At 38.3% G+C, this 70,472-nt stretch overlaps 1 protein-coding gene across 1 annotated transcript; it reads left to right on the top strand.

The window, feature by feature from the left end:
• Positions 1-21,447: 21,447 nt before the first annotated feature.
• LOC149805905 (uncharacterized) lies at positions 21,448-56,580 on the top strand. Its single transcript, XM_089950668.1, has 10 exons — positions 21,448-21,588; positions 22,155-22,321; positions 24,046-24,157; positions 43,783-43,922; positions 44,627-44,748; positions 48,760-49,362; positions 50,632-50,785; positions 51,239-51,428; positions 52,102-52,202; positions 54,246-56,580. The coding sequence occupies exons 1-10, from the start codon at positions 21,454-21,456 to the stop codon at positions 54,379-54,381; spliced, it is 1,860 nt and encodes a 619-aa protein (XP_089806794.1). The 5' UTR covers positions 21,448-21,453; the 3' UTR covers positions 54,382-56,580.
• The last annotated feature ends 13,892 nt before the right edge of the window (positions 56,581-70,472 follow it).

Below are 70,472 nucleotides of genomic sequence, written 5' to 3'. Positions count from 1 at the left end.
AGTTAGAATTGAAATGGAAGGATGTTTTCCTTCACGCACGCTCTTTAGGCATGCAAGTCGGTAAACAATAGTCAGTCTATTCATCCATCATTTTGTGTCTTGATGTTTCCTAAATCACACACTGATGCCATAAAATAACGGGTTAAATGGGTTTTGTAGTGTTGGGAGTGGGGGTGGGGGTGGGGTGGGGTGGGGTGTAGGTGTTTGGCAGAGTTGGTCATTGCAGGTGAGGGCTTAGGTGCTTTGAAAAAACTTTTTCTTCTTCACTCTGTGTTGATAGTATATTTGGGGTTTGTATGCGTTAGCGACATTGTGTGGATAGTATATTTGGGGTTTGTATGCGTTCGCGTACGTTTGTGTGGATATTTTTTTGGGGGTTTGTATTATCTCCCTTCTGTGTTGATAGTATATTTGGGGTTTGTATGCGTTCGCATACGTTTGTGTGGATAGTTTATTTGGGGTTTGTATTATCTCCCTTCTGTGTTGATAGTATATTTGGGGTTTGTTTTTTCCTCTTCCCTGCGTGTGTGTTTGTGTGTGTGTGTGTTCGCGTACGTTTTGTAGATTGTATATTTGGTTGTTTTTTTCTTCTTCCTCCCGAGTGTGGATAGCATATTTGGGGTTTGTATGCGTTCGCGTACGTTTGTGTGGATAGCTTATTTGGGGTTTGTATGCGTTCGCGTACGTTTGTGTGGATAGTTTATTTGGGGTTTGTATTATCTCCCTTCTGTGTTGATAGTATATTTGGGGTTTGTATGCGTTTGCGTACGTTTGTGTGGATAGTTTATTTGTGGTTTGTATTATCTCCCTTCTGTGTTGATAGTATATTTGGAGTTTGTTTTTTCCTCTTCCCTCTGTGCGTGTGTGTGTGTGTGTGTGTGTGTGTGTGTGTTCGCGTACGTTGTGTAGATCGTATATTTGGTTGACTTTTCTTCTTCCTCCCGAGTGTGGATAGGATATTTGGGGTTTGTATGCGTTAGCGACGTTGTGTGAATAGTATATTTAGGGTTTGTATGCGTTCGCGTACGTTTGTGTGGATAGTTTATTTGGGGTTTGTGTTATCTCCCTTCTGTGTTGATAGTATATTTGGGGTTTGTATGCGTTCGCGTACGTTTGTGGGGATAGTTTATTTGGGGTTTGTATTATCTCTATTCTGTGTTGATAGTATATTTGGGGTTTGTTTTTTCCTCTTCCCTCTGTGTGTGTGTGTGTGTGTGTGTGTGTGTGTGTGTGTGTGTGTGTGTGTTCGCGTACGTTTTGTAGATCGTATATTTGGTTGTTTTTTTCTTCTTCCTCCCGAGTGTGGATAGGATATTTGGGGTTTGTATGCGTTAGCGACGTTGTGTGAATAGTATATTTGGGGTTTGTATGCGTTCGCGTACGTTTGTGTGGATAGCTTATTTGGGGTTTGTATTATCTCCCTTCTGTGTTGATAGTATATTTGGGGTTTGTATGCGTTCGCGTACGTTTGTGGGGATAGTTTATTTGGGGTTTGTATTATCTCCATTCTGTGTTGATAGTATATTTGGGGTTTGTTTTTTCCTCTTCCCTCTCTGTGTGTGTGTGTGTGTGTGTGTGTGTGTGTGTGTGTGTGTGTGTGTGTGTGTGTGTTCGCGTACGTTTTGTAGATCGTATATTTGGTTGTTTTTTTCTTCTTCCTCCCGAGTGTGGATAGCATTTTTGGGGTTTGTATGCGTTAGCGACGTTGTGTGAATAGTATATTTAGGGTTTGTATGCGTTCGCGTACGTTTGTGTGGATAGTTTATTTGGGGTTTGTATTATCTCCCTTCTGTGTTGATAGTATATTTGATGTTTGTTTTTTCCTCTTCCCTCTGTGTGTGTGTGTTTGTGTGTGTGTATGTGTGTGTGTGTATGTGTGCGTATGTCTGCGCGCGTACGTTGTGTGTGTGTGGGTGTGTGTGTATTGGTCTCTGTTTGTCCCTATAAAAACTCACTTTATCCCTATCAGATACACTCTACCTACCTACCTGCAGTAGCGTGTATTCAGGTCAGCCGCTTGCAACACTGTTGACATTTATCCCCTAGTGTTCAGTACAGTGACGTCACTGACGCTGGAAATTTCGAGACTATAAATATGGACTTGGGGATTTCCATAGGTTGTAGCTATACATATGTACTAGAGTTCATAAACAGGAACGTCACTCAAGCTGAGGCTATAAAAAGATAGTGGGATTTTCCAAAGGAATAACCCACAAGTTGTAGTATAAATAGATAGTGGGATTTCATAGGAATTTTAGCTGATTATAGCTATAAATAGATACATGGGTGTTGATCCACGATCGTCACACAAGTTGATATTGTAAGTAGTTACTAATTTTATCCATTTTAGTCTAAACCATTGTAACTTAATTTTCGGGGATATGTTTATTTCCCTTTAAATTCTGGGACAATTTCGTCATTTTACCGTTACTTTTAGTCACATCCATTTTGTCGTTGAGCATTTCCTTGATTATAGCTATTTATAGCATCATTACAATTATGCAAATTTTTGAACACCCCAGCAAGATTTCAGGTCTTGGTAATGCTTTATATATAAATCTCACGCTTGTACTAGTGTATGTATGTCTCTGTCTCTGTTGTGTTTGACCCTCTACCATCATTGTCCCTAGAGAATCCCACCATGTTCAATTCCCCTTGACGCTATACAGATCCACCATGTTCAATTTCTATATGTTAAATTCCCCTTGACGCTAGACAGTCCCACGATTTATTCCCATGTTCAATTTCCCCTTGTCCCTAGACAGTCCCACGATCTATTCCCCTGTTCAATTCCCCTTGTCCCTAGACAGACCCAAACTCTATTCCCCATGTTCAATTCCCCTTGTCCCTAGACAAGCCGAAACTCTATTCCCCATGTTCAATTCCCCTTGTCCCTAGACAAGCCCAAACTCTATTCCCCATGTTAATTCCCATTGTCCCTAGAGTGGCCCAGCAATTTTCCCCATGTTAAATTTCCATTGTCCCTAGAGTGGCCCGGGGGGGGGGTCTGTAATGCTAATTCCCATTGTCCCTAGGGTCTATTTGTTACTGTGGGTAAATCGGGTACAATCAGGATTTTGTTAAATGAAATCGCAGGTTATATAGATATTCATTAAATGTAAGCATTACAATTCAGTTGAAATTTTGTGAAGAATCGAGTGCCTAGACAGTTAAACATATTATTGGCTAAACCATATGTATATGTTTAACATCTGGATATGCGTTCGAATCTCCGTGAGGCCAACCTCTTATTAATTTATTCGAAATCGAATGGTGAAGTATTAATATGCAAATTTTTTATAATATTTTTTCTTGTTTTTAATGTATTTTAATTACTTTTGGGAAATGCACATTATTTTAATTTCATATACATTCTATATTTCAATTACGTAATAAAATTCAAGCTTTAGGACAAACAAATGCGTAGCGATCTAACTCTTCTTATGCCTCATATGCCGTGTTTGTTTGTAATTGTCCTCGCATTCGCTGGCGGTGCATCTTATGCACGTGCATACAGGAAATTTTGATACAATCTTAAAATTGCACTCCGGTACTCGTAAAAGCAAAAATTCAAATATTTTTTCACGATATTACATCAAACGAAAGTCTCATATATGCATCGGCATGTATTATGAATTATATTATTTCTTTTGAAATCATATCGACTGAGAATCGAACCTATGACCCCTTCTTTAAATGGAAGATGTTAGCAAGCTAACAATGGCATGAATTTACCAATGCGCTATGATGAATTTGTTATTCAATTGTGCGAATAAATAATTTAAACTGATATTATTATGCATGGTATACCTGATCTCTCGATAAATGCACAATGATTATAATCGTTATCATTTAGCTATCGACGGACGGTACAGAGAAATCGTGATGAATTGGCAATATGTAATACTTGTTCATAATGTTCATTCTGGTATAATATGTAAATGATACTTTCTGGGGTAGAATTTACTGGACTATACTTGTTCCAAGAACAATTTTGCTTTGAACTGTTTGTGCAATACACGTAAACGTTCGTGTTAAACACACTTGCAGAAGCTCTTATTTCCACATCCGTACCTTGTTTATCGTCTTTCCACATCTGTGTTTGTTTTAAATATTTTGTTAAAGTTTAATTACTGCATTGTTCTAAATATTCTACTGTTCGTTATCGTGTAATCTTTAACCTTCTGTCTGATCCCAGCATCATAAATCTGAACTCGAAGCATTATGTAGCTAAAGGTGCGGAACAAGCAATTAATTACCTCTCATTTGTGCATGTTTTACTGGTCATGATGCTCACTTGTCTGGTACGAAATGGCTTGTGATAGTTCTAAACATTAAGACCAAAAGATCTCGGTTTTCATTCTGCCAATTTTCGCTGGGAGGGCCAAAAACGATGCTTTTTTGAGCCTCAATGTCAAGAATTCCATCATCATTAGCCTGATTTCTGTTCTCGTCACCCCTGAATCTCTTCTTTTCCTTTATGGAAATTTCATCGTCTGGTTTATTCTGGCCTTATATTTCCGACCTTAGTTTTCAGTCAACTTGATGGCTTTTCGTGGTTACTTCAGGTTATTTATTGCCTTTTCCAGCGTGCTGAGTTTTCCTTTTCACTACCAGACCCATTGTTTTGGTATTCATCTTTCTTGGGAGATGATGTTTCATTAGGGGATTCACTTGAGTCAGTTACAGTACTTCTTTCATTTCTCACAACCTTCTGCTCACTATCCTTGAACCCGTTTTGCTTTCTACAGAGATATACTCATTGCTTCCATATTTTGTGGAATTGTTGCTTTTCATTTTCTTCTCGCCTTTGTCTGCCATGTTAGAACTACGTTGGTCTGTGTCTTGATTTGTTTCATTTTTTAATTTGTACTCTTTTAGCTGCATTAGTTTACATATACTTGTTTAATATTTCGATTATTTATGAACAGCAGAAGGTTTGGAAACATATTTTTAGTTTTCGGAAATACATGCTTGCTGTTCTTTTGAATTGATAATGTACTTTCGATCAACCGGTATGATGCCAAAAGTCAATTATATATATATATATATATATATATATATATATATATATATATATATATATATATATATATATATATAAGTCCTTCATGCGATGCCATTATCTGTCAAAATTTGTCACAATATAATTTTGACAGATAATGGCATCGCATGAAGGACTTTCAGATTTGCTCAAATGATGTCAATTCGCTATCACATATGCTGTCGTTACTTAAAATACGGTGGAAACGTACAAATATTGTCTTCTACCCAACGTGTCAACTTGAAACAATAACGGAATTCTCAAGAAAGTGCATATAATTTCCCAGCAGACTTAGAAAGACATGCTTCGATAGTCCATATCGAACATGCGTGATTCCATACGCTGCTTTGTCTCCTACACTCAGATTCAATGAAGTGTATAGATGTTTCATCACATGTAATAATATTATTTTATCTAAGAAATTATAGCCTTGTACTTTATGCATGTCTAACAATTCCCTGCAGATCTTTATCCTGAAATCCATTTGTTCTTTATCAAGCAATCAAGTCACCAAACGGGCACATACTCTGACAGTTACCTTTACTTCCTCGGAATTTGCTATTTCTTTTGAAAAAGACGTTTTCTTCCGACATTCTTCATAACATCTTCCCTTCCATCACTGACACTGACACTTCACATTCATGTTCTGATCCCAGATTTAGCACGTGCGTTAAGTACATAAGCAGTATCCATGTCAACTTGTATATGTACTGGGGATTTTCTTGGTTTTGCATACAATTTTATAATCGCTCTCTGTTCAAAAACAGACTTGTCTGACATTTCGCCAGACTATTGGAATATTTTAATATAAACTGCGACTATTTATAACGTTGGGTTGATCTGTTCTATTCTAATAGAACTTCCAATTAACCATAGAATGGGGGTGATTCTGCTGTTTGGGCACTTCATTCTTTCTTCAGGTGCATACATTGTTAGGAGATGTTTTGGCATTATTTACATTAATATTTTCCTTGAAATTAAATCTGTAATCGGATATTTCATATTTTACCTTCCAGATTAATGTATTACCTGTTTAGGCTAGAAAAAATATTAACACAAGAAAGAGTGAAAACAACAAGCTTTGAAAAATACTGTAAAAATGAAAAATTAAGAATTTACGGTTTCAAGAATCAAATCGAAAAATAATCAAAGAATAATCCACGAATAAAATTTTAGAAGTACTAATAATAAAATGTTCTAATGAATTCCAGTTCGAGTCCCGACGAAGATTCCAAGATGGAAGGCGATGACGTATGCTGTATCCTGTTCAATGTTATAGTCTACAGTTCTTTCTAGAAACACAAAGAATAATCCTCCGGTTTTGGAAATCTAAATAAATTTTTTAAGAAATGTCTTTGTTCAAGAATTCTGTATGAGAACAAAAGTATTTCAAGAGAAACGAATTAATCTATTAGAATCCAAATAATCTGAAAAAATTAACATATAACTCGAAAACTGGCTACAAGAGAAGAAAAAGACTTTACATTAAGCGTTTTTAAAACCCGACTGTGAGATCCTTCTCTAAGCATAACTATTAACACTAAGTAATACGCAATTTTGGAAATGCCTAATTGCAAAATAGAGGATCACGTGATCATGTTTACATATATAAAAAACACGTAGCCCTACTATTACCTTGAGAAAAACCAATCATTTTACTCAGAGAAAAATGTTGTTTACATCACTAAAACTAGTTACAAGCCATGGGTCACGTATTCAATACAGCCTCAATCTCAGCCTTATTATTCCCACAATACAAATAAATTTTAAAAAAGAACATGTTCACGTGGCTGTTACTAATTTTGAATCAAGGTCGGGAACCAGGTCAGCCTAATGTGTTTACTAAAATGAACAGTCAAGGTCAAACTATTTTCTGAAAATGTATCTAGTTCCTAGTAAACAGAACTACATTTTTTTTACATATAATGAAATTAAAAAAATAAAAAATTAAACTTACAAACAATTAAATCAGATCTAAATTAAATCAAATATACATAACAAATTAAATTACTAATTGATTTTTTAAATATTTTTATTCACAAATCGCCAACATTTTTAATTATTTTATTACAGGAAGTCATGAAACGTACCTTCTTGCTCCAGGTGTTTCTTTGCAAATTCTTCGAGAGGATGCATTAGTTTGTTGATAGTTACGAATAATAATCGAGAATTGAGAGTACCAGACATACTTAAAAAGTAACAGGTACAATAATTATATTTTGTATTAAATGCCCAAAAATATGTTACGTTTCAGACGTGATGATTCACGCTCTAGACATGGTTTATAAATTATATCTTCAAACGGCCTGGTGTTTTCTCAACAACATCTATGGAAACTTTCAATTGTATATCAACAAGGATTAAAGCTATGGGAATTAAGTATTTTGCGAGAAGATTGATGATTGATCTCCTGTTACATTTTAGATTACTTTTTATCATATTTATATGATGGTGGTCATTTGTAAATAACATATTTAGATACATAATTTTTACCCGTGATTATAAGTTGTAAACAACATGTTTATGCAGCAAGATTTCGCGCTCAGTTTCAGAGTTAAACTAGATTTTTCCGTTGAAATTCTTCACGTCCTATAAAGTTATAAGTCAAGTAGAAATATGTATATACAGGGACTTTCTAAACAAATAATTCATTCTTGTGTTAAGTAGGTCTTTAGGAATCCTTTACAATTTTTTGTCAAATATAATTCGCGAGGAAATATTTATTTAAATTACTCACTGCTCATTGACTTTGGATTAACACTTTATTTTGGAATTATTGTGTATTCATTCAAAGACATGTTAAACTTTTGTATGTTGTGCTGTTAAGAGTTATTTCAAATTACTTGGTTTGGAGTTATTTCAAATTACTTGGATTCAGACGGATTAATTATGTTATTTTTCTGGAAAATACGTGTGCTCGTGTAATATTGTGGAATAATGAGTTTTTTATTTGTTGTTGTTGAGTTTAATTATTGTGGCGTGCACACAATTGTGCATGTGCCACTTTTTTCTGACTGCACCGCAACCTGCTAATTGTTCCTGGGGAAGGGAATGGTGCCACCTCCCCCAGGCTTTTATGGGTTCAAGGAACCCTGATAGTTTGGCCTCAATCTGTGGGTCCTTAAAGGTCCCTTACAGTTGAATGGTTGGCTGTCATTAGTGGGAAGGAGAGCTCGGGAACGGTCCTGGTTGCTTCATATCGCTGGTTTCTTGTTGCATTTGCCTGGTGTTTCTTGCGTGGTTTTTTTTGTTTGGTTTTTTTTTTTTTTTTTTTTTGTTTTTTTCCAAAATGTTCTAAAAAGGGGTGGGGGTGGGGTTCTATGCTGTTTATAGAGGTTGTTAGTAGAAATCATGTATGTTATTATGGTATTACTAGTCGAGGTGTTTAGGGTGTGCTTCCTACGTTATGTTATTTATAAGTTTTTAGATATTGCCTCTTCAAGTTATTTATTTATTAATGTTTTTAGAGATTGAATGCTATTTATACTTTATTTAGCAAGAGACCGGAGTCCTAGCCGATTACACGGTTCGTTAAGGACATCTAGGACCGGAGTCCTAGCTGATTATTCGGTTCGTTAAGGACATCTAGGACATCCGATTTTGCGGCTTCCTTAGTTTTTGATAGGTGCTTCGTAAGTGAATTATTTATTAATATTTTTAAAAAATTGAATGATATGTTATGGGTTTTTATGTGGGGCTTCTAAATTTATTTAGCTAGTTACTGGGTCTTTTGGTTTTGTTGGGATAGTAATTATATTTTGTTCCTAAGTCCTGCTGAGTCTATCAATTTATTTATATTTTTATATGTTGATTGTTTATTTTTATTAGAGTCCATAAGTAACTCTGGGTATGTGTGTGGTGATCCAATCTCTTTTTGGTTTTTGATAAATATTTTCCTAGCGGGTTGATTAGTCTTTTTATGAAAATTTATTCAGCTATCAGAAACGGAGTGATAATTCTTGTTTCCACAAGGAACTGAAGACTTCAACACTAAATATTGAGCGTACGTCATCGTCTTCAATTTTGGATTCTTCGTCGGGATTCGAACGTGAAATCAGTAGAACATTTTGTTACTAGGACTACTAAAATTTTATTCTTGGATTATTTCTGGATTATTTTTGGACTTGATTCTTTAAAACTGTAAGTTCATATTTGTTTCATTTTTACAGAATTTTTCCAGGGAAATAAATTATAGTATTTTTCAAAGCTTGTTGTTTTTACTCTTTCTTGTGTTACTGTTTATTCGAGCCTAAACAAGTGACAAAAGATGTCTATGCATATTGTGTAGATAGTAGAGTTTTAATCATAACTTGCAAACCTAGCTCTTTTCATGAGTTTATGGTTCCTTTACATGATAATGTTTCACGTGTCCTGTTTATGTAACACTTTTAAAAACGGCAAAAGGGTTATATAAACAAAATGTAATACTTTAAAAGAACGGCAAAAGGATTATACAAACAAAATTTGTTATGAAAAAGGCAAACAAATTATTATATATACAAGTACAGAGTTTAGCCTTTATTCAGCGTCTACTCGGTCCTTCTTGGCTTGTCTCTTGTATTCATTAAATGGGGCATCTCGTGTCTCTGTCCAGCAATAGCCTGCAGCACTGATGGGTGCAATGTCCTGGTGAAATTGCTCGACGTGCTCGTGGCACATTGCTCCACAGTTCGGTGGACAAAAATATCTAGATGAGTGCAAAAAATGTATCTTTTGTGACATTTTGCAACCAAGTATTTTGTATGCCTTGAGGTTCCACCAACTCCATGCAGTTGTCTGGCTTGTTGTTTCCGAGAAAATGTGTTGCCACTAACTGGAAGGCTTTCCATGCCGTCTTTTCCCTGCCACGCAACGCACGGTCAAATGCATCATCTCGGAGAAGTACACGAATCTGAGGATCAACAAAGACAACTTCCTTTGTCTTATCTTCACTTAACCTTGGACATTTTCCACTGAGGTACTTGAAAGCTGCATGTGTTTTGTCCATGGCATTGACAAAGTTCTTCATCAGACGCAGCTGGATGTGCAAGGGTAGTAACAAAATCTTCCTTGCTACAACAAGTGGTGGATGCTGAACATTTTTGTGACATTGATAGTTCAGGACTATAAGTTTCATCCTCTTCCTCTTCCTCGTCTTACTCAAGTGAGAATGATTCTGGTGCACCATGAACCAACAGTCCTTCTCCATGGGGTACTGGGCGTATAGCTGATGGAATGTTTGGATAATGCACAGTCCACTTTTTCTTCTTTGACAAACTTTTCCCAAGTGGGAGTACCATGCAGAGGTAACAATTGCTGATATGATCTGTTAGCTTTCTCCAAATCATTGACACTGGAATAGGCATAGATTTCCATTTCCTGTTCAACCACTGAAGTGTTGCACAAGTGTTACAGCATATGTGTGGGGCCCACCTCTTGTCCTGATCTCCAATTTTGCAGCCAAAATAAGGATGATATGCTTTCCTAACCATAGTTGTTATACTGTGTTTTTGTGATGCAAAAGTCACTGCACCATAAACATAGCAGAAGTTATCTGCATTGTTCACACAAGTACGAGGCATCTCTGCTCATATTTGCTAAACAGAAATGTGTCCCTTTGCAAAATCAAACACTGACAAATAAGAGAGCACGACACTGCATGACACAGGGCAATTTTTTGTCCGCAGAGTGATGTAAGCTTAGTTATGATTGTATCATATATGACTTCTAGGAATAAAATGATGCAGTTCATATCATGTATGACGCAATGCCAGCTTCAGATTGTATCATTTATTGTTTTGCCTAAAAAGTAAGTACTGTCCAAACCCAGTCATAGATTTATTCATAGATCCAGTCAAAGATGTGTTTTAGTCATTTATGATATAAATTTAGATCCCTTCCCTTTGTAACTCATTTATTCTCCGTCATTCCGAAGTCAAGGGTCCGATATACTGACCCAGTATTGTATCTTTAAAACTAGAGCCAGTCAACAATTTAAGCATCATTTTCGTTCTCAGTGACCCAGAATTAGAAAAGTTTGACTACATTTATTTCGGAAGCATTTTGTCTGTTGACCAGTGATATTTGATTATCATATTTTCTTACTTTATTTTTCCGGCATGCTGCAATTACTAATGTTGTTGTAATACGACTTTGTTATATATATGTTGACTAGTATAGTCGCACATATTCATTCATTTTAAATATGTGTGAATACGTGTGCTAGGATACCTGGGTAGGTGTATGATTTGTTTATAAACATAATCGGTTACAAAAGTTTGGTGACGACATGGCAGATGTGTCATTTATAAACAAAGGTGTTCGCCTCATTAAATAAAAATTGTTTATTATTATTATTATTATTATTATTATTATTATTATCATTATTATTATTATTATTATTATTATTATTATTATTATTATAAGCATTAGCATTAGCATTAATAAAATCCTGTAAGGCTAACACTTCATCACTGTTTTCAGCAAAACATTAAATTCCTTGTATTTCATCATTTCTGGTTATTTATTTTTTCCATTCAGTCTTGCAGGTGGTTTGGATTATCTAGGATATCTAACAGGTTTTTTCAACATATGATCCCTTGGGATCGGTATTAAAGTTAGTCTCTCTCTCTCTCTCTCTCTCTCTCTCTCTCTCTCTCTCTCTCTCTGCAGTGGGGGATAATGGGGGAGAGGAGGACCATTCCTTTTTTATGATTTGTGAATACATGATTTATTGACCAATAAATTTTTTTGGGGGTGGGGTGCAAGGCCTGGGCCTGACGTCCCGCTTGCCAAAGGAAAGTGAAGCGTCTCTCATAGCCTCTCCTTCCCAGGTGTAGTGATCGCCGCAGGACCACTGTCTCGCTCTGCGGGGCAGGAGGTTACTTGCATATGGCCTCTCCTACACTACTGTGTCCACAGCAGCACCTTCATGCTGGGGCCGCCTGTTTTAACAGAGCCTGCTGTGTGGCGCGACCTAGTGCCCGGCGGTATAACTGGGTGGGCAGACTGGGCTCGTTAGCCTTGGCAGTCAACCAGTCTAACAGAAGGGAAACTCTGACTCCAAACCCGGGCAGAGGAAGCTCGTTAGCCTTGTCAGGCAGTTCATCTAGGAGAAGGAAACTCTGATTCAAAACCCACCAAGTCCCATCGATTGGATTATGGTTCCACTACCTTGTGGATATCTTCGGGAGAAGGAAAGGCTATGGTAGTAAACCCAGACAGAAAATCCGGAGTGGAGCCCCTAAGGCGGCTGTGGGTCGACTACGACTTCCTTCCGGCAGCTCCTGCATCCAAACTGGTGCCAAATGTCATGCTCAGTATTCCTTTGGACCCCACCAGCAAGGATAAGAGGGGGATCCTGACGTCTGGGCAGCCCAGGATCTCCATCCTCCACGCCCAGGCTTGCACCCTGGAGAGGACACTCCAGTCTCGCTACTGAGTGAGGAAACGACACGGAAGCTGACAGTTTACGGGTTATAAGTCCCACCCAATTGGCGTGGGGAAGGGGCGCCACGGGTCAGCTTTGACGGTGGGAGGGATCATCGTGTCCCACTGGCCAACTATCGCCCGCCTCAAGCCGGGCAGCACCGGTCAATAAGGTGTTGACCCGCCATCGTCTGCCTGCTCCAGTGGGTGTCTGGAGCTCAGTGTGTTGTTCAGCATGACAAGCAGACGGTAATTCCACACCAGACAAAAGAAACAAGAAACCAATAAAGAAGACTCCAGCTCTTCGATTTGCAAGCTGAAATGTGCGCACCATGTGTACAGGCATCTCCGACGACCTCAGAGAAGTGGACGACACCAGAAAGACGGCCATCATGGATAGAGAATTCACCAGACTAAATATCAGCATAGCTGCCCTCCAGGAAACCAGGCTCGCCTCTACTGGCTCCATCAGAGAGGAAAACTATACCTCCTTCTGGAAGGGTCGAGAACCTGAGGAGCCCCGCCAGCACGGAGTGGGCTTCGCCATCAAAAACAATGTCCTGGCCTCGGTTGAACCTCCCACAGGGGGCACTGAGCGTCTCTTGTCCATCCGCCTCACCACTGCTTCAGGTCCTGTCAACATCATCAGTGTCTACGCCCCCAACCCTCACGTCGTCAGAAGACGCAAAGGATCAGTTCTATGGGCAGCTGGACGAACAGATCAAAGGATGCCCCAAAAACGAACCACTATTCCTCCTCGGCGACTTTAATGCCAGAGTAGGTGCGGACCATGAGTCATGGCCTACCTGCCTCGGATATCATGGCACTGGAAAGACCAACGAAAACGGTCAGAGACTGCTGAAGCTATGCAGCTACCATGGCCTGTGCGTCACAAACACCGTCTTTAAGTGTAAGCCACAACACAAAGTGTCATGGAAACACCCCAGATCTCATCATTGGCACCAACTCGACTTGGTCATCACCAGGCGCTCTGCCCTTAACAGCGTCCTCTCCACCAGAACCTACCACAGTGCAGACTGCGACTCCGACCATGCCCTCGTGAGCAGCAGAGTACGACTACAGCCACACACACTACACAGCTCAAAATCAAAAGGACGTCCTCGCATAAACACCGCGCAAATGTCAGTCCCCACCAAGGTGGAGGAGTATGTGTCTGCCCTGGACAAGGCTTTCCAGGACCTGCCTGAGCACGACGCTACAGCCAAGTGGAACGCCATGAAGGGTGTCATCTACAGTACAGCTATGTCAACGTTTGGCAAGAAGGAACGACCCAGCCAGGACTGGTTCAACGCACACCTATCAAGGATGGAACCACAAATCGAGGAGAAACGAAAAGCCTTCATAGCTTACAAAAAAAATGCCCTAATGAACAGACGCTTGCTGGTCTCAGAAGTGCACGAAGTAACACCCAACGCATCGATAGGCAGTGTGCGAACGAGTATTGGCAACAACTGTGTGAAGGGATCCAGCGTAGTGCCGAGTCCGGACACATCCAAGCTATGTACAGTGGCATCAAGAAGGTTCTAGGCTCTCCAGTGAAAGGGGTCGCTCCCCTGAAATCTCTGATGGGAGAGAAGATCACAGACCGTGGGCAACAGATGGCCAGATGGGTGGAGCACTACTCAGAACTATACTCCCGAGAAACGTCAGTCACCGATGCAGCCCTCAGCAGCATAAAGAATCTGCCCACCATGGAAGAGCTCGACAAAGTGCCAACATTAGAGGAGCTCAGCAAAGCAATCGACTCCCTTCCCAACGACAAAGCACCAGGTAGTGACAGCATCCCGCCCGAAGCTATCAAACGTGGAAAACCAACATTGATTAAACCACTGTATGAGCTACTTTGCCTCTGCTGGGATGAAGGAGTAGTCCCCCAAGACATGCGCGATGCCACAATTGTGACCCTTTACAAAAACAAGGGCGATCGCAGTGACTGTAATAATTACAGAGGGATCTCGCTCTTGAGTATCGTTGGTAAAGTGTACGCCCGCATCATACTCAACAGGATGCAGTTGCTGGCGGACCGTGTGTACCCGGAATCCCAGTGCGGCTTCAGAGCAGGCAGGTCGACGACAGACATGATCTTCTCCCTACGACAACTCCAAGAGAAGAGCAGAGAGCAAGGTCAACCACTCTACATGATGTTCATCGACCTCACCAAGGCCTTTGACTTGGTCAGCAGGAAGGGCCTTTTTGAACGTCTGAGTAAGATCGGTTGCCCCCCAAAACTCCTTAGCATGATAATCTCTTTCCATGCAGATATGAAGGGAACAGTCCTGTATGATGGATCCTCCTCAACCTCCTTCCCAATTAAAAACGGTGTGAAGCAGGGCTGCGTGCTGGCACCAACACTTTTTGGGATATTCTTCTCCCTGCTCCTGTCCTACGCCTTCGACACGTCCACGGATGGCATATATCTACACACCAGGTCCGACGGGAGGCTGTTCAACCTGGCACGACTGCGCTCAAAGACCAAAGTGAGAGCTGTGCTCATCAGGGAGATGCTTTTTGCAGATGACGCAGCTCTTGTGACCCACATCAAGGAAGCCCTCCAGAGACTGGGAGACCGTTTTGCTGATGCCTGCATGCAGTTTGGTCTCACCATCAGCTTGGAAAAAACAAATGTCAGCGTGCAAGATACCACCATTGCCCCTTCCATCACAATCAACGGTGTCACCCTGGAAGCAGTCAACAACTTTACTTACCTGGGGTCAACCATCAGCAACACTCTCTCGATTGATATGGAGCTGGACAGAAGGCTTGGAAAGGCAAACACCATCATGGCTCGATTAACGAAGAGGGTGTGGGAAAACGACGCGCTGACAGAGCACACCAAGGTCCGAGTCTACCAGGCCTGCGTTCTCAGCACCCTTCTATATGGAAGTGAGACCTGGAGTACCAACATGAGGCAAAAACACCGGCTCAACTCCTTCCATATACGGTGCCTAAAACGCATCCTGAAAATCAGCTGGCAAGACCGTGTTCCACACAGCGAGATCCTGCAGCGTGCAAGTACCCCCAGCATGTACTCCCTGCTGAGCAAACGCCGCCTTCGATGGCTGAGACACGTCCGACGCATGGAGGATGGAAGGCTGCCAAAGGACATAGTATATGGACAACTGGCCACTGGCATGAGAAGAGTCGGCCGCCCCTCACTCTGTTTCAAGGATGTATGCAAGAGGGACATGAAGGCATGCAACTTTTCACCCTATGGCTGGGAAGAGCTGGCCGAAGACCGAGGCACCTGGAGACTGAAGGTAAACAATGGCATATCAGTCGCTGATGCGAGGAGAGGCCAGTTGGCGGCAGAGAAACGTAAGAGAAAGAAGAACGCGGCAGCAACCAAAGTAACGCAGACTTCCCAGTATGTCTGCACCAACTGCAATAGGGACTGTCACTCACGTATAGGCCTGTACAGCCACAGCAGACGATGCCAACAGAGACAGACAACACCCCAAGGGCGCTATTCGCATGGTCTTTCGAGACTGAGTAGCCAATGATAATGATAAATTACCGTATTGCTGAATAATTTTGCCGACCTAAATTAAGAGATTCATTTTAAAAATTGTACTTTAAGTTTTTGAATCTTACATTTTAGCGATTGGGGATAAGCAGATAACGGAAATTTAATACTCTCTCTCTCTCTCTCTCTCTCTCGTGCTACACCGACATTTCAGACGAGAGGATATACTTACTTGGTTAGCATTCAAAATAGAAAAACATAAAATAACAAAGGTCTATTGCATTTTATTACACGACAGTATGTAACATTTGAAAAAGAAAATAAATATTTGTGCATTTAAAATCATACAGTATCATTTTTTTCAATAATGCTGCTAAATGCCAAACTATAGTGATCAGAATAGAGAAACGTTAATTGCTTCTAAACTCCTAAGTATTCCAGGAGTAACCTACGTGTATTCTTAGAGGAAACGCCATCGAACTCACAGCAAACGGTTGAGGACTGTTTCGTGAACTCATTGCAAACCGTGAAATACTGTTTCCTTAATGATTTTTTTCCGTCATCGGGTCATGAAGTCATGAAAATATTGGACATAGTTTATTCTACTTGTAGTTTTGACGGGATTTCTTTTCACTATCAAACACCTCTAAATCGTGATAACTTTCCTTTATAACGAAAATAAGCAGCTATACAGTTCTTTATTTATTTATTTAAGTTTTTTAAAGTTTTTATTAAATTACGGTCATCAAATCCACCAAAGTTCATTAATAACATAAGGTAAACCACTAAAGCGAAATAAACAATAATAGGCGTGTTTTAAAAATTGTGGTCAGAAAATGGCCTCACCTTAAACTTGTTCTTTATGTGTATTGGTGATAAAAACTGATTAAATTTTAAATATTTTTTCTGAACAAAAATATTTCGCTGAAGAGTATTTCAAAAGAGAATCCTCGGAGAATGGTGTTACTAACGATACGCTCCCAGAAATATTGAAACTCCACAACCTCCTATCAAAAACTTCAACATAAATATTTAACAGTCTTGACAACATGGGCTCCAGTGGCGTCACATGGGTTGGTATCACCCAGTGCGGTGACTCATGGTATCACCCACATGGACCTCCTCCTGCACAAAAATTCAATTTATTTTTTATAGACAACCATTTATTCGATCGTAAAAGTCAGATAAACTTCCATGGAAGGTCTTTGCCTAAAATATCAACAGTGACCATTGAGTAAGAAATATTTTTTAACAAAATCGGAAGGAAACGAACACCAAGACAAGAATTTTAGACTTTTTTAAAAAAAAAACAAGACACATTTATGGAAAATCAATAAAAACTATGTAGAACTAGCTCAGAATAGAGGGTTATGTGTCATAATCATTATACCTCTGCTTGCTTTGTTATCAATGCCCATAGAAATTTTGACGTGTATCCTAATCATCGTTAAAAACTGAAAATACTTTAAAATTGATCATCCTTATCCAGTATTTTAATAAAGTGTTTTTATCTTCAAGAACACTATAGGCACAATACACAGTTACACACGTTTTATTGTATAGTTAGACATGCAGTTTCCTCATGACGTCAGAAACTACAAGTGTATTATTAATTTAGCTCATTGAAATGAGTACGTAGAGAGTTGATCGTGGTGGACTGATATTTACCTAATGATCAAATTATAAATAGGATGTGAGTTATTCTTTCTTTCCATGTCAGTATTGTTTAGATATGGGTTAATCTTGACCGCTGCTAATGGAAGACCTATTGTTTTCAATAGTATAGTTTAATGGACAAAGCGTGTAGGAATAGTCGTGCGATGTCAAGCTTTCACCAGCTCACGCTCGCACGGATTTCTTGCCTTTCCTCAAGCGTAAAAACACCTGTGAAGATTCTAAATTGGAGAAACATGTGAAGAAATTGAGGAACAGCTTGCTAGGTTGACTTTTTGTCTTTGAGTCGTTTCTCCGACACAGCTTTGTTATGTTAATTTTCTGTGTTTAAGTTGTTTCCATATCATACTCCTTTTATAAGAGATAATTACCTGACATGATCAGCAAAAAGAAAGATAACATGTTATACTTTCAGGCCTCATTGAACATTACACTGTCACCTTAAGTTTCTCTAAGAGGTTATTTTCCATTTTAAAAATGTATATATGTTCATATATAATACTTAGGAAGTTTACATACATGTCGAAATCAAAATTTGTAAACAAAACTCACAGACTTAATTTGTAAATAATTGTTCCCTGATTAATTAAATCAGGAATGTTTTCAACAACAGTCACAACATTATAACCATTGTGCAAGACAGTGTCCTTCATACTGTTATGTATATTTGATTTAATTTATATTTGATTTAATTTAATTGTTTGTTTTTTAGTTTTACAAATTTTATTCCATTACATGCTATTGTAATATACCTTTATTTACTGGATTTGACATAATCCAGAAAATCATGTCAGTTCTATTTGATCTGACTGGTTTTCATAAACAACTAATAATAGAACCTTTGTATCTAATGCTGACCTATTTCCTGACCTTGATTCAGAATCAGAAAGAGTTAAAGTAAACGGCTTTTTTATTTTCTTTTATTCTTTCCCAGAGTACATATCATTGGTTTTAGTCAAGGCCATACTGGGAGTACGTGATGTTAGGCATGTAAAAAGCTTCTATCTTATTCTAGAAACATGATCATGTGACCCTCACACGGGAATCTCTTTTGAATCTTAAATTAGTGTATAACTGTTTTCTACAGAGAAATTGGGCAGTCGGACTTTAAACCATTGACACTTAAAAGTCTCTTGTTGTGACCATTTTGAGTTGATTGTTTTTTCTTCAAATTATTTGGATTCAAAGAGATTAATTTTCCCGGGAAATACTTGTACTCTAAACTAATTCTTGGACAAGGACAATTATCGAAATTTACAAAGAATTCAAACAACGAAACATTATTTTCTGTGATTCAACACAAAACTGTCGACACATCAGTACGACGCTGACCACAGCATACGTCATCGACTTCAATTTTGGATTTCATCGGGATTTGAACTCGGTTTCATTAGGACCTTTTATTACCAAGACTTCTATTTTTTAATTCTTGGATTATTCTTGGATTATTTTTTCATTTGATTCGTAAAACCGTAAGTTCTTTTTCTCATTTTTACCTTGTTTTTCTATGGGAATAATTTATTCCGTAAATTTTACAAAGCTTGTTGTCTTCACTCTTTTCGTATTGCGTTTTGTTAAGAGCCTAAACGTAACAATACATACACACGATCATACATACATACATACATACATACATACATACATACATACATACATACATATTTACATACATACATACATACATACGCGCTACGCACACATAGAGATTGCTATGCATGATATCAAATGTATTACTTCTGTTCATGTGTCTATGCCAACAAGATTAGTCTTTTGATAATGGGACAAAGACACCCACGAGTACACCTACCCTGTACCAGGTCATTGCTTTACCCCCTTACAAATGATCGGACTTGTGGTGGTATGATGGTGTGACGAAAATGATAATCAATACTGAGACCCTTGTAAACTCGTTGAACTTCTATTATCTGGCAGACTAATCAAGATATGATATTTACAGAGCTGATTAGATGTTAGCTTGTTAGAATTATTCCCATAAACAGAATCAAAACCTCTTGTCATCGGTTCACAACAACAATGACGACGGTAACGATCACAAAAGCAAAGTTGCGAACAGTCAATATCGAAGCGATAGTGTACATATTATTTTATTCTGTTTTAAAATAGATTAATGTGTTGTAGACAACATTTGTGTTTCAGCAAATACGCCAAGCATGCTTTAATTTGAAATGATTTTATGGACTTATCTTTGTATATGCATATATCCCAATTTCACTGTCAATCAATTTTGGAATTCTAGTTCTATGATGATGACCCATCAATTACTTTTATATGATAACATATAGAAAGAAATGTATTATGCAACGGACAGGAAAACGGGCGCCAGGAGGACCTAATATCATTATATAATGAGAATATTCTTAAAAGGATACAATATATTTTCCCTACTTCATTCTAACTCCCAGGTAGTTTAATAAAATTGACATCAAACAAGCTTTTAAGAAGGAAAAAGTTATTCATCGTTTGATTCGAATCCATTTTCTTTTGTTGCTTTTGAAGTCTATTTGTTTACTCCCGCTCAATGTCTTCGCAGTTTTTTTGTATGCGTGTAGTAACTTTATTCGGGTCTTAGTTTTACAAAGATTTTTTTAAAAACATACACATTAAATTAAATTATGAGTGCTTGTTTATTATTTTGGGTTTATATAAATTGTTTCTTTTCCTGACGAAGAGCTTCAATGGTTCTCCAATGTTGCGTATTGGAGCCGTTACCAATTTGTGTGTCAATCCTAGAATGCACAAGGACACGGTACGTTGAGATAAAAAAGAAAGTTTTCGACAAAACACTTTGTTTGAATGCTCTTACGCATAAGCAATTTGTTGCTCTTCTACATGAGCACGGGACAGGATGCATGCTTTATTATCATACGGCAAAGCAAAATGTGCTACTGTATTTTATCCATATTCATGTTTTTTTTTAAAAAAAAAACTATAAATAAACAATGTTCAGAAGAAAGAAACGATAGTAGTGGTTTGTTTAAATATCTAGACAAGTAAAGTGTCGCAGCTTCATTTTGACAGGTTAATACGATAATAAAAGAGAAAATAAAGTCCTGCATCGGACTCGAATTCGAGACCTCTGTTATACACACCAATCACTCCACCAACAGTGCTAAACTTATTACGGGACTAGTCTTGGGCTCATGTTTTTTTATGACTATAAGCATTATGGGAATTAAGACCGCATTTTAAATATGTTTACAATTTGTACTTTTCGCATTGAGCGGCGTCAAATACCCCTATGTTTGAATATTACAATGTGGATTTTCCTTAAAGATTCTCTTGAACGGACTATATGAGGCTTTACCTTGTGCTATACTTTAAAAATTGCATTAAATTTCAGACGACACCTTATGAAATTGAAATCTTACACAAACTTTATCTTTTCATTCTTTCTATAATTTGAAAATAAATCAGTAATTTAATTTGGGGTCATTATATAGAAACTTGGAGTCAGTTTATGCAAAATATATAAACATATTTTGTCTTCTTCAAATTCGAAAAAATCTCATAAAAATCAACAATGTCCTTTCAGGGCTTCAAGGGATATGATAAAATTGGAAAGCTTTTAGCTTTCTGGATGTAGGTAGAATGTTTTGTTCAATATTACTAAAGCGCATTAGTTGAAATTTAACTTGTTCTTGTTTCCTTACTTTCTGCAGCAACTGTTCATCTGTGGTATATATTACCATGATATAGGTACCATGGTACAAGTGCGATAAGGTCGATAACTGACCGTGCGACGGGGTGGTCATTACCTTCTTGTCAAGATAACATGTTTACGTTTGCGGTCATTTTTGTTATCGTGATGTAACTTAATAAGGTGATGGGAACGGCTCACACGGTACAAGACAAGATTGACTCACTTAGTCAGCTTCATACACTCATCAGCATGCAAACTATATTTGACCTGCACAGAAGTATGGCTTTATGGAATCTCGCTCTCTTCTTGCTGATCCAGGTATGAAAAATCAATGTTACACTTCTATATTTTCATGGATTTTAATCACGATATGCAGATTATATTCCAGTGGGGTTTTTTATATTGGTTTTTTTCCACATATTAATCACTAGTCAAACCCACTTCATCTATTTATTTCAAAGTGGTTAATATGTGAAAATAAATATATTTGTCTGGTCCTAAATCTAACCTCAAATATATTGGAGTACAAGTATATTAATCAGGGATCTATAGTGGATTTATTTAAATTTAGTTAATTTTCATTCCTTTAGAACCTGTATATGTTAGATGAAATAATAAAATAATTTGATAAAGAATTTTCTTTATTTTCATTGGATAATATTTGGCACGTTGACCAGTGTGCCCTATTATAAAGTTACCGTTGAACGGCATTTTCATCACGCAGGTACACTTCTTACACTTTGACCATCATAGGTATTTCAACTAAGGTTCTATCCATCCCCAGACGAGCGAAAATCACACCCCACCCCTTCAAACAATTAAGTACATCAAAACTAAAACACAGTAACATTGATATTTATCCTAAATGGTTGTTTTTCCTCCAGAATTTTTATGAGGTCGTATTTGGGTCCTTCGGTGTGAATCTAGAATTAGTCCATTACGAAGCTACGCCTCGGGATTGCTGTGACGGTTCACATTTGATTATGATTGGACCACTCAAGTGTAACGAGTGTGATGTCTTCTTCAAAGTGTGTGCCAAAGCGAAGGAAAGGTAACTCGATGCTCTTTGTTTTGTAAGGATCGGCCTACAATTATCAAGTAAATCTGATATACTTAACGAAATTTAGAAAGGGTTTTGGCAATATATTCCGTCACTGTCAGCAACATTTTCGTAGTTTCGTCGTCGTCTTCGTCTTAAGTAGTTGCAATCATGTTTCTTAATGATCATTTTCATCACCAATAGTAGATGTAATATTTTTAGCAAAGGCACCACTCTACCGTCATTACAACCATTGCTTCTCGTACTACAATTAATGGTACTTGCTACTTAATTACTTTCCTTGTAACTTATAAATTGTACACCTTTTGGAACTATTTTTATTTTTATTTTCTAGTTAAGGAATATATCTACCTTCAAATCAAATCAAATCTTATTATTCAAATCTTTATATCCATAAGAAAGTATACTCTCTCTCTCTCTCTCTCTCTCTCTCTCTCTCTCTCTCCATCAGGATGAATTGATCATAAAATGTTTTCTTTACTGAAGACCCACAAGGATATATTTATTTACTGAATAAGGAGGTGTTATAACAAATGCCTAAAACCTAACTTCCAAAACAAAATGTACTCTTCAAGTATTAACTGTTTGAAATTATTTTTCCACATGAATCCTGCAAACTAGTAGTGACCGAATTATCATGAATTATTGCTGTTCGATACTGACACCCATTCAGTATCATATGCCCTCTACATATTCGATATTATGTCACCCATGCAGTATCGTATGCCCTTCATATATTCGATATTCTGTCACCCATATAGTATCGTATGCCCTTCACATATTCGATATTCTGTCACCCATACAGTATCGTATGCCCTTCATATATTCGATATTCTGTCACCCATACAGTATCGTATGCCCTTCACAATCCACGACAAACGGACATGTATTTAGGAAAAAACGCTTGGTTAAATATACTACTAAAATTGTCTAGATAGTGATTCTAACTCCACACAGTTATCTTCATATTTGAAAACGATGAGAGTTGACTGAAAACTGAATTTAAGTGACGATCAAAATGTATGTGATGCGTCTGTTACCGAACTTGACTACAAGGTTGCTAAGCCAAACTTTCACGATTAAATGCAGAAATGAACAAATAAAAAGATATACTGGTAAACTCACAGTCACTCAGAGATGTTTTATTTAAAGATGTTGCGTTCTGAAATCATGATATTTCTACATCACCCCGACCCCAACAATGTTTACTTATCAGTCCGGACAAGAAATGTTTATACGAAAATTTAAGCCTCTTCTTTTTTGTTTGAATACAGTCATTAACATGACAAAATGCACAGTTTGAAGCATTATTTGCATGAGACACAGTGCAAATGTTATTATTGTTAATTATCTTCCAAGTTGTTTTTATCGATATAGTAATGGAATAGTTAATCACACTGGCACAGTAAAGTTCGACGGTGTTTACCTTATATATATATATATATATATATATATATATATATATATATATATATATATATATATATATATATATATATAACACAAAAGTTTTTTGAGTAGATAGAAAGACATATTTCACTGGTTACGTGGAATTATATCATTTTGTCCCTCGCTGCTTCTCCACTCATGCTAATACACCGTATCAAACTTCCCTCTCTCTCTCTCTCTCTTACTCTCATTACATAAGGACAGGAGACGAAAGCAGAAAAATGGTAGTAAGGTCGACAGATAATGATATCCTGATAATTTTGTAGGGCTCAATTATCCTGTACCACAACAACACGCCAGGATGATAGTCACTCCATAGATATACAACACAGCCACATACGTCCTACGGCTTTCCAATGGACGTTCTCTGACTGGGAAGTAAGAACAGCATACATACATACATACATACATACATATGTATTACATCCATCCATCCATCCATCACATACATACATACATACATACATACATACATACATACATACATACATACATACATACATACATACATACGTACATACATACATACATACATACTCTCTTTAAACTAAATCAGTCCAAAAATCATTGGGAAAAATTCTTGCGTCCATCCAAACTTACAAAATACATATACTATATGTATAGAGGATATTCTCTTTTTAAAATCGTGTACTACAAACAAAGTCATATTATAATATATCGCTTGTTGTACATCAAAACGAAATATATCTGGTATTTACGCAGAAAGTTGTAATGTTTATTTTCTTACAACCAGTCTAGTAGGCCGATAAATCAACCCTGCACCCGTGGCGATATTAACTAGCAGTTTAGAGGTTGATATCGCCTATTCCTTAAAACATGCAAAAATTTGAAATCAATTTCGTCTGCACACATCGGTTTACATTTTATGCACTTTTTGGCGACATTTGCATTTTATTTAGGGATCAAATCCTATGTTTCGTGACATGTAAATCACGTGGAATATCACAAACCTCTGTCCCGAGGCCATTTAAAATTTCTCTCTAGATATGGACGTTACCAAAATATCGGTAAGTGTCTAAAGTGTGCGCATGTGTATTCCGGAAAGATCTGCATGCAGCAAAATTTGACATTTTAATGAATAAGAGTAGTAAATGGGGGCACCCTAGCGTCAAGGGGAATTAGCATTACAAGACCCCTTGGGCAACTCTAGCGTCAAGGGAAAATTAACATGGAGAAAAATCGTGGGTCAGATTAGCGTCAAGGGAAATTAACATGGAGAAAAATCGTGGGTCACTCTAGCGACAAGGGGAATTTAACATGGAACTATAGTGTGGGTCTGTCTAGCGACAAGGGGAAATTAACATGGGAATAGAGTTTGGGTTTGTCTAGGGACAAGGGGAATTGAATATGGGATTTTTTTTTTTTTTTTAAATTTAAATTTAAATTTTAAAAAAAAGGGGTAGGCAATGGAAAGGCTATCTCTTTTCGAGAAATATGGCTGGCCCTGAAAAGGGTCTTTGGGTTTATGTTAATATTAATATTAACATAGATGGCATCTGTCACATCTTCTTCTTCTTCTTCTTAAACTCCTTCTAACTGCCGATCCATACACAAGTACCCTCTTGAGACATCCTTGTCTTTCTATGTAAACTCTCCTCATCCATTGACTAGTATCTGTCCTATCAACAACAGTCCACTTGGACTTGACATACATGAGCATGTCCGTCCTAAATATCATGGAAGACACAAGGGTGGATGACTCAACTGTGGTCCACATCTTGAAGCGACGAGAATAGGTGAATCAATGCAGTGAACTGCGCTTATTTATAGGTACAGGAAGGATTGAAACGGATTGAATTCATTCACCAATCCGAACACGCGTTACAAAATTCAGTCAGCTCGCATCCAATCCGAAGAGAGCAGTCTGTGACGTCACGTGGTCTATATAGATTCGTTAGCGCTTGTGTGCAGTCAATCTATGCGACAGTGATTCAATATGACGGAAACTCAGAAAACGATCCATTGGGGTGCACCAGCAGGGGAGACTGCCCAAGGGAACCCGGACTTACTTTCAGAAGAGGTACATTGGGATTTTGTGGATTTTCTTACCTCGCAAGAATTTGTTCCGGAACCTTCGTTACCTTCTTCATGACCGCAAGTGGAGAATTTTAGACAGACACAGAAAGAAGAATTGGAGAAATTTATGCAACGACAAAAGGAAGCGGAACAAGCTTTTCTCCTACAGCAACAGCAACAGCAACAAGAAGAGGTAAGAAAAAAACAACAGCAACAACAGCAAGAAGAAGTAGCAGCAAAGAAACAAGAGGGTGAAAATCAAACGGCTACGGTACTGTTGGACATTTTAGCGGAGTTAAGAAGTCTGAAACAAATGTATCAGACTTCTTTATCACGACCGAAGAGAATACGACCTTCCCGAGCTAAACACGCCAACCCTGTGACTAAGCCTATCGTACCGCCCTTAGTGATTTCAACCCAATCATCAGAAGTAGGCCTTGGCCGTGGCAAAGGCTTAAGGCAGTTAAAGTTGATTGGTTAAACTCACCCCTACACCAAAATAAAAAGGCCCTTTTCAGGGCCACCCACATTTCTCGAAAAGAAATACAATTTCAATTTGCCAATAACTCAAAAATAAACCCCACCCATTTTACCCTTATAGTACGTGTCTGTGTATGAGTGCGTGAGTGTAGCTTCTTATTTTAAAATCAAAACTCAAAGACACTTACCTTATATCATTCATGTATTCTTTTATCCATTTTTTTACAATCCAATTCACAGCACAACACTTTAATTAAAAGTTCATTGACTTCTTCTTTCTCCTTGTTTAGTCTCTCTGTTTTTTGAATTTCTTCACCGTTTTTTCCTCATTTTCTTCCCTTCTTCTTTTCTTCTCCTGTTTCTTTGCTTCTTTTAAATAGAATTGTCTTCTTTCTTCCTCTGAAGAATCCCTCTCTTCTTTCGAAGAATCCCTCTCTTCTTCCGAAGAATCCCTCTCTTCTTCTGAAGAATCCTTCTTTTCTTCTGACTCCTCTTGTTTCTTTTTTGGGCAATCTGGAGACCAATGTCCTTTTTCTTTACAATAATAACAGGTATCTTGACTTTTGTCTTTTTTAGCCCCTGTTTTTTTTCTTTTTTGACGGTCTGGACACTCTGAAGACCAATGCCCTTTATTCTGACAGATATAGCAAGTATCCTGACTCTTATCTCGAAAGGAAGGAGAGTAGTCTGTCGGCTGGTCTGGATAGAATTTTCTAATGACCCCTCGCAAAGCTCTGACGAAACGTTCGATTTGGCTAGTCTCTTCCATTGTTCTCCTCGGTTTGAGAGTGAAATGAATAGTGAAAGGACAAGACACACCCTTTTTATATACGCTGGTTTGCCATGACTATAAATTAGTCTATGGTGTTTGAACTTGAGTCATTTGACGTTTTGCACTCAAGATGAAACGATCCTATTCATTCGAGAAGAAAGAAGAAGAAAGTAAGAGGCAGAAACGTGATCTATCGCCTCGTACCAGGGCTGAAATCTTGGCACAAATTCATGCCAGTGATTTTGAAGAGGACATGAGTGAACCAGAATCCGAACCCTCTAAACCAAGTTCACCACCCTTAGTCAACCCTGAAAAGTACTATTCCATTCGAGAGACGGAAAAGCGCTCCTCTAGAAAATTTAGAACCACGGCTTACACCTACACGGTGAAGTTTAAAGATTTCAAGGCCGACGTACCCTTGGAGAAAGCAGAAGGGTTTATCACCGAGATGTGGGATTCTTTGCTCACCGCACTCAAGCGACAATGTCAACCCAAAGAAGACGATCGCTTGACACTATCCATAGATCACGACGGTTTGAAATCTCCTGTTTGGATCGAGTTTAGCAGACCCGCAGAACTAACCCCTTCCAAAATCATGGACAAGATTCAACACGTACAACAATCTAATGACCAGTTTGACATCACCGATGGTAAAGCCACACTGAAAATGGCCCACGTCTCTCTTCCTCAAGGGACAGGACGCAAAAAGATGTTATTGGTGGACAACCTTCGCAACACCAAAACAAGTCTCGTCCGAATTCACAACCCTCAAGACCAGCTGTGTTTAGCCCGTGCCATCGTGGTGGGACGAACCTATGCCAACAAGAACGACACGGTAGAATGGAAAAGAACCTGGAAAACTATTCAACAATCCGATCGAGCCAAACAACGAAATGAAGCAGAACTCCTGTTACAACAAGCCGGACTGTCCAAAGACACACCCTGTGGCATTCCTGAGATGCAAAAATTGCAAGATGCCCTAGCTCCACGCTACACCTTGAAAGTGCACCCTCAAGAAATGCGTGGAACTCTGTTGTTTCGAGGCCAAGATTTTAAGGACGGAAAATACATTCATGTCTATTATCACGATGAACATTTCGATACCATTACCAGTATCACTGGATTCCTGGGATACAGTTATTATTGTGAGAAATGTGATTATGGTTATAACAATCGAGAGCAACACAAGTCTTGTGGATGGAAATGCCCAGGATGTTTGGCCTCTCCACCCTGTCTGAGCGAAGAACCAGTGCCTTGTTCAACTTGTCTGCGCACGTTTGTCAGCCCTACCTGTTACCAGCAACATTTGAAAACACAAGGTTCACAGAAGAAATGTGCTTGTCAACTCCTGAGATTGTGCCCTACGTGTGGACAAGGCATACGTACCAATAGTACCAAGGCACACGTATGTCGAGGAAAGAAAAAATGTCACATTTGTCACCACATCGTGGACTTGGAACACGAATGTTACGTGCAAAAATACCAACCCCCACCAGAGGAAGAGGACGGTCACAAGAAGAAAGGCAATTTCATCTTTTTCGATTTCGAATGCATGCAAGAGACCGGCATTCACATTCCTAATTTCTGCGTGGCTCATCGAGCGTGCGAGAAGTGCATTCAAGAACCTATCTTCAGTCATTGCCCTCACTGCAGCAAGATTCCTGGACGACGTGAAAAAATCTTTCGAGGACCAAACACGTTAGCCGATTTTGCCCAATGGGTCTTAGACCCCATCGACAAGACATGGAGCAAAGAGGACATCGAACGTTACGGAGATTGTCATCGTCATGCCACGGTGATGGCTCACAATTTCTCCGGATACGATGGACAGTTTCTTCTCAGATGGGGCCCCGAGTGGCCGAGTGGTCTAAAGCGTTCGCCGTTACGGATCACTGCCATCTCACCTCTGTCTGCGCCGGTTCGAGTCTCAGATTCAGCCAATGTAGATATGTGAGAAAGCACGCCAGTAGCTTCTCGTGGGTCGGTGGTTCTTTCCGGGGTTTTCCCGGGTTCTTCCTCCACCATTAACACTGGCCGCCATATATAGCCTATCGTGTGCTGAAAAATGGCGTTAAACCCCACAACAACAACAACTTCTTCTCAGATACTATACGGAACAAGGCACCGAACGTCCTAAAGTCACTTTGAACGGAGCCAAAATCATTTTCATGCAAGTGGGACAAGTACAGTTTAAAGATTCGATGAGTTACTTGGCCATGCCTTTGAGTCGAATGCCTAAAACGTTTGGAATGACAGAAATGGCTAAAGGGTACTTTCCACACTTTTTCAATACGGAAGCCAATCAACATGCCGTTCTACCCCATTTACCTGAGGCTCACTATTACGACCCCGACAACATGCGTACCGAACAACGAGAAGCTTTCTACGCTTGGTACCAGGCTCATGCCTCTGATCCCTTCGACTTTCAGGAAGAAATGTTAAAGTATTGTCGTTCCGACGTGGACATTTTACGACGTTGCTGTGGAAAATTTCGAGAACTGTTCATGGAACACGGAGGGGTCGATCCTTTGAAAGAAGCTTGCACCATTGCCAAAGCGTGTTCCTTAGTGTACCGCGAACGATTCATGCCTGAAAACACCGTGGCTGTCATCAGTCCTCAAACGACCCACTATGTCAAGCGTCAATACTCGGTCAAAGCCCTACGTTGGTTACATTACTTGTGCGACAAGGAAGACAAATGGATTCAGCATGCCCGCAACGGAGGAGGCGAAAAGACCATCGGAACGTATTCGGTAGATGGCTGGGACTTAGAAAACCCCAAGATCGTGTACGAGTTTAACGGTTGCTTATTTCACGGATGTCCCATCTGTTACCCTGACCGTGACACTAAAAATCAGTTTTTGCAACGAACCATGGAAGACTTGTACCAGGACACTTGTCAGCGACGCCTAAAGTTAGAACAGCAAGGATACCAAGTGGTGGAAATGTGGGAACACGAGTACGATCACCGTTTGAAAGCCGATCCCGAGTTTAAACGCCTCGTGGAAAGTTACCAGTTCATGGACCCGCTGAACCCGAGGGATAGTTTGTACGGAGGAAGGACCAATGCCACCTGTTTGCTGTACCAAGCCGACGAAGAGAAAGGAGAAGAAATCAAATACTTGGACGTGTGTTCGCTGTATCCCTACGTGTGCAAATATTGTCGCTTTCCTATAGGGCACCCGCAATTGTTCACGGAACACATCGACCTGAAAAACATTCGACAATACGAAGGCTTGATCAAGTGTAAAGTTTTGCCTCCCACGAACCTATACCATCCCGTCTTACCTCACCATTGTCAAGGCAAACTGATGTTTCCCTTGTGCCGTACTTGTGCCGAAACGTGCAACCAGGACCAACCTTGCCATCACAGCCAGGAAGAACGTGCCTTGACGGGAACCTGGGTCAGCGTGGAATTGTTCAAAGCTCTGGACATGGGATACCAACTGTTAGAAGTGTACGAAATTTGCCACTTTCCCAAGACACAACAGTACCACAAGGGTGACCCTACTCATAAAGGCATTTTCGCCGACTACGTGGATGCCTTTTTGAAACTGAAACAAGAAGCCAGCGGCTATCCTTCCTGGTGTCACACTCCCGAAGACCAAATACAATTCAAAGAGAAATACTACGCACAAGAAGGCATCTCTTTAGACCACATCGAAAAAAACGAAGGCAGGCGATCGTTTGCCAAAGTGATGTTAAATTGCTTGTGGGGTAAAATGGCACAACGACCGTGTTTACCCAAGACGGAATATTTGACAGAACCTTCCCGCTACTTCCAGATGATTCACGACAAAACCAATACATGAAACACGTGGACGTCGTTCGAGAGGATTTGATCTCGGTCAATTACGAAGAAGATCTGGACTTTGTACAAGATGACCCTTTTGGAAATGTCATCATTGCGGCTTACGTGACAGCTCATGCTCGCTTAAAATTGTACGAAGCTTTAGAACTGTTAGAAGAACGCGTCCTGTACTTTGACACGGACAGTTGCATTTACATCCATCACCCGATTCAACAGCACCCTGACATCGAAGGAGACCGTTTAGGAGCCTGGACAGACGAGCATCCCGACGACAAGATTCTAAGTTTCGTCAGTGGTGGTCCCAAAAATTACGGCTACGAATACCGGGACAAACAAGCAGAAGTGCACACGACGTGCAAAGTGAAAGGACTGACTCTGAATCATCGTACCAGTCGAGTGGTCAACTTTGGGGTATTGAAAGAGGCCTTGCAATCGGGAGAGGATGGAAACTTTAAAATGACCACTTATCAACCGAACAAGATTGTACGTTTACCCACTCACCACATCGTCAGTCGGCCCCTGGAAAAAATCTATCAAATCTTGTACCAGAAGCGAGTGAGACTTCCCAATCACTTTACGTTGCGTACGGTCACATCGATATTGGTCAGCATATAAAAAGGGACAACGTCCAAGACCAATAGTTCATTGTTCATTGAAGTAACTTACCATGTCGTTGACGAAGAAGAAACCAGACTGGTTAGGAGTCAAATGTTGGACATCACCGAGACCAGGGTTTTGAGGCTTGGACACAAGAGGTGGCCCAGTATGCACGAGAGTTATTCAAGGAAAACAGTTACTTTTCAACCTGTGTTAGTGACGGTGCCAGAAGAACCCGTCACCCAGGACAGGACTGTCGTGGACAGGCCTGAAAGACCCTCTCGGGAGGACACTTGTGTGACCTTACCCCCTACTAGAGAACTGGTTAGAACTTTACCCAAAACATGTGGTTGTTGTACAGACACTTGTTTTTTATTCCACGTTCATGTGCCTTTTATTCTTGTACTTAAGCCTTTGGCTTTTATGTATTTTTGTCTTTCGTATTCATGTTTGAAAAAAACATTCAATAAACGTGTTCTGAAAAAGTATATAAACTCTTGTCTTGTTTGTTTTTTCGTGTCACAAGTGACATTCCTCACACCATGGCTACCTCTACTGTCTCTGCTCCTTCTTCCTCTACTGTCAAAGTCATCGACGAACACTTAGATCGTGCCAGTTGGGAGGCTTTGTATCTTCGCCATCCCTTTAACATGCTCATTGCTGGACCTAGAGGTTCTGGCAAAACTGAATTCGTCAAACGTTTGATCGAACATAAACATCATTTGATCGATCGACCCCCTCAATGGATCGTGTGGTGTTACAAAGAGTGGCAATCGGCGTACAGCCTCTTGCGAGAAAGTCAAGGCGATTCCATTGTGTTTGTGGAAGGCATTCCTAAAGAAGACGACGGCATCGTCTCTGACTCCCGTCAAACCCATTTGGTCATTTTCGACGACATGTTAGGAGAAGACCAAGAAGAAATTAAACTGTGGTTCACGCGTAAAAGGCATCACCGTAATGCCAGTGTCGTTTACATCACCCAAAATTTGTTTCAACAAAGTAAAGCCCATCGCACCATCAGTCTCAATGCGCATTACGTGGTCTTGTTTAAAAGCCCTCGAGATAAATCGCAAGTGCAAGTCTTAGCCAAACAGTTAGGAACGCCTTGGCTGACTCAGGCGTACGACGATGCCACTCAAACGCCACACGCCTATTTACTCGTCGATTTGAAACCTACGACTCCCGAGGATTTGCGATTTCGTACCCACTTGTTTCACCACTGGTGCCAAGACGGAGGGCCTGTCCTGTACACGTCTCCGTCCTCGACTTCATTTCACTCCCCATAAAAAAATCTATAAAAACCTCAGACCCTTTTTCGTCTGTCTCACTCTCAGTGCGAACATGACGTCCCTTCAGTCGCATCTTCCCGTCAAATTGATTCGTGCCTTGTATGGCATCAGTCGAGAAAAAAATCCACAAACACGAGCTCGTGTCTTAGAAGCTAGTCTCAAAGAAGTCTTACGATGGTTCACGGTGACGGCACGTCAATTACTCCAAGGAATCATTCAGATTCCTCATCAAACCAAACGCTTTTTTGATCGAAACAAAGTCGCTTTGGTCCAACTGGCCGATCCCCGCATCGACACTCAAACCAAAAAAAAATCATTTTGAAACCTGGAGGGAGCGGTACTCTAGGAGGGGTCATCATTCGCTCACTCTTAAGATGGGATCCTAATGCCCCCAAAGTTATACCCAAGACAAAAGTCCAACGAAGCCCCAAGAAGAAAAAGACCAGGTCCCCAGGGAGAACTTCTCCAGTGGCAGGACCCTCCTCTGACCAGACACCACCACCACCCCGGAAAAAGAAAAGAAGCCCCCAGGAAAAGAAAAGTCCACAGAAAACTAGTCGCAAGAGAGGCACTTCGGCCAGGACGCAACCTTACACTCGCAAACCACGACCTGCCACGGCGGTGACTGCGTCTCCGGCAGCTTCACGTTTGTCCACTTCTCCGTTAATGACACCCAGAACTGAAGAGTACTTGGAGACGTTGATCACACCAAGAACTTCTCCGTTGATGACCCCCAAAAGAATTTCCCCAATGGCAGGACCTTCCAATTTAGTGGCAGTGGCTGCTGCTCACAAAGTACCTTCTCCCAAAATCAAAGTTCAAGAAAGATCGGGCATGTTGCAAAGTTTACTTGATTTGTCCAAGCAAGAACTGGCTCGATTTAGTCCGTTACGTACCCCTGCACGACGTGTCATGCCTGTCCTCAAACTAATACGACGTAAAGACAATCAGTGGCGACGCGTTCCAGTATAAAAAAGGCCTGTGACCAAGTCGGGTATCAGTGTTTTTTGGTGCTCCTGAAGACTCAAAGATGTCACCCTCCAGAAAACCCCAAGGAAAGAAAAGGAAAGGACTGCCACCACGTTTAGCCAAACATGGGGACATGTTATCTGTCCTGTCCAAAGCTTCTCCACCCCTACGAAAAAAACTCATTCAAACAGCCTCCAAAGAGGTCATCGATACCGTGTGCGAATGTTGTTTGAACGTTTTGAAAGGCACGATCCCTTTGTCCAAACACCAGAAACAATGCTTAGGCAAACATCGTCACGTTCTTCGCCAAATGGTTCAAAAGAAAATTCCCATTCGTCAAAAAAAGAAGATGTTAGTGCAACGTGGAGGTATTTTACCTCTCTTGTTAGGCCCAATACTGAAAGGAGTCTTGGGAACCATGTTGGGAGGACTGGTGGGAGCAAGATAAAAAGGCCTCGGAAGTTCCAAGATCTCAGAATCGACCCCTGACAACCCCATGGAAGGACGAAAACTAGCTTTAGTGCCTTACAAACGATGGATGGAATACCATCGGTGGCAAGAACAACACACCCCGCATTTACCTCCCAATCCCCATTTGAGCGAGATGTCCCAGTTACAACACGAATTGCAGTCCTTGATGGATCGCCAAGATTTGTCCGAAACAGAAAAATCGCAAAAGTATGGTCAACTCTTGCAACGACTGCAACTCTTTCACCAGAAAGCTTTAGACGAAACAGCTCTACCCACTCTGAAAGATTTTAAGACCTTGATGAAAAGTCCAGCACCATCACCAGTACCAGTACCAGTACCACCAGTACCCGTGACAAGACAGAAAAAGGAGAAGAAGAGGAAGGGTTTCAAACTCCACCAGAAAAAGTACGCAAGTTAACAACACCACCTACCTCCAGAATTGGATGGATTAAAAAGATGATGGCCACCCCTTCTTCCTCACAAGAGAAAAAGAAAGTGAAGACAGAAGTGAAGACAGAAGTGAAACAAGAACCGATATCCCCCGCTCAGACATCCTTCTCCTCTTCGACACCTATTGCTGGCCGCACACGCAAAGCATTGCAATCCAAGAAAATACCCCAAGAGAAAAAGAGTAGCATCCTCCAAGAGTGGGTGTCTTATTAACACACCAACCAACACAAAAAAAATGGAAAAAGTCTTAGCCAGCATTTACTACGATCCCTCCCATCCTGCAGGTTACGCAGGAGTTCAAAAATTGTATCGTGCTGCCAAAACTCGACTGAAAAGTCTCCGTTTACCTCAAGTGCAACGATGGTTACAAGAACAAGCTACCTACACTTTACACAAACCCATTCGACGCAAGTTTGCCAGAAGTCGCACCCGAGTGGAAGGCATCGATCATCAATGGCAAGCCGATTTAGCCGATGTCTCTCATTTGGCCAGCTACAATCGTGGCTACAAATATTTGTTTTGTGTCATCGACGTCTATTCCAAATTTGCCTGGGTCGTGCCCTTGACTTCCAAATCGAGCAGCGAGTTAGTGCGAGCCCTGCAACGGGTGTTGAAACAAAGCGGTCGTCACCCTCTTCGATGGCAAACGGACAAAGGCACCGAATTTCTGAACCAAGCTTTCCAAAAAGAATTAAAGAAACGTGACATTCATTTTTTTACCACCGAGAATCCCGAAACCAAAGCCAGCATCGTGGAACGTTTTCAACGCACTTTGAAAGAACGCATGTGGAAATATTTTACGCATCACCACACTCTGAAGTACATCGACATCTTACCGCACCTGGTGCAAGCGTACAACCAATCTTACCATCGAAGCATCGGACGTGCCCCGCAAGACGTGACTCCCGACAACGAAGTGTTGGTGTTTGAGCGCCTGTTTGGTACGTCCCCGACGAGGGCTGTCCCCGAGAAAAGTGGAGAGTTGGCCGTAGGAGATTGGGTGCGCATTGGCAAAACCAAACGCACTTTCGACAAAGGTTACTTACCTAACTGGACGACCGAATTGTTTCGCGTCACTGGACGAGTGCATGGCCGTCATCCTGCCGTCTATAAATTGGAAGACATGAACGGAGAAGTGCTCAAAGGAACGTTTTATTTGCCCGAGTTACAACGTGTCACCAAAAAAGAAGACGACGTGTACGACATCGAAAGCATTCTCGAACGCAGAACCCGTAAAGTGGGCAAACGACGTGTCAAAGAAGTCAAAGTACGTTGGAAAGGATATCCACCCAGTTTTGATTCTTGGATCGACGCTTCGCACGTCATCGACTATAAAAAGAAGTGACCATCATGCCCTTTCACACAGCAGACGCAGCTACGTCGACCACTCCTCCTTCACCTAGTTCTTCTGTGCAAGATTTACAAAAACAACCCTTGTGGGTGTGGTGTGGAGAACGTGTGCCTAAAACGCAAATCGTCTTTTTCTGCCAAATCTTCGTGGTGTATTGTGTCATCGGGGCAGCCATCGCCAATTTGAGTTTGCAACAAGGAGACAAACAATTGTGGACCATTGTATTGAGCAGTTGCATCGGTTACCTGCTTCCTAATCCCTCCCTGAAATTCACCTCGAACGGGAACCCCGGGAACCTTGTGTCCAGTGCCAGTGCCAGTCACCACTTCAATCACAACCAGAACCCCATTTTAGACGGAGACACGCCTCTGACGTCCAGTAACCCCTCGGACAGCCACAGAACTCTGGAATTATGAGTCACCAAAACCAATTTTACTTAACTTTACCCAGTGACAGTTCCATGGAGGTGTTTCCCAAGAACACGTTGTGCTGTTACACGGCCAAATTACCTCAGGCCATCCAGTTAGATCACGAAGCCCATTGGGAAGTGGCTTTAGTAGAAATGATTCACCCGACCCAAGTCCTCAATGTCCTTCCCAATCAAAATTTTTTTGATGTGGAAGTTCATGACGAGCAAATGCAACAGTGGATGGATAGCAATGTCAAATATGACAAGAAAACCCGTACACAAAAGTGCACCACCTATCACTTGTTCATTCCCCCAGGCTATTATTTTAGTGGTCAACATTTGGTCAGCACCATAACCTCCAGGTTTAATGTCGTGTTTCTGAAAGCTTTGGAGCATGTCAACAAAAATGTCACCATGGAGTACCACAAAACAGCTCGTCGCTTCTTGATGAAATTTGAACGCAGTAAAATCCTGTCCATTTTATTTTGTCCTGAATTGTATGACATGTTGGGCGGAGACATGGACATGAGAAAGACCATGATGAAGAAAAACGAATTACCCATCGTTTACGACAACGAGTCTTTTAGCAAGTTATTTCGTGCCCCGGTAGAACTGAACCAAGGACTGAATTTGATGTTCGTGTATTCCGATGTGGTGGAGTACAACGTGGTGGGACACACCTCCGTACCGTTACTGCGTGTCATTCCTTTCAAAGTGGATTCTGCCACGAACACTGACGAGGAAGGCGGAAACACTTACCACGTCCACCGCGAATTTGTCCATCCTCACTATTTGCCGGTCAGTAAGTCGTATTTGGACACGGTCAACATTGCTATAAAAGGAGATCTGGGACAAAATATTCCATTCACCAAAGGAAAAGTCACGGTGAAACTCCATTTTCGAAAACGGTTCTCTCACGACTCTTAAGTCATGTATCCAGTGTACCGAGGGGTTGCTCGACAGTGAGGACACGGCTTAGGAGATATGTTAAAATCGGCCTTTCGTTCGGTGGCCCCGGTGTTGAAACCGATGGTGACACGCGGATTGCACGCCTTGAAAGATGCGGCACTGACGCAAGGCAAAGAATTTCTCCAAAATGTCATCATCGACAAACAAAACCCTAAAGACGCCTTCATGAGGGCAGGCAAAAATGTCTTGCTGCAAACGGGCAAAGACATTTTAGGCCAACGAGAAACACCTATAAATGCCCTGCACGCTACCGAGTCAGGCATTCAGCAAGGACAAGGCAGAAAGAGACGACGAAGAAAACACGCTTTCACCAGACTTCAAGCGAGAAAGGCCAAGAAAAGAAGAACCGTTCGAGACTTAGACGTTTTCGATTATTGAGAAAAGAGACAAAAAAATGATGCACCGAGAATCTTGCGCTTGTTCCAAGACGGAACTGGATCTGTTTGCCATGCCCCCCGCGATGATGACGATGCAAGAATCCCAGTGGGTGGAATTTCACCCCGTCTCCTCACTGACCGATTCCGCTCCCATCGAGTTTGAAATCAAAGGACAGCCCGAAGATTACATCGATCTGAATAGCAGTTACTTGTACCTGAAAGTCAAAATTCTCGATAAGACTGGAGGTGCTATAGACGATGAAGCAGTAGCTCCCGTCAACAATTTCATGCATTCCTTGTTCAGTGGAGTGGACTTGTATTTGAATAACAAACTGGTCAGTAGCAGCATGGATACTTACCCTTATCGTGCCTACCTGGAAAATCTCTTGACGTACGGAATAGATGCCAAGAACACTCATCTCAATGCCTGTGTGGTATGGGAAGCTGACGAACCTACCAAGTTTGAAATATTGGAAACTGATGAAAAGAAAGACAACAATGATGGATTTGTAGAACGAAGAAAGAGAATCAAGGGAGCCGACACAAGTTTAGAACTGATGGATCGTTTGCATTTGGACATGTGGTTGCAAGAAAAGTATTTGCTGAACGGGGTGGATGTCCGCCTGAGACTGAATCGTAGCAGTGCCGCTTTCCATTTGATGGCTGATAGTGACGGTTACAAAACCAAAATCCTAGAAGCCAGACTCTACGTACGCCGTGTGGAAGTGTTACCTAAAGTGGGAAACGACATCAGTCAGACGTTGAGCAGAACGACCGCCAAGTATCCCATACGCCGCGTGGAAGTGAAAACCTTCACCATTCCCAAGGGACAGCGATCCATGATCGAAGATCATCTGTTCCAAGGACAGTTACCCAAACGTTTGATCGTTGGTATCGTCGAGAATACAGCCTTCAACGGAGCTGCCGAAAAAAATCCTTTCTACTTTCAACACTTTGGCGTGTCCAAAATCGAAGTCAGTCGCGATGGCAAGACCTTGTGTACCCGACCTTTCGAACCTGACTTTAAAAAGAAGAATTACTTGAGATCGTACTTGTCCTTGTACGAAGCCACCGGACAGTTAGGAACCAATACCAGTGACGGTATTACGTACGAGGATTATGCAGGATGGCTACGCTTTGTGGGCTTTCGATTTCACTCCAGACCAAGGCAGCGACGAGGGACATTTCCACCCTATAAAATCCGGCCAGATTCGTGTGGAAATTCAGTTTAAAGACCGAGACCCTGATGAAACGGTGAACGTCATCCTGTATGCAGAATTCGATAATACCATAGAAATCAACAGTTTGAGAGAAGTCATCCTAGATTACTAGAAACCATGGAAGACTGTTATCCCTCTTTACCTAGTGGAGAAACTTTTAGTGTTGCATTGTTGTTAAAAAATGTTAGAGTTGTTGTTGTTTAGTGTTAAGTGATTTTTGAATAAAAAATGTTGTGTTTTGAAAAAATTGTTTGATGTTATATTGTTGGATTATTGTTAAAAATGTTAGAGTTGTTGTTTAGTGTTAAGTGATTTTTGAATAAAAAATGTTGTGTTTTGAAAAAAATGCCTTTGTCTTTTGTTTAGCTATAAGAATGTTGGATTGATGCTCTTTCATTTCTTACTATCCCTCTCATGACACTCACTGAACGTTGCGACTCAAAAACCGTGTGGGGGATGTTTTCCTTCACGTCCGCGCTTTGACTTTAAGAACCGGGTTGTTTCCAGTCTAACCATCCATTGTCGACTCATCCTCCTAAGAAGATGTGCTCCAAACTAGCTAAACTCAACGAAGCCTACGTGAATTTGCATAGGGTCAGACACAGTCTGATACCGAAGCCAGACGAAATAGAGAATGTGAGAATGTTAAAAATCACTGAAGACCTGATAGAAGAGCTCTTCAGAGAAGAAATGAAGAGGGAAAAAGAAGAATGGACAGAGAAGTACAGACTTCAGAGACAGCAGCAACAACAACAACAAGAGCAGCAGCAGCAACCTGAAGCTGACAGAGGCTTTGTCGATTGTCGTATCGACACCAAAGAGTTCTTCTTCTCTTTCCGAAGAAGCAGACCTATCGCCAGAAAGTCTATCCTCAGAGGACATCGCATTCTTAGAAACTAAAAAGAATGCCATAGCAAACAAAAAACAGCCCTTTTCAGGGCTACCCAATACTCTAGAAAAGAAATAACAATCGATTTGCCAATGTGTGTAGGTAGAGTAGTGTGAAAATAAACACTAACTCTTTTTAAAAAAAAATGTGAGGGTATGTGTTTGTGTGTTTGTGTTTGTAAGTGGTTAAGTAAGTTGGTATGGATAGTAGATTAAAATGATGTCTTTTTTTTGGTGTTTGAGGTGTAAATTTGGGGTTAGATTGGATTGCTTTGCGTATGTGGATAGTCTATTGAAGTGATTTATAAAAAATTTTAAAATAGTGATGGGTAGCATAAAAAGTGAGTGAGTGTTTCTTTTAGGTCCGCGCGTTGTTGTTTTTTGGTCATGATGTAGGTAAGATCAATTTTATGTTTTTAGGGGATGTTTTCCTTCACGTCCGCGCTTTCACTATAAATTGAAACTCGTTCGGCAGTCCAGCTACCCTTGTTGATTGATCAACACCAAAAATGAACACGAGACTGGAGAAACTGTTGGAACTTCATGTGCATCTGGAATATGCCAGGCGCATATTAAATGAACTGGCCGCGGAAGCCATTGTCGAGGAGGGAAGGATAAGAGAGGAGGAGGAAAGAAGAAACAAAGAAGAGGAGGAGAGAAGATATAAAGAAGAAGAGGAAAGAAGATACAAAGAGGAGGAGAGAAGATACAAAGAAGAGGAGGAGGAGGAAAAGGAGAGAAGAAGAAGAAATTTCAGAATCCCAGAGAGCGAAAATTGGGATTCTGAAGCGACATATCCTGCCTCTGCTCTCTCCCCCCAAAAGGTAAAAAGTAACTGGGGGACAAGATGTGTATGTGGCGCAAGGCCTGGAAGGTGCCACCATTAACCAGGTGTCCATGAAGTTCAAAAAAAAAAAACCAGCCCTTTTCAGGGCTACCCAATACTCTAGAAAAGAAATAACGATCGATTTGCCAATGTGTGTAGGTAGAGTAGTGTGATTATAAACACTAACTCTTTTTTAAGATAGTGTGAGGGTATGTGTTTGTGTGTTGGTGCTTGTAAGAGCTCAGGTATGTTTGTGGGAATAGTAGATTATGGGTTTCTTTATTGTTTCTTAGCGTAGGTGAAGAGTATAGTTAGGGTTCTGTAAGCGCTCACGTACGATTGTGTGGATAGTAGATTATGGATTAGTTTATTGTTCTTAGCGTATGTGTTTGTGTGTTTGTGTTTGTGTTTGTACCCGCTCACGTACGATTGTGTGAATAGTAGATTATGGATTTGTTTATTGTTCTTAGCGTATGTGAAGAGTATAGTTTGGGTTTTGTAAGCGCTCACGTAAGATTGTGTGGATAGTAGATTATGGATTTTGTTTATTGTTTCTTAGCGTATGTGGAGAGTATAGTTTGGGTTTTTATTATATGAAATGAGAAAGTATAGTTTGGGTTTTATTATATGAAATGAAAAAGTAGGGGGATGTTTTCCTTCACGTTCGCGCGTTGTTTGGTCATGATCTAGGTAAGATCAATTTTACGTTTTAGGGGGATGTTTTCCTTCACGTACGCGCTTTAAGTATAAGAACCCATAGTATTCGTCGTTCAAACCATTCTGCAAAGAATAAAAAAAGAAGATGGCTTCTAACCAAATGGACAAAATACAAACATTACAAGACGTTTTAGACAACTTAGGAATGATGGAGCAGATGTTAATAAGACTGGTTGAAGACCATTATTCCTATAGTCCCCATCGTGTAAAGATGGAAATTAATAACTTAAAAAAGGTAAAGGACAAGATTAGTGGTGTCATGAAAGAGATAAAGGAGGAGAAGGAGGATGAAGAGGAAAGAATAAGAATAAGCAAATGGAACGAAAAGATTGAAAAAGAAGAAGAAAATGAGAAGAGGAAGAAAGAAGAGGAGGAAGAGAAGAAGAAAGAAGAGCAGGAGAAAAAGAAAGAGAAGAAGAGAAAGAGTGTTGGAGATAAAATAAGAACTTGGTGGAGAAAAAGAAGAAATTAGAAGCAGAAGAAGAAGAAAACCCAAAGGCCCTTTTCAGGGCCAGCCATATTTCTCGAAAAGAGATAGCCTTTCCATTGCCTACCCCTTTTTTTAAATTTAAATTTAAATTTAAATTAAAAAAAAAAAAATCCCATATTCAATTCCCCTTGTCCCTAGACAAACCCAAACTCTATTCCCATGTTAATTTCCCCTTGTCGCTAGACAGACCCACACTATAGTTCCATGTTAAATTCCCCTTGTCGCTAGAGTGACCCACGATTTTTCTCCATGTTAATTTCCCTTGACGCTAATCTGACCCACGATTTTTCTCCATGTTAATTTTCCCTTGACGCTAGAGTTGCCCAAGGGGTCTTGTAATGCTAATTCCCCTTGATGCTAGGGTGCCCCCATTTACTACTAATAAGTGACATCTGACCAACATATCGTCCATCAGTATAAACACATATCTGGGCGGCTGATTTATCGGTCTATCAATCTAGCTCCTAACAGCACGAGTCATATCGGCATATAATTATCCTTTACGGTGTGCTCTTTTCACATTTAATGGTTTAAATGTAAGGAATATACTCTAATTTGAGAGGCTCTACCATGCTGTAAACTAATCCATTAATTTCTATGCCAAATGACATATTGAAAGTAGACCAATCGAATGAGGTGAATCACATGGAGATGTAAACTTCCGTTTCAAATTCTCTGGTAAGAGACAACACAACAAATCTGTCGAAGGTATGATAGGAATTATGTGTGTGTGTCTGTCTGTATGTCTGTCTGTCTGTCTGCGTGGGTGTAGTAGTAGTAGTAGTAGTAGTAGTGGTATTGTTTAAGGGCACCTCAGCACGACAGCGCCTGTATGATGCCAACTAAAAATAATAATCGAAAAATGAAAATGTGAAAATGAAGAATTGCATAAACCAGAGGAAGATAAACGTTTTCAAATAAATGCAAACTTAAAGTACAAAAAGTCGAAATATGAAGGATAATATGTCAGAATTATGTGCAATGAAATACAAAATAAAACATCTGGCTAAAACATGTTATGCAAACCGCATTCCCTCAAAATCTCAAAGACTTTGTCGTGTGGCAGCAGGAACTACAAAAAAAAAAAAAAAAAAAAAAAACAAAAAACAAAAACATGCTGTAAGATAGAATTGAAGCAAAAAAAAAAGAGCGGGGTTTTCTCACGGCCTTATCTTTATTGTATACAGTGTACGATCCAGAAAAAAAGTAACGCGTAGGGTAGACACCTGTGTTTCAGTCTTATTTGATGAAAAATGCCATCAAAATATTTAAGAGGACGGTAGAATTGGAATTATCAGTTCTGTTGCCATAAATTGTATTTTTGAAATACTGTACGCTATTTTACCCTAACCGACCACTAAACAAATCAAACTGTTCTAAACAGCACAACGAGTTCTAACATTATCGACAATCTAGTGTAGGATAGTAACTTCGTAAAGAAGAGAAGGTGAATCAGTTACCTTCGGCAAAGAATACCTTCCATGTTTGAAAGGTAATGCAGTTTCCATTGATTGTCCTAATACACAAAAATGCTCGTTATTCTTGCTCCAAGAATATCTTGTGTAGGTACATATAATCGTTATATGGAATGATGGGAAATCTTATATTTTCACCTGACAAATTAAAGGAATATGGTCCCCCCCCCCCCGCAAAAATATAGGAATGGAAAACAAACATAAAACCTATTTCACCAGCAATGTTTAACATTTTACACTTAAATATGTTCACCGGTAGACGGGTGTGTGTGTGTGTGTGTGTGTGTGTGTGTGTGTGTTTCGGGTGTTTGTGTTAGATATGTTTGTCGTCTACACAAAAATATAACAACTTCATTGTAATATATAAAAAGTTTAATGCAGAATTTCATTATTTATCTATTTCAGAGACTAATTTATATAGATCTTGAAATCATCGATTACGATGCCGTAGGGAAAAATGACGATATCGACCACATATATTATAAGTATAATGGTTCCATGAACTCAAATTACACACGTATTACATTACAAGGAAGCATGGCAACGTAAGTATAACAGAACAGAATTACTGAACGTATCTCAATAAGGATTCTTTCATTCAACATAACAGATCGCGTGGAAAGGTTAATACTGAAAACAGATTAGAACCCTAGTTAATACCATCTCAATAATACTAATACTAAATCTTAATCAAGTGAAACAGTGTGCACAAAAAAATAGCATAACTATCGTAACATTTACATCTATATCCGTATATAAGATACGAAATGAGTCGTGTCCGTGTAGGCGACTGATGCGTCACCATCCTAACGAACTAAGACACAATATTTAGGCTACAGTGGCCTGCTATTGGCAGAAACAGGGATTTTTTTCCCTCATCAAGACGACACGCATAACGAAGTTTGAATATAAAACCAACAGTGTGCAAGAAACTAACAGAAGCAAACTGGCCATAAGGGACAGAAGGACGGGAGAACGCACGGACAGACAGACAAGGGTTAGAATCTATATTAGATGCACCGAGAAGGGCTGTTAGCTCAGAAACAAAGGATTATTATCACATAGTTTAACGTATCTGACCACTTTCTAAAATATTCTCCTATTGGATTAAAAATTAAAACATTAAAAAGAATTACAAAATTAGTCAGATATCTAAATAGATAGATAACGTTTATTTTTCCTACTTTTTATCATTTTATTTTCTAGCATCTACATATTTCATCACTTGGAAATTTCATCTTATTTACAGAGTTACAGCTGATATAAAAGTTGCCTGTTCTGATGGTTTCTATGGCCCCAGTTGTGAGAAATACTGCAGAAATACCCGGCATGGCCGTTGTAGTGAATTCGGGGAACTTATTTGCCAGCAAGGTCGGTTAGAATATGACTGGTTTGTTGGGGTGGGTGGGTGTTGTTTTCTTGTTTTTTTTTTTTTGTTTTGTTTTTTTTTTTGTTTCCTCGCAGTTTTTGTCCAATAGTTTCCGCTAAATGCTATCCGCCATTGGTTAGATCAACTTAGTTAATACGTATTTGCATATAATTGATTTTTTGCCTGTGATTTGCAATTCAGTCACGATATTGTTTTGAATTACATCCTACTGAACTGCAATTGCTTAGGTCAAATCAAATATTTGTTGTTTACATGGAAAATAGTTTTACTTCTAACATGATAATTTCTCCTTAATGCCTCAGAAGCCTAATTTTGTTCATGTCATAATTATGCAATACTGACAACATTCAATTCTGTTTTATTGAAGATGCTAAGTCTTAAATCGCCTCACCATGCAATAGAAGTGTCGACGACTTCAAGATGGTACACTATAGATTATCAATCGAAACATCTTCGGTCTTTTCTGTCAAGCCAGTTTTTTTCGTGGGGTGGGGGACATACATTACAACAAGCAGCACACATTTTTTGTACAACAGAATAGTACACAGTATACAGTATAATTACTGCGCGTATATAGCAGGTCAGCTAAATAGAATGAAGCTAAGAAATGCATTGTTAATTGAAAATAGCTATTGAGTATATTTTTTTCTTCAATGGATCGATATTTTCCTTTTCGTGTGCACAATGACATTGTATTTCGTCGCACGATGACAGTGACGTCACTAGGGGTGCGGACCTTACCGGGTGACACCATCAGCGGGGGTGACACCAAAATAACTCTCTAAATTTATTTGAATTTTTGTGCAGGAAGGAGATCCATGGGGGCGACACCATGAGTTACCGCACATGAGTGTTTATAAATTTTTTGAATTTTTGTGCACGAAGGAGGTCCATAAGGGTGGCACCATGAGTTACTGTACTGGGTGACACCAGTCCTAGTGACGCCACTGCATGATGATATCATATAAACGGTTAGTTTGTATGAATGAAATTTAAAATAGCTGTTGTGCAAACCATTCGACATTCTTTTCACAGAATAGGCCGAGGATGTTCCGATTGAATGGAATTAAAAGGTAGAGAAATCTTTACGGAGCGGGAACTATCCGATGTGAATTAATTTTCGTAACCTGTACATTTTCGCGTTTTTCCATGAAACAGCATTTTCATCGAAACATATATTCGTGCGTGGATTGGATGGCCCTACTTTCTTGTTTACTGTCCAGCCGATTTTGTACACAAGTGCATTTTCTAGACCATTTGTTTTAAATTGGAAGCAGGTCTATCTATAGTGCTTCGAACCTGTTTAATCCAAAAATTATTGTTTCAAAGCAGTGATTTGCATATTTAAGAATTCTAATATAAAATCGAGGTTTTATGCATGGATTTGATTTATTGACCTAAACTTGAGACACTGGTTGTGAATTAATATTTACAAGGTGTGCCAGAGCACCTGTATTGTTTCCAATTGAGTTGATGTTTGGAAATGCATGTTCCTAAACTTTTCTGACCATAATGTCTCGTTTACTTAACAGAGGAGAGAAATTAGTCTTACCCATCTATCTTAGGGTGTTCATTCAAGTTAATATAATGTGATGTAAGAAAATTAAAGTGAGAACCTGAATTCCCAGCGGATGTAAAAGTTTACCCATTACTAAATTCAGCAAACCCAAGAACAACAACTATCGGGTGCATACAGTAATATAACTAAATCAATGTTAATAATAAATACAACTATTCAAGTAATTTTCGAATATAAATCTTCAAATTACACTTCACTCATAAATTAGTACATGAACTGGCCGTTAACTAATACCTTTCTTTATTTCATCGTATGAGAGTTAACGTCCTAAACTGAGAGAGTCTCCTTTCATTGAGTAGTTCCTTGTATTCATCTGCATTCGTTTATCTCTTCTTCTATTCTCCCTTCGCCTTCCCTCCTGCACACTGCCTGTGCCGCTATTTGTGCTATTTTTCATCCCTCGTGCACCTTCCTGTGCTACGTCTTGTACTCTTCCTTCCTCACTCCTTCTGTACCAATTCTTGTTCTTCCTTCTTCTCTCTCTTGGGAGTTCGGTGCCGTCTCTTACGTGCACTCTGAGAGCTTCCTGAAGAAAATGTAAGGATCGTACATCATGTTCTCCCTATATTAATCTTCGTAATCTACCACTCTCTCACAGATTTCTCAACAGACAATGGCGAACACTCTACCAGGCCCTCCTCACACACTAACGTCCACTTATTTCATCCACACCTTGCCCTGCAAACAAATAATGTTACGTACGAATCTCTTCCTCAACACACACACACACACCGTCTAAATGTTATCATCTGACACAGTAATCTACCGTTCTTACGGTAATCGTTCACACTGCCTGTGTCCTACGAATTATAGAATGAGACATAGATATAGATAAATACACATGCATACAAATACACTCTGTCTACCTCATATAATTCTTTGTCTACATAATGATTAATTCAAATACACATCCCACTTCAAATTTCTAATAGATCTAACTATACACTATGATGCAATATTCTCTAATAATTCTACGATATATTATGTTCCATGTCCTAATAAATTATATATACGTTATACTAAACACTATATTAAATTCCTTTGAACATAAATTAACATAAATATTCGGCTGTGATAGACCCTACCTGTAGAAAACGTATATTGCTTCCACAGTTCAATTCATCTCCCCGGTTTTACGAGTCTCGTTTGCTCGGGGTGGTCTTTCCCCCAGAATCTGTTTGTATACTTCCTTGTTTCCTCCGCTCTTCTCAAACATCAGGAAATCACTGATTAATTTTACACCAGAATGACTAAATATTTCATTGTTCCCTTGTCTGTCTGAGGGATTAGCTCCTCCTATAGGTGGAGTTTTAAATTCCTCTAATTCCGATTGGACGGTACGCCTTGTTTGATATTCGTGGTGCTTGGGCACAAATCTTCTTGCAGGTAAATGTGGGCACAGACATCTGGCCTTCTTAGCGATACAAATAGCTTAAATCCCTTTGAAGCAACTAGCCGACTCAACCGTCTAATTTCTGAATAAACACATAGCCGGCCTTCTACGGTTGGTCTCACGATCTTTAGCCGATTGTCATAAACCTTGCAACCTTAGCCAGCAAAAAAGTTACATTAACGGCTGTAAAGATGAAAAAACTCTGACTATATTTCCTCACACTGTTTTATGACAGCGGTGATTAGTTGTAACTGTGGACGAAGACCTTAAATCCAAATTATTGCAATTGAATCGAAATTACTAGAATAAATTCATATAGAAAGATCTTTATTTACGCTTTCCATATTTTCCTTATTGAATTTGTCTTTTAGAGGGTTTTAGGTAAGTACAGCAATGATTCTGGCTAGCAATTGTTAAACAGGAAGTGGATACCCGAGAATGAACTAAAAAAACTCTGGTATTTGCTGCCAGGTTATATGCCTCAGAATAGTCAAATGGGAAATACGAACCATTGCGTCAAAGGTGTTTGGAACACATGACGAGATATAAATTTATTTTAAACCTAAAACATATCTTAAAAATGTGTTTAATTATCGTAATCTTGACCCGGGGTATAAAAAATAGCTATGCTTACTGGCTAAATATAAAAACAAGCATCATATTTGTTGTTTTCTAATAAGTAAGAACACAAGATATTTAGTTTATTTTAAAAAACACAAATCTTCGAAATATTGACGTTCACATCTCCATCAGAATTAATAATACCAATGTATTTTCGGCAGACGAGACGGCAGCTTTAAAAAATTATATACATGATTTTCAGACCACCTTTAACTAAAAGTGTCCAAATAATTCACGAGATTCCATATGCAAAGTTTCAAGTTATAGAATGTGATTACCATTTATACCCATCATATGTACTTTAATCGAATGATCAGACTTTTCTATCGATACAGATATATATTCTGTATTTCTTTATAATCTGGAATTTATTTGGAGATTCTGCATAATATTTTGCAGGATACAGTGGTCTCGACTGCAGTGTTATGGCCACATCTGTTCCGAACTTGTCTGTATCTTACCCAAAAATAAGCATTGCAACAACATCCGCAACAAAAAGTTCTGAACATCTTCCAAATTTAGGTTCGAAAATGGTAACAAAACCTCAGGCAATTATATTCTCGACACCAAATAAAATGTATACAGTCATGATGACAATGGTAAAAACAAATACCATGATGAAAACAACGATAACATCGCGACCTGCTCTTTTATCATCACATGTAACCACGGCCACAACAAAGGCAGAAACAACAATGGAAGCAAAGTCAGGGCGAGTTAACACTACCATGTCAGAAACATCTAGGAAAACAACAGAAATGACGACAAGAGCTATATCATGGTCAAATTCACACATGCAACCAACAGCAAGGGTAAATAGCAGCATTTCCAAATTTACCCCAATAGTTTCAAACACAGCGGAGAAAACAACGCCCAAAACAATGACTTTTACACATTTAAATGAGAGTGATAAAGGCCACGAATCAAGTACAATAACCGAAGTACTTGTGACAGAAGAATCAAAACGCGATGGGATGGAAAGGAACATGGCTTCTGTCACAGGTAAATAGAATGCCATCATTCAGAGTTTTCTGTAGGGATACGGGTTTTCTGTGTTTTTCCATGGCTTCATTATTATGGTGATAATAATTTGTATTTATACATTTTAGATTGGGTAGCGCTCACTAACTGCAGAAATTTAGTTTGTTTGCCTGTTTTATAATTCTTCGCCTTTTGCGGAGAAAAGAAAGGGATTGTGTGATACTGTCCGAGTGTGCATGCCGTAAAGGATGTTGTACGACTACTCCTTCGTGGTTCAATACAGAGACTTTAAACCTTGGTACAGGAATAGGGCTAGTCAGTAAAAGGGCTCAGGGTAGCAAAGAAGCTGGGCTGATTTTGCAAAAATTTGAAATAACTCATACATTTTAATATCTTTAAGTATTACTACGAGTGATCACTGACCCTAGTGTCGGGTAATGTCAGAAAGTGGAAGAGTGAATGAGAGCCCATTGTCATTCCCGAGTCGTGCCATTTTTGCGTTGGGATATAACACAAAATATTGAGAACTGGTTAAATTTACACACCCGTTAAGCTTAGTCCCAGTACCATTATATAGTAACTATCGAGACCAACACATAAAGCCAGATATACACGCAGAAGAATTAATTCAGATACGCAACTAAAATTGGTCCCATAATCTATTTGCAGAGGGTTAAGAAGAGTTACGACGGTTGGAAGAGAGAGGAAATGTGCTTTAAAATCACTGTTTTTAAGGGATGCCTCCTTTATAAGTTTGCGCTCGTAAATTATATCTCAATTGTAATTAATTTCCATGGTTGTTGTTATTGACTGATTGTTATTATACTAACTTCGCATACTGATACAGAGCAACACGGTGTTAAATTAATTTTTACCCACAGATTCTTTGTACATTTTCTGTGTAATGGGACAAAATTATATTCCATAATTTATTGAGTCGGATTGCTTGCACTCTTTTGAGTGCACTGCAAATATTTTGGACTTATTTTTTTAAGCAAGTTCTAATTTCTGTATAATATTTCGTCAAACTTACGGCGTCATATTTAAGAATTTATAACATTTTCTGCAGCTTCTTCTGATGTAAGCCTTTTTGTTTCACAAGTTAGCGTTTAACGTTTTCTTCCATCAAAGATTTGTGTCTGTTTAAGGGAATATACTATTATTACAGTCTTTAATTCTTTTTATCGGTATGTAATCTATTTTTATATCCAGTAATATAATTGTGCCGAGGTATTTTGTGCCCCCTTCCATTTATCAATCGAAAAACAACCGTCCCGTTATCATTCACAGATTATACAAGCATTGCTCTTCTTGGGGATCAACGAGGGTCAACCAAGATTGTTCAGAATGCAATACTGACCTCCCTGTGTTCCAACAATAAATACAAAGATCCGTCTTTGATCCAGATAGACATTGTTACACAAAACGTGTACACAGAAAGCGGGTTAGTATGGATAGAGTAAACAAAAAATGAAACTGTATTTGTCATCAGTTATTAGCATTATTTATAGACTCTATAAAATAAACCAGTTTCAACCAGTTTCAACATTTTTGAAGCGATTATTTTTTCATACAGCGACCTATAACAATAGAATATGCTTGGCTATGAAATGATTGTGGCAAATATTTAACAAACTTTAGTATAAGAACACAAAATTGATTTAGCTACTTTCGAATTATGTATAATTAGTGTTGAAGACTTAAGAGAAAGAAAATATTCCCCAAAACAACTCTGTGACGCTTTGAATAAACATTATTATTCTGAGAATACACGTTTTATCTGTGATTGACGTACTACCTTCAAAAACAGTATTTTTTGTTTGCTTGCTTGCTCGCTAACTTGTTTTGACCTTGAAATGTTTCTTGACTTCATGGACAATGTTTTTCTTCTCGATAGGAGTACTGCCACGGTACTAACGTTCCAGGTGAGGTTCATGGGAAATCTTCTGACTTCATCTGAAGTCCACACTGCTTTGTACACAGACAGCAATACTTCTCTTCCGAATGTTCTCAAAAGCATGAATCTGGAGCAGATTGAACCTAATCCCCATGAACAGGGACAACAGCAAGAAACAGAAAATAATGGAGTATGTTTGGATCACAATGCATCGTTTTTTGTTTGGGATTTTTGTTTGTTTGTGGGGGATTGTGTTTTTGTTTCACTTTTCTCCATGATAATGAAAGCACCGATTTAACAAAACTGTTTTAAAAGCTACATTCAGATTACATTTATTCATTTACTCGAATATATTTAAATTATTTTCTATTTATTTTCTTCATACGTCGTAGTCAGCGTACTGTTTGATTGCGACAATTTTGTTATATTTATGTTATCGTCAATTGAAAATCAGTCCACTTAAGACGTCTGAGGTTTTTTGGCTCCACAGGAATGATCAGAGTTGTTTCGATTGTACAAATATTTATGACACACTCTCGCCATCTAGTGATACACAAAACTGATGAGTTCACTTAGAGCGTCTTTTCTGTTATTGACAAAGAAAAAAGCAATCAGAGCTATCGGATTTCTTCCTGATTCATAGGGTACCGTTGTCTCAATTTATACTGCAAGTGTACCAGGAATTGCTGCCATGATTTGATATTATAAATTGCGATAGATAATTATTATACGCTATTAGTATCATTCTACAGTCTGTGCATTACAACGAGAAATTATTACAAGATGTTTTAAACATAGTTTTGGCTAATTATTATTTATAAATCTTTCATTTAGTTCAATGTTAAAAATATGATCTTTTACAGAGCTGGATAGAGAAGAACATGGTGATACTAGCAGTAACTGGAGGGATCTTGCTTACAATCTGTATTGGTGGGACTGGGATATTTTTTGTGAGGAGAAAACGGTGAGATCAACAACATATAAAATAAATCTGTACTGAGCTTCTATTTACAATATTCATGGATATCAGCTGTCATTTCCTTTAAATAAAACTCTTTATTGTGCATTATTTGCCTAACTCGTTATTCCGCATGTTTCGGAAAAAACGTGTTAGGCAAAAAATATTCACAATTTAGAGTTTGTACTCCACTGTCTGGGGTGCTGATAAAAAAAGTCATTCTCATTTCATATAGACTACAAACTGGACTATGATTGCATTGATTATGGTTCAGCCAGAAAGTCAAAACTGAAGATCCTTGACCAAATTCACCATCAAGGAATAAGACCCGCTCTGGGAACATTTAGGATATCCCCACCTTTATCACATCGTAGAGAAATGTTTTCCATACAGTATGCCCTCAAATTAAGATCAAACACTCTGAACCCTTCTTTTCGGCTGTATTTCAACCTAATTACAAAACATTATACCAAAATAAACAAAATGCCATACCTTCCTTTGGCATTAGAATATCATTCAGCCTTGACAAAACAAATATTGATTTTTCTAAAATCCAGAAAACGTCCATCTCCAAAATACCTCCTTGGCTACTTAAGCAACCAAAAGTACTTTTTACGTTACACCATGGAACAAATTTTTGACAAACACTTCTATCTTCCACAACTCTTATCAGTAAATCCTCGCCGAATTTAATAATTACACAAAAATTTACACTGATTGATCAGTTATGAGGAAAAGGCTGCTGCAGCCTTCGTTAATGGAAATCACACAACGAAAGTTCGCTTACTAAATGGTACATCGATTTTTGTTTCTTCAGCCGAAAGCAGAGCAAGAGACCACGCTCTGAAATATATCGAAAGCAAACGTATTTTTAACAGCATAATCTTCTCCGATTTACTATCAGTACTTCAATCACTATACGACAGAAAATTGTAAATCCCATTACTGACCAATATCCTCACCAAGCATACTGAGCTGTGTACCTCCTGCTGTCGGCTACCCAGCCATATTGGTATTAAAGGTAATGAAAAAGCAGACCGCGCTGCTAAAACGGCCCTATGCCTGGCACCATCTGATTTTAAAATACCATACACCAATTGTAAACCTAGTGTCAAAATGTCGTCACGTCTTAAGTGGCAGGCATCATAGAATAATGCAGTGAAAAACAAATTCCATGCGATTAAGCCAACCCTAGGAGACTGTGCTCCTTCCTATACAAACAACTGTAGGGACGAGGTAGTCATTGCAAGAATCAGAATTGGTCATACTTACATAACCCACTCATACACGCATAAGGCGAAGACCCAGCTGAGTACGTTTCTTGCAATGAACCATTCGCTGTTAAGCACTTTATGATAGATTGTTTCGAACTCCAACCTGCACGCGATCGTATACTACAACGTTCATCACATTAAGAAACCTTTTGATACAATAAACATCACTTGCACGTTAAAATTCCTGAAAGAAGTAAACATTTATTCTAAGATATAACTTTTATGCCATCATTTTGAGTATTTTGTTGTAATATATATATATATATATATATATATATATATATATATATATATATATATATATATATATATATATCGTTCGTACTAAGTACATTTTCATCTAAATATTAATGGACACATATCATTTACCTTCCTAGTTGATCGGGAAGTTTTATATATTACCGTCACGAACTCATCGTTTTGCTTTTCACTGTTTGATTTTATTATCGCTGATAGATTATAAACCTTTTATTGACTGTAAATAATCTTGCTTATTATTATGGCGCTAAATAGTCTTACAGAGCGGGTGCTCCGTTAAACCACAATCAATCAATTACTCAATCACATGTGCTCAAGACAGCATGACACACACACACACACACACACACACACACACACACATACTCTGGTTGGTTGGGAAGTTGGTAAGATTTACCGTTAACACTAAGTAACGTGTTCAAGCTGACTGATCGATATATTGATTGCTCATTCGATTGACTTTTTGATTGATTAATTTTATGCATTTGTAACTAACGTATACATTAATTCTCCACAGGAACGATAGAGAAAAGGAATGGTCGATGGTTGTTTATGATAACAAGAGGAAGTCTTCATCATCAACTGACCCAACAGTCTACCTGGAAAATCCTCTCTACGTATACAGTGAAAATAGCTCGGCGTCAGAGAGTTAACTAGAATTCACCAATCCTTCCTGCCTGACTCTAGATGGTGTGAGTGTACCGTAGGATTTTTAGAGTGGCTCTTTGCTTACACAAACAGGGAGCCACAAGGTTCATGGTACACAGACTTTCTCTTAATGGAAGAATACAGAATATAGATATGGAGAGAGGGTGGATATGTACGTTTTTAAACAGATATAAGGAAAAAGTTCATGAGTGAAGTAGAAACTTTCTTTTGTCACGAGTGATAAATGGCGAGGCGTAGATAATCTTTTTATTATATATCTTTAACGCAAAAGCGTTGATTTGCATGGATATTTTTTTAAGCTTTGGTGCTGATGCGATTAACGACTGCTTTACCACAACGATAAAAAGAAGTTCCGAAATTTTACAATAATTTTAGAACAGCGACTTCTACAAATTCAGCTTTTACATAAAATGCTTCGAATTGTGTTTGTCTCAAGTCAATGACTAGTTTCTTTCGAAAAAGTAGAGTTTTATTTTGATTAGCACATTTCTTTCTCTGTTACATTGAACATCACTGGGGAATAGTACTGAATAAACATAACACAGCGGTCATATCGGGCAGACTTAATTGCGGAAAATATTTAGTCTAAGGATTTAATGATTGTGAGTTTACCTATAAGGACTTGGATTCTTTATTTTGTTTTTTTTCTACATTCAAACGTATATTATGTGGCCTTGGAAAGCTTGCAGTCTGGTTCGCTAACAGACACTCACCCAATTTCCATCATCACTTAATTTCGGTTTCCAAGCAATATTCATCTATTTCCGAGTCTTCTTCGTTTCCAACATGATTATGATTGTGATGACAGTTAAAATCGCTACTTAAAATGATCGTATTCCCGTCTTTAATCCAGAGATTTTTTACGCAAAAACTTGGATCTTTGTCGAATTCAGGAGAAGCTGTATGAGTACTACGGACTTTCGAATGAAAACATGCCATGTAAGTTCAGCTACAGACCATTGGCACGATTCATGTGTAAAACTATTTTTTTAAATGTTAACACTTGAGGCATATTTTGTTTGGAGTTCGTTTATAGGCGTGTTAATAAGGCACATAATTAATAGCATAATGTATTGTACAATCTTGGCATTCTAAGATCCGTTCATCCAGATGAACAGAGGAAAGAAGGGAGGTAGATGTGAAGGAACAGAAGAAGAAATCGGAATAGGCCTCATACAAAAATATGAGTCTGAACATCTGACATAATGGCACATACATTTCATAAATGGAAAAGGAAATTAGTTTCAAAGATGTTATCGCCACTGTGGCGATAAAAGTGGCATAACCACTGTGGCGATGTAAATTTTCCCCCGCATACATTTTAATATCTCATTATGAAATATATAATATATGTTTGAAGAGATTATTACTATTCGTTTTTTTTCCCCTCAGTTTTCTAGGGTGTGTGTGCATGGGAGTGGGTTGTTTGTCTTTCTTGGGGTATGTTATGCGGGGATTAATGTGTATAAGTCTAACCCATTAGGGATTATGTTCTAGATGAATGATAATTCATTGCCTTTATTTTGCTGTTTAATACCTTTGACTTGTTTAGCGTCTGAAAAGTTTTCTGTAGGAAACCTGATATGGTCTGTTATAGCGAAAATAAACAGAATGGCACATTTCAAGTGTGTCAGTGGTGGCCAATAGCCGTTGAATACGCCAAGGCTAGTGCCACGAAACGATACAACCAGCGTGAAATACACGAATACACAGCTGACCAGTACGAAGGTTTTACTAGTATCTTGCAGCAACTTCAAACATTGCTTGTCATGCAGAAAATAAATTCAGACTAAAGGGATCTTGACAAAGAAAGTCAAGCAGTCGACATCAGTATAGAGTTTGTATGCAACTAAACAAAAATGCAATGAAACTTATAAATATTCCGTTATGTGCAAAGAGAAGTGGATTTTGTTTGGTATTTTTATAAAACTGAACATAAGCTGTTTTTGGCAGATAACATCTGAAAATAATAGATAATTTAGTCAGTTTTTAAAACATGAAAAAGGTATGGAGACCAGTATTTGCCATTATCGGCATTTGATGATAAAAACAATGACACAATCGCACTTGTCTGTTGGTAAATATATTAAGAAGGTTAATGGCAGTGACAAACATTGTAGCTCAACCCTTTGCAATTGTAATCCGTCTCTATTGGTGTATTTCTTTACATCAAATCCATCGCTCCATCCATCCATATATCCATCCATATATCCATCCATATATATATATATATATATATATATATATATATATATATATATATATATATGTGTGTGTGTGTGTGTGTGTGTGTGTGTGTGTGTGTGTGTCTGCCTGGCCATATCCAGACTGAAACTGTGTATCGCATCCATAACAAATACACAAGTTGATTGCTTTTCCCATTGCTTAACTTTTACTATGCATACTTAACTATCTTCAGGGATCATCCACATAAAGTAGAGTGAGTTACGGTTTAAATGACATTATTCTTTCAGACACTTTACATTTATCGTGCTGCAACCATCTAATATGTCTATATATCATTTGTAAACGTTGGATTTTTAATATCGTGATTAAATTATGTTTATTTAAAATGCAATACTGGTAACGTTCCCTTCAGTCCTTCATCGTTATCAATTGGCATGATAGACTCCTGATAATGGCATTATAATACTGTTCCACCTTCTCATTCCTTGATACACACAATTTTTGGTATGACTTGCCTATATTTGGGGTTATCTTGACCATGAGTGTCTTCAAATTTCCTCCTTAAATTCTTCTTTCTAAAGTACTCCGTGTCTTTATAAATGACTAGACTGTAGAATGATACAAAATGACTGACCTAGAGTCTTCAGATGTCACATACAAAACAAAAACAATACATATTTAGCACGAATGCAAGAAATGTCACTAAAACACCACCAATATATATATATAGGTAAATCAAAAAATCAAAAGTTTAAACTCTTACGCTACACATGACCTGACTAACACACTGCAGATTCCGCTGTAATAGAACACCAGGGCATATACACGTGTGTCACATAGTTGGTGCAATTAACATTACAATGTTTGCAGATAAACGTTTTCTTTTATACATCAGCACGATAAGATATCACTTTTCTGCGAACCGCATCGATCCAAAGAAGCCCATTAAATTCTTATCCAGTGTTGTCATTAACTGACTGCGACCGTGGTGATACTTATTTATTTTATTTTTAGTCCCACCTTCTGGAACCATTTTTATTTTACTTTTTTTTACTATTACTATCCACTATATGGCAGTAACTTATAGCAGAATATGGCCAACGTTGCCTACGTAAAATTCTCCGATGTCAACCTTAAACTAGAATATGGGTACATTGTACCCATTCTCAGGACAAGCATGGTTTAAATACCAAACTGTACAGGAGTAAATAAATTCACCTCTCTTATGAACGATTGTTGACAGAATCTTATCTCCCACTGTCAAAAAGTCGTCCCACCACATCATTCTTCCAAATAATAAAAAAGCATATATATGGTCACAAAACATGAACTCTTGATTCACTATTATACACAGCAACATCTTCTATTGTCTATATTTAGTAAATTTCTGTAGGATGCCATCTCTACACAAGAATATCCAACAACCGAAAAGCTTATTTTCCTGTTGTATCCAATAATGCATCCGTAGTGTGTGTCCACTGAGGAATCGACACACATTTCGGTGGAAACATGTAATAGTTTACATCGAAATTCTTTTATATGGCGCGTTAACAACTCCGACTGATTTGACAATGTGAAAATGTATTCTGTCCTTGTAAAGTGTTTCATTAATTTGCAATGGCAGATGGTCTTTAAATTATAATTTGTGAAACAAATCTGCTTTTAAATGTTACTGGTTATCGAACTGTACATTATTGATTTAACTCGCGTCTGGCTATTGTTCACACATCCGAGCTAAAAAAAATCATTTGTTTTTCTTTCTGTTCACACTCCAGCCACCAAAATAAAAACTGTGATGAACTGAATCTCAAATTGAAAACTCAGTAATATTAAATTTATGAATTTCGTTGAATAATTTACATTCTTTACTTGCCAGGGCTCGCAAAAGCGGGAAATTAGTCAACTTGATTAATAAATTTAATACGAAGTCATTTCTCATATGAGATACTTTATAATCATGTCACGTTAAACGTTTCTGACCATGTCACACTACATTTTAGTTTACAGTTCAAATTTAGTGGCAAACAGTAAAATTCAACAGATCTGAAAGAACAGCCTTCGTCTAAAGTAAGAAGTATCTCATATCTTTAATCACGCTTCTTGCTCTGCGGGAAGTACTTTGTCGCGCAATAATGGAAACACATACTACACCTATAATAGTTATCATAGTTACAAGAAAAACAGGTACCGTTTTTGGAACAAATCTAATGCATATTCACGACATATATCAAATTTAACGTAGTTCCATTTAGACGTGGTTACAGAAACGAACAACTGATAATAACCGAAGATACAAAGTTCGGCGGATTACGTTTTACAGACCTACATGCGCTGAATCAAAGGAAGACAAGCAAGAGAAAGTAAACAAAGGAATACCTCGGTTGATAGTACATATTTCACGTATGTTTAATCTAAGTAAACATAAACATTAGTATGCAGTTTTCCAAAATAATAGAAAATAACAGAAACTCGAGTGGAAACTTTGTAGAAGCTAAACTTAATTACAGTTCTGCAAGAAATGCACTGGTAAACCTTTTGTCTTGAAACACTTCTTAGGTTTACTCATATTAGGAAAAGAAACAATATTCAGAACTATTTAGTGAACGGTCCTATATCATATCTAAAAGCAACTAATAGTCTCCGAAAAATGCAAAGTAAGAAAAGCCCAAGATCTGATGGTTTCACAGCAACAACAACAACATTTAAAACATTCTTAAACATTGGATGAAAACAATACATTTTGGATATGAACGTGGGGAAATAGCACCTACCCAGAAAAAAGGGCATCGCGATATGTAAACCAAATGGTGGAAAGGTTAAAAAATGTACCCCAAACTGGAGATATATTTCACTCCTAAATGTGTAATATAACATTGCCATGTTGGTACAGCAGATAAGATCACGGCTATATTTCCTATACATATACATAAAGATAAAAGGTGATTTTGGGGTGAAAATATTGGGAATGTATTTGATTTGTTTTACACCGAAAAGCAAACAATTCCTGGTCTGAACTTTTAAGTGATTTTGATAAAGTATTTGATTCTGTTCATCTATGATATTGGCTCGTAGGTCAAAAGATGAGCGTTAGGAATAATTGTTGGTGGCACAGCTTATGTTAATTCTCCATATGTAGACGATGCATCACTTAATGGTTTAGAAAAGTATCTGAAATCTGCTTCGGATCTTTGTTATAAATATTATCAGGTATTAATATTAATATTGAAAGATGTAATATGCTTTGGAAGCAGAAAATGCAGCAAAATAATATTGTCTTGAATATAAATTAATTGGGATTACAATAAATTTGTCCTTTTAGGGGTCAAGTTTTCAACTATTTTAGAGAATATTTTAATTCTTGACTACACCATGAAAATGAGAGGAATCAAACTTATACTTATCCAATGAAATCACATTGGAAGGAATTCAGCGACAAAAGGTCTTGCGATCTCAAACATGTCAATTTTTATCCATTTTACCACATACATCAGAACAGATACTTAATGAACCAAATACTCTTTTTTACACGTTTCTATGGAAAGGACAAAAAGATTAAATAAAAAGAGAAAAATAATAAAATGCTACTATGAAGGAGATCTAGACATCACAAACGGTTTTAAATTTATACCTTTATACATAAATCTATACCTAAAAATGTCGGATTTAAATTTTAAACGGAAAAGCCTATTACAACTTTCTGTTCCAAATACTGATCAGTCCATGGAAAGGTTTTATTTAGTACATAAGAAAGGATCTTGATTCATTTTGGATATATGCTTTCGGCGCTTTCTCAGAATTACATGTATCAATTCAAGTTAATTCACCTGAATATATTTGACAAGCATTTCTTTGGTTTCATTCATGCATAAAAAGAAGGTGGGTTTTGTTAAAATAAAATATATGATTTCAAAACGATACATATATGTAACTTCCAAAGTAGATTTTCTCTTAGGACCGACTTCTTTGATTTTCAATAAGTACCGCACGGTTATAAAATATTATTAGAAGAAAATTGAGCTTCAATTATGATTGTAGCTTACAGCAACCTTACAAAAACCTTTATGTCAACAATATCGTAAAAAAATGAGAAAGGATGTAGATCCTTTTATGTAAAATAAACTGAAAATGCAAAAAGCCATTTTTATGAAGAAATAGAATAATCTATTTAGTAACATAGAGGGAAAAAAATGGTATACATTTTTATGCTCCTATATAAAACTCTAAAGGACCCAAACCTTAGCTGGATGCAACTGAAGATTTTGCATAGAACCTTGGTTACAAATTACTTTATCTAAAAACAGTCAAACTGTCACAAATGACCTTTGTTCTCTGTGAATGTTATACGCTGAAACAATATTTCATCTCCCCACTGCGTGTTGCAGTGGACAGATCTATTTATTCTTGATCTCTAAAGCATATGACACGTTATAGTTTTCATCGTGTAATTGTTATTTGATCATGCTCATACAATACTATCATATCTGAATCATCACGTATAAGAAGCATGTGTGTTCCATTTTACACATATAGATATCTGTGTCAGCTGTGTTCGTTCCATCTCAGTTTCTGGTTTTCCCCTTTTGTTTTCCTTTCTGCTTTTATTAATAATAACAGGCCATACCTTTTCTATTCGCGTTTTATTGCATGTCATTTGTATTTATGATATAATATATAAACTTACTAAGATATACACAAATAATAAATACTAACGGTATGCATTCATATCTATCAAACTTCTTCAACCCAACAAATAGTATGCAATGCATCTTTAATAAGATTTTATATTTATCATAACATTATAGCACCTAAAATATTACAAATTTGAAATTGTCCGAGAGGTATCTGAAAAGTTATGAATTTTTGTTGTAATATGTTTCTACGAACCTGTCAATAAATTTAAGGCCGAGCCAAAGACAAAATAACGTTTTATAAAATGATCTGCCGTTGATGTACAGGGCGTTAGTAACTTGTTTATACATGCGTGTGGTGTAACATAGGTAAATAGCAGCGACATAAATATGTCAAAGAACGAGAACAATTCGGTTACTGAGCAAACAACATACTTTAAATTCGTACTCTGATATCAAGGCTACCTGAACAAAGCTTACAGACGTAATTATATGTCATGCGATTCCATTATGCGGGGATTCCGTCGTTTTAAAGATGGTCGCGAATCCATGAAAGAGGATCCTAGTTGTCTTATGACGGTGAGAGGTACGTGGCTGCTGCGAAGTGGGAAACATTGCAAAATATTTTATTTATAATCATGGGAATTATTTCATCAGCTGATTTTAATATACTGAATAATCGTCTGAAGATCCAAAAGGCTTAGGCAACATGGATCTCCCATTTTGATGACCGCTGATTGAACAAGACAGACTCTGTTTGTAAATCGCCAAATAACTACTTGCCAAATAAGAAAAGAGTGGTCAAAGAAATTTGAATGAAATTATCAAATGTGATGAAGCAGTGATTTTTTTTTACAAATCCGAATCAAAAGAAAATAATAAAGTCTGGATTGGAGAAAAATTAGCAGAAACGACAAAATCGCTTGTTGTAGTCGGACTGTCAAGAGAGCTGTGTGCGCATTATTTTTCGATGCAACCAGCTTGATCGTCCAGGTAACTTGTGTCCGAACCTGCTAGTGTCATTGAATATTGTAATGTCTCCAAAGAATTGCCAAAAGATGTGGAACACTACCAAACCTTCCGATCGCGCATCGGTACCCGAGGTATCTATTTGCTTCATGGCAACGAGACGGTGCAAACAAATTATAGTCTGTACAAGCTTCGGGAAAGAGCACAGCATCCAGTTCTGCCATATCCTCAACACATCCCTGATTCAGCTATAAGTGATGCTTTAGGCAGAATCCCGTTATCAAAGATTCGCTGAAAAACAGACCGTTTGGAAAACACTATGTACTTTAAAGTGATTTTTTTCTGGTGTATTAAAAACATACCAAAAGTGAATACAAAATGGAATTTAATAGCTAGATAATCCCACTGCGAAAGTGCATTTTGAGAGGATATGGTGATGTACTGCTCACTAATAATAACGTGCTTTGTTGTACAGCACACTAATATCACTAGTAACGTGCTTTGTTGTACAACGCACTAATTTAGTGCAGCCAAAAAGCGAAGCGCAATTATCACATAGTCGGCAAGCTTTACCTATAATGTGTGCAGTTCAATATTGTTGACATTACAACATGTTACCACAGCACTTTATGTGACTCTGATTGGTCTAAATAAGCCCATGAAATTAGTGTGCAGTATTCTCTTTAGTGAATAGCTGTGATCGTCGGAAAATTATTCTAACTCTGCCTTCTGGAATTTTTGTTTTACTATCAACATTTTCGCAGCCATTTTTCGAATCGATTCACGAAATGGAATTGGAAAAAATGGTCCCATCTGTCTCAATGTTGCCTGCTTGTTTAATCCCACATGGGTATAGTTTATCATGATCTTAAAAAAATGGCATAAAACCACAAGACAAGAACAACAATAAGAAATGAAACCAAGGGTATTGATCAGTTGATAGCGAATGTGGGTGTGGGGTGCAAGGTAGACATGTACAGTGGAATTCGGCTATATACAAACTTTCTTAAAACATAACTTATAGAAGTAAGTAAACTCAGCTCTGTTCATAGAAAAATTTGGAAATAAACCGGAAACTCAACTAATAGAAATTCATCCTACCACAGCATTTTTTCGCGGCAAAATAGCTCAAAAAGGAGTTACTTTATAATGTTTCGCATGTGATGCAATGTCCGACTCTAAATAAAATTGGTTTATGTCTTCTGTAGTCTACTGTTCCAGATCAAATAATATATATATCTGGTCACAAATACAATACAATAAATCTGGGAATTTCTGCATCCAGTAATCATCCTTCACATAAATATTCGACCAACGGAATGTTTAGTAGTAAGACTGACACACTTTAGTGTTAACGTGGATTGTCTGCAATAACCAGTATCAAACTATGCGATATTACAAGCAACTGACATGCAGTGTTGAAAAATGATTTTGTCCGTGTAAAATGTTCCATTTATTCGGAAGGACACCTGATCTTTGATTTATAATTTGAAGAACGAATATCTACTTTTAAATGCTATGGTTTGTAGAACTGCGTCTGGGACTATTTTACGAGCGACGTGCGAAAGGCGGAACGTCAGAGTCAGAACGAACGAAATATTCCTGCTTGTTTTCTAAAGAATTTCCATTAAAATAAAATTTGCGATAATCAGAAATAAATTAAATATTAAATCATGACCAGCTTGAGATTTTCTATACATGCAAGACTATTCATCTCTCTCACTCTCAACAGTAGGGAGGGTGAACATAACAGTATTGGAGCAAGTCTTCTTTTGAAATAAAGCTTCTTACGAAAAAATAAGATTTCTCTAATTGTGTTAGCTCATTTTGTTACTTTATCTTTGTCGCTTGTGTTTTCAAATTTGTATGTGTGTTTGTTAACCGGTAGGACACTTATTATTGGTCGTCACCCTCCCTTCTGCTGTTTTCTAACCAAAAAAAATTATCAAGACCTACACGATATCGCGACCGAAGATCATGTCAATTTATCGTGATAAATCCGTGTGGGATAGCTTGCGCACGTGAAAAGAAGTTTTTGAACATAATCATATCATTATCCCCTGAACACCAAGTCTGATGAACATTTTGTAGAGTATGTGTATCAACTCCATTAAAGACAACGAAAATATTGCAGTTATGTCTGGTATTTGTCTATATCGCAGAGTAACATAGATCACATCCGTGATTATGTGTCTACCTCGAGCAAATATCCGAACTGGATTTGATTGTTTGTCCAGCATCACATCTTCGTATACTACTAATTGTTAATAAATCCATCTAGGTCATCTACATATGGGGCTTCATCAATATCGGTGATAAAATCAATAATATCATTACGATCCTCGTCCAACAATTTTACGTTTTCATTAAAATCGTAAGCACATCGTAGCATCGGTGATCATCTACAGATGGTGCCACTAAATATAATTTATCCCACTTGAGCCATCTCATTATCAGATTAAGCAACAATTGCGTCTTATCAGGCCCAGATGGACCTATTATAATTGCTCTGATAGAATTTGGTATGATAGAAGTTGGTATCGCTTGACTGGCTCTTGCTTTTGTGTCGCTCAAACTATCCATGATATCATGTTGTACAAATATAATAATTAATATGGATTTATATTGTGGTCAATGCAGAGCATCCACCTTCACCAGTGGATTAACACAATAATAAAATTTAAAAAAAAGCGCACGCTTACAGGCAAGTGAGTGAAATGTGGTACAAGCAAACACAGATTTATCTCCGGATACAAAGTGTCTGGTGGTGATATCGCTGCTTCATTAGGAAAATTACCAGGATTTCTATGTGCTAAACACCCAGGATAAAAACATCTTCCTGGATATAATTATTTTTGGTACTGGAACCCGACTAGATATCCGACTTGACAAGCGAGATTAACCAAGACCTGGAGAGTATCCAATAAATGCGATTGATCAAGCATGTCACGTTCATGATGTACTGTACAAAAATAAGGATTTACAGCAACGACATATTGCAGATGTGAAGTTGATTCACTCGTTAAATTCAATAAAAAAATAAATGTCTCAGAGAAACAATTGCAAGCTTCCTAGTAAAATCCGCGTTGAAAACTAAACTAGTCCTAGGGGCCGGTAATTAATCAACCGATTATTATTATTATTATTGAATCGATTTATTATAGCCCAGGACGATATTGGAGGGGTAAAGTAGCGATTAGTAAACTCGCTGATGCTGAAAATCTTACACGTTCTTTTGCTGCAAATTGGTTAGCAGGAAAGGCAATATGGCAAATTTTATCTACCACTACCTAAACAAATTCAGCAAGCACATTTTGATGTCAGCACTCCCAATGAAGGTCATGAAGCATATATTTTGTATTTACCACACGATACCGTTAAAACTGGTAGACCTCAAACACGTACATATAAATACGCGTTGACTGTCGTTAACGATCCAAGTAGGTATAAAGAAGCAGAACCACCATCAACTAAAGCAACTACTGAAGCTGCGTCTGCTTTTGAACGAATTTATCAACGAGGATGTGGACCACAAGGTAGTCTGTGATGGCCAAATTTGCTACAGGTTGATCCTGGTAAGGAATTTCTTGGTGCGGTATCATTTCTGATGAAAAAACATAAGTCAAAACCAGACGAAGACATACCGCAAGTCATCATGATCAGGAAATCGTTGAACGATTTAATCGAACAAATGCTGAGCGGTTATATGGATTTCAGTATGCTCAGGAAATATCCACCGACCTTAAGTCCGGAGATAAGAGATCTCGTGAATGGGTTGCAAGACTGACAAGTGTAATAGCAGCGTTAAATAATGAAATTACTCGTGCAATTTCTATGAAACCCATTAATGCGATCACAAAAAAAAATTAACGAACACAACGATATGACTCGTTCTCAAAACAACAAGTAATAGGTAATGTGAATGGGAGGTATTTATATGAACCTGGTGAACTTGAAGGTGTAAAAAAAAGAGCAACTGATCCTATTTGGACTGTGACGACACATACAATTTCAAGCGTGGTAAGATCCACGGGTAGACATGCAATCTACAGATTAGATTCAACTGCTCCTCAACGTGGATTTGTACGTGAACAATTACAAGCAATTCTTGAAGACTCACATTTACCACCGCGTTCACTTTTGTGAACTAGCGCCTCGACGTAGATTACATTCAAGACAGGTCAGCATCACATTTTCGCGTATTTTAAGTCTATCTATGGTAAATTGTCTTGGATTATTTGAATACTGCCACAAGATTAATGTGCTGCAGCTCGCACAATGATTATTCTGTTGTTGTTTCAATGTCATGATAAATTCAGCGTCGAGATCAAAGTCGCGTTTATTTTTTTATCACACTGCCTATAACTAATTTTTTTTCTTACAGCATCATCGCTATTGGCAGCATATTGATTATTATTTTCTGTGAAGCGAACGATAACCCTCCGCAGCTGAGATATTCTTCTGACTCGAGATACTGCGAGATAAGCTAAATTTGACCATTCGATACGATCATCAACAATCCAAATATTTGTATCAAAAATAGTTAATCCTTGTGATGACTGAATCTTTATAGCATATCCTAGTGTCAATGGAGTTTTGTTCATTGTTAACGCGCTCTCAACAACATTGACAGGACCTAAAATAATATCATTTAACACAAGATTTTGTTTACTACCACAACCTGGAATTTCAACTTCAATATTTTGCTGGGCGATAATACAGTGGTACAGATAGATTTTATTTATGTAAGATAAATAATTCTTGTTGAAGTGTATCACGAACTATGTTTCTACTTGCAAACTTCAAATCTTCTGGTTTCCATAAATCCCAACCATTGTTCATAGGAGTTTATGAAATTATCTCAAACATCATTGCACAGTGACCTTTATTTGGTTGTAGTCTGATTAATTTCTTAAGCTCTCTTAATTCTGCATCATACGTTCTATGAACATCAGATATAATAATCTACAAACTTTTTTAACCCTTCATGCGGAGACAATCCAACAAAAGGTGGCGGTTGACCATAATCGCCACACATTATCACAGCAGTAATTTTTGTCAACAACCAATCAAGAAACATTTTTATTGATTCCAGCAACATTGTACATATTTCATCCCAGATAATAATCGTCCGAATATATTTTTCACCCATTTGTCAGACTCCATGTATCTCCCTTCCATCGGAAGAAGCTGTGACAAGTGTGAGATTTAACTCCTCGTTCTTTCATTTTTCTGGCGAGTCTATATGTAGGGGTTAATACAAGTCAATGAAGTAATTCGATCGCACGTGTTGTTTTACCAGAATCTTCCGGTCCATTAAGATAAAGTCTTATGTCTGGTCACAGGATCATATACCGATGGTGCTGATGCCACTTTTGATATCTGATTATTTTTGTAAGCAATATCCTTAATTTCAACGTCGAAAGATTCAGAATAACTAAGCACCTTTACTTGTTTTATTCTCCATTCGCCACATGATGCATCAGCGCCGATATGTAGTTGTTCTAGAAATCCTGTATTTTTTTATTGATATAAAATGAATATGTGACGACTCTAACAGCGGCATAAGGAAATCTGTAATCAATAATAAAGTTATCGAAACGTACGCGAGCACTGAAGATTTTAAATAAGAAAACTGAGGTGACTCACCATTAGTGTAACTCACAATTGTACCTAATATAGCTTCGTCCGAAAAATTAACATCACTTCAACTCATAAATGCATTTCTCTCCGTTGTATCAGTAATTATAAAATCAAGTTTAGCCTCATCTATGATTAATCTTGTACAATGTCGTTTATGATCATATGATCCTCCTTGGGTTAAATTTGACAATTATTTTTCTGCCAAAATCTTTTGCTATTTTATTCTCAAAATCAGTTATATCAGGATTTTCATCGTCAGAATATTTCTTTTCTTGTGGTAACCAAAACTTATTTCTGCGGACTATATGACATAATTGCTTTACTTACAACCAAAGATATCAATATTTTTACATCAAAAATATATCGCAATAAAACTATTGGAGCCCAATGTATTTCTGAAAATGTTTTCCAAACCAAACAGCGACAACTGGATGAAGGGTTTTCGGTGCAAATTCGAATGACTCAATACAAGCAAATCCAGACAAGTCAAAATCTGATAAAGATCCGTTTATTGCAAATCTGGTCATCTCGTGCGTTGGATGTCCAAATCTCTTAAAGTATTTAGAACATTCTCCCATTCCAAGAAAACGTCCGGGATAACATGCAGCCATATCAACCGAAATAAAATCCTTCTAATCGTATCTGGTATTCCATAATCCACCATGCCCGTATTCGACACAACTTGATATTATATTATCATGAAAATCAAACCGAGTTGGTTTCCATGAATTTTCCATCTCAGCAAAATGAGCAGCAGCCGATGGAACGGGAAACCAATTAGTCAGTAATTGTTCAGCATCGTCATGGGTATATTTCAACGCAAGATTTTTCATTTCTTCGTGGAGAGATTCTGTACGATAAATATCTCCATTAGGTCGTACAAACTGGTCATAGTTTCCATCATCGGAACTTTGAAACAGCCATGCGAATACAGGGTCGATTTAACTGATATTTCTGATAAGATCAAATATATCTCCTTGGTAAAATCTAACGGTTATATAAGTTGCAAATTTTGTTATAGCTTTGCGTACGCAGTATGATCGATACTATTTATCGGAGCTCATATCGATTCACATTTCGATTCGTACAAATTTTCTGCCCATTCATTTACTTTTTGCGTCTTAGATCTATTAAAGCGTTTCTACGTATTGCGTTTGTGAAGTGTTCTGTAACTCGCTCGGCCACAATTTATTTTTGAAGATTTGATTGGTTTGAGATCATAGCACAAGGTTTATTATTCAGCGGATATATTGTATAAATAACTGCAGTGACAGGATACGCTCGCTCATAATGCGTTTGTCAATACCAGTCAACATTCCTGGTTTGGAATTTTTATTTAACGTAACATTATTTCCAGTGTGAAGACGAACAGGGTTCGGTTTGTCATGGATAATTCAAGTATCGTCTAGCTCCGCAATAAACTTTACTCTAAAAAAACATCTTTGATTGTCGGGAAAATTCATTGTAGCACCGATAACAGCTTCGGTGTTGTGCATAATTCTGAATGCTGACCACACATGAGATGCACCATCACCGCGAAATTCTTTCTTTGCGTAATGAATACTTTTAATCAGAGGTTTCGTCGAATCAACCAGAGCTCACCTCGGCAATCCATGTGTTCTTCTGTCAAGATCGAATTTAGCTTTAGAAGATTCGATTGTAGATAATCTTCAAACTCTTCCATATTATACTTAAGGCAAAAATAAATTTAAATTGAAGTATACACACACACACAGTGGATATAGCAAATTTGGTAGTACAGGTAAACACTGTAAATTTGCACAGAAGGTATTTAAATCTGTGAATGTAGAGACTAGCGAAGAAATAATATTTCCATCGATTAATGCAGCTGGTAAATATTTTGATACTCACGCGCGTTCGGTAGAATATTTTTCAGATAATACAAAAAGATCAGCGTTTCCAAGGAAATACAAACAAAATATAACATTTCAGAATTATACACAGCAAAAATTGTGAAGGGAGCTAACTCTGTCAAGCAAATATCTCTCCGGTAGAGTAATTAAGTAGTTACCCCGCTTGCTACTGCGTAATGTTATCAGCATTATTTATTTGTTGTGTCACCGTAACTATTAACTACTTATGTGGCAATTAGCTTTCAGTGAAGTAGCGTAATTTACAATAGTTCAAATTAGAAGAAGGATATTTACACCTTTTAACTTTGTCATCATCAAAGTCAACGTAGAAATACAGTACATCACACGCCCCGTTTCTGTGTACAATACAGCTAAGTTATTTTTAGATCTCTAGAAAAGAGCTGTATACGAACATGTATCTTGACTCGGTAGAAATATAAGTGCGATTATTTTATACAGTGCGTTTGAAAATCAAAATAAATCCACGCTACAGTTTACAACATTTATGATTTACTCAGTATAATGAGCTGTACCAATCCAGCATAAGTAACTCCATAAGAATTTCAGAAACAGATATCAACAAGTATGGGTTCGTGGTGCAGTGCTAGCGTGTTGGAATCTCGTACTCGAGGTCTGGTGTTATAATCGCATGACTGAAAAATTTGTCGATGGTGGGCCATAATCGCAATTTTTAATTAATATATGGTAGGCGGATCCCCATGGTCGAACTGCAACAAACTACACACTCTCCCACCATATAGTTTGCACTTCTCG

Source organism: Sinohyriopsis cumingii, chromosome 2, assembly GCF_028554795.1.
Source record: "Sinohyriopsis cumingii isolate HCF-2022 chromosome 2, ASM2855479v2, whole genome shotgun sequence".
NCBI classification, from domain to species: Eukaryota; Metazoa; Mollusca; class Bivalvia; order Unionida; family Unionidae; genus Sinohyriopsis; species Sinohyriopsis cumingii.
The sequence above is the reverse complement of the archived record's forward strand: the minus strand, read 5'-3'. Positions and strand labels throughout refer to the sequence as shown.

Coding starts and splice junctions, on each gene's coding strand:
- LOC149805905 (XM_089950668.1), top strand. CDS start 21,454: ATGGGAACGGCTCACACGGTACAAGACAAGATTGACTCACTTAGTCAG. Junction 21,589..22,154: donor CTCTCTTCTTGCTGATCCAG/GTATGAAAAATC, acceptor TTTTTCCTCCAG/AATTTTTATGAGGTCGTATT. Junction 51,429..52,101: donor AAGAAACAGAAAATAATGGA/GTATGTTTGGAT, acceptor GATCTTTTACAG/AGCTGGATAGAGAAGAACAT.